Source organism: Panicum hallii, chromosome 2, assembly GCF_002211085.1.
Source record: "Panicum hallii strain FIL2 chromosome 2, PHallii_v3.1, whole genome shotgun sequence".
Taxonomy (NCBI): Eukaryota; Viridiplantae; Streptophyta; class Magnoliopsida; order Poales; family Poaceae; genus Panicum; species Panicum hallii.
Genome location: NC_038043.1, coordinates 56,210,342 through 56,274,095, shown reverse-complemented (window position 1 = coordinate 56,274,095; position 63,754 = coordinate 56,210,342). Strand labels below are relative to the sequence as shown.

The 63,754-nt window shown below is 47.3% G+C and overlaps 7 protein-coding genes across 9 annotated transcripts; 5 read left to right on the top strand and 2 right to left on the bottom strand.

The window, feature by feature from the left end:
* The first annotated feature begins 22,618 nt into the window (after nucleotides 1-22,618).
* Nucleotides 22,619-23,777, top strand: LOC112880046 (protein EARLY RESPONSIVE TO DEHYDRATION 15-like). Of its 2 annotated transcripts, none has more exons than XM_025944511.1 (2): nucleotides 22,619-22,780; nucleotides 22,986-23,777. In XM_025944511.1, exon 2 carries the CDS (start codon nucleotides 23,009-23,011, stop codon nucleotides 23,477-23,479), a length of 471 nt encoding a protein of 156 aa, XP_025800296.1. In that variant the 5' UTR covers nucleotides 22,619-22,780; nucleotides 22,986-23,008; the 3' UTR covers nucleotides 23,480-23,777. The 2 variants fall into 2 exon arrangements, with proteins under 2 accessions (XP_025800296.1, XP_025800295.1); XM_025944510.1 differs by having other exon boundaries at nucleotides 22,711-22,780; nucleotides 22,866-23,777.
* Nucleotides 23,778-25,421: 1,644 nt separating this feature from the next.
* LOC112880045 (ubiquitin carboxyl-terminal hydrolase 24) lies at nucleotides 25,422-30,327 on the bottom strand. The gene is made up of 7 exons (XM_025944509.1): nucleotides 29,977-30,327; nucleotides 28,698-29,429; nucleotides 28,430-28,617; nucleotides 27,638-27,879; nucleotides 26,854-26,996; nucleotides 26,263-26,439; nucleotides 25,422-25,912 (listed from the first exon to the last, which is right to left on the bottom strand). Exons 1-7 carry the CDS (start codon nucleotides 30,004-30,006, stop codon nucleotides 25,724-25,726), a joined length of 1,701 nt encoding a protein of 566 aa, XP_025800294.1. The 5' UTR covers nucleotides 30,007-30,327; the 3' UTR covers nucleotides 25,422-25,723.
* A 1,351-nt stretch (nucleotides 30,328-31,678) lies between these two features.
* Nucleotides 31,679-37,144, top strand: LOC112883439 (UDP-N-acetylglucosamine--dolichyl-phosphate N-acetylglucosaminephosphotransferase-like). Its single transcript, XM_025948736.1, has 11 exons — nucleotides 31,679-32,274; nucleotides 33,339-33,426; nucleotides 33,522-33,613; nucleotides 33,712-33,830; nucleotides 34,765-34,880; nucleotides 34,956-35,083; nucleotides 35,184-35,270; nucleotides 35,654-35,714; nucleotides 35,821-35,861; nucleotides 35,955-36,075; nucleotides 36,694-37,144. The coding sequence occupies exons 1-11, from the start codon at nucleotides 31,913-31,915 to the stop codon at nucleotides 36,751-36,753; spliced, it is 1,275 nt and encodes a 424-aa protein (XP_025804521.1). The 5' UTR covers nucleotides 31,679-31,912; the 3' UTR covers nucleotides 36,754-37,144.
* A 943-nt stretch (nucleotides 37,145-38,087) lies between these two features.
* On the top strand, nucleotides 38,088-44,103 carry LOC112882091 (protein ENHANCED DISEASE RESISTANCE 2-like). The gene is made up of 22 exons (XM_025947076.1): nucleotides 38,088-38,582; nucleotides 38,929-39,003; nucleotides 39,451-39,504; nucleotides 39,578-39,643; nucleotides 40,064-40,161; nucleotides 40,243-40,298; nucleotides 40,390-40,506; nucleotides 40,593-40,633; nucleotides 40,735-40,835; nucleotides 40,917-41,012; nucleotides 41,105-41,169; nucleotides 41,250-41,321; nucleotides 41,436-41,591; nucleotides 41,744-41,955; nucleotides 42,068-42,107; nucleotides 42,223-42,368; nucleotides 42,454-42,555; nucleotides 42,759-42,803; nucleotides 42,891-43,031; nucleotides 43,128-43,223; nucleotides 43,422-43,523; nucleotides 43,760-44,103. The coding sequence occupies exons 1-22, from the start codon at nucleotides 38,103-38,105 to the stop codon at nucleotides 43,931-43,933; spliced, it is 2,535 nt and encodes an 844-aa protein (XP_025802861.1). The 5' UTR covers nucleotides 38,088-38,102; the 3' UTR covers nucleotides 43,934-44,103.
* A 1,800-nt stretch (nucleotides 44,104-45,903) lies between these two features.
* On the bottom strand, nucleotides 45,904-49,245 carry LOC112883365 (adenosine deaminase-like protein). Of its 2 annotated transcripts, none has more exons than XM_025948657.1 (11): nucleotides 49,036-49,245; nucleotides 47,967-48,037; nucleotides 47,689-47,780; nucleotides 47,547-47,606; nucleotides 47,205-47,441; nucleotides 47,038-47,114; nucleotides 46,876-46,945; nucleotides 46,638-46,751; nucleotides 46,487-46,553; nucleotides 46,292-46,396; nucleotides 45,904-46,204 (listed from the first exon to the last, which is right to left on the bottom strand). In XM_025948657.1, exons 1-11 carry the CDS (start codon nucleotides 49,161-49,163, stop codon nucleotides 46,056-46,058), a joined length of 1,170 nt encoding a protein of 389 aa, XP_025804442.1. In that variant the 5' UTR covers nucleotides 49,164-49,245; the 3' UTR covers nucleotides 45,904-46,055. The 2 variants fall into 2 exon arrangements, with proteins under 2 accessions (XP_025804442.1, XP_025804443.1); XM_025948658.1 differs by having other exon boundaries at nucleotides 49,042-49,245.
* Nucleotides 49,246-52,004: 2,759 nt separating this feature from the next.
* On the top strand, nucleotides 52,005-54,358 carry LOC112879650 (putative cis-zeatin O-glucosyltransferase). Its single transcript, XM_025944002.1, has one exon. It carries the CDS (start codon nucleotides 52,774-52,776, stop codon nucleotides 54,160-54,162), a length of 1,389 nt encoding a protein of 462 aa, XP_025799787.1. The 5' UTR covers nucleotides 52,005-52,773; the 3' UTR covers nucleotides 54,163-54,358.
* A 1,443-nt stretch (nucleotides 54,359-55,801) lies between these two features.
* On the top strand, nucleotides 55,802-59,338 carry LOC112883005 (RNA pseudouridine synthase 6, chloroplastic). The gene is made up of 9 exons (XM_025948217.1): nucleotides 55,802-56,111; nucleotides 56,202-56,330; nucleotides 56,431-56,685; nucleotides 56,793-56,874; nucleotides 57,274-57,389; nucleotides 57,480-57,534; nucleotides 57,623-57,734; nucleotides 58,229-58,398; nucleotides 58,669-59,338. Exons 1-9 carry the CDS (start codon nucleotides 55,894-55,896, stop codon nucleotides 59,026-59,028), a joined length of 1,497 nt encoding a protein of 498 aa, XP_025804002.1. The 5' UTR covers nucleotides 55,802-55,893; the 3' UTR covers nucleotides 59,029-59,338.
* The last annotated feature ends 4,416 nt before the right edge of the window (nucleotides 59,339-63,754 follow it).

The following is a 63,754-nucleotide window of genomic DNA, read 5'->3' as shown; positions in this document are numbered from 1 at the left end:
AAAACATGGAGTGGCGTCGGTGGGTCATGTTCATAGGAATGAGATGCGATAGGAATTCAGGTCGAAGGTACTACTAGTGGCATGGTTCCACTTGGTGAAAGTAAACATGCTAGGCACCAATGGAATGTTGTACAGTTCTCATGTATGTCACCAAGTGTACAGTTAACGTAGGATGGTGCGGTAGACGTCGCCGGCGTGGCGTCGAACAACAGAGGGAGCAGGAGGAGCTGAGAGCAGGGAGACGAGATAGTAGATTGATTCATGTGTCACGGCTACCTGTAAATAGACAGGATTACAGGATCAGCAACTTAACTAGAGTTTCTCAACCAATTAAACAAATTGCTAAAAACCAAATCTATCTAAGCCAACGCTAACATGAATCTCGTCGTTCCGTTTTATCCCTGGCACTTCCTCCTCTCCTCTGATAGGTGATGCCGACCCATCAAATGAGGCTCTTTGTTTGAGCGGTGAATTTTCTCCGCGAAGAGAGTTTAAGTTGTAGCCAGGCTGCTGCAAGTGTATAGCACGACAATATAACACCCGTTTCATCTTCCTGGTGGTTGCTTTTTTTCCGTATAAGTCCTTAATTTGTAGCTTAAACTCGTGTGCATGTGCCCTGCCCGATAGGTCCACGTTGTAAACTCTTTTCTTCTTAATACAAATGGTACTAGCTCTCCTACGTATTTATGAAAAAAAAAGTTGTTGCCAGAAAGTATGAGATTACTAATTACTGGTGGAGTGGTGGGTGAAGAGCTGAAGTCCCCCTGTCACTCCGTGCATCAACAACTTACTTCTATAAATAACTAGTACCTTCGTTCTTCTCGCAGTGCCTTGTGACCAACGATCAACGAAAATGGGAGAAGAGGAGAAAGACGAGGAGAATAGCGGCTGCCATGGGTGGGTCGTGTTCCTAGCTAGGGATCGGAGTGGGATGCAATGGGAAATATAGGGATAACGTGGCAGCAAACACCGTGCCCGACATGAACTCCAATCTCTGATCCGTCCGGTGGCGGCTGCACTTACCAGAGGCAGTAGAACAAGTCTCCATGCACGCATGGTTAGTGCTAGATGGAAGTTCGACGAGCAGCTGAGCCGCGGCTTAGTTCGATCTGCCCAACCATGTAGAGGGAGGAATCGAACTATTGGATGCCCTATGCTGAGTTGGCGTGCTTAGGTTCAGACTAAGGGGCCTTCAAGGTAATGGCTCGGCCTCTCCTTGGGGCAACTTAGATGAGACTCCTGGCTTTATCATTGACTTGTTGGTCCGGACCCATACTAGAGCAACCCTCTTTGGCGGATGAATGGAAGTGTACGCGGCCGGTGGTTGGCACCACAAACCTAGGGCAAAAGTGTCTGTTATGCTGCACGCATCACCGTCGGGTCGTATTACGAACCGGCGGTGATGTCTACTATTACCATCATCAGGTGATGCTCACTTCTTTGCAAACCTAAAGTAACACTTGTAAACTTTACCACATCTGGCCATTCAGGGTCAAACAGTTAATGACAAAATTAGGTGGGGATTCTCTCCCCCTCCGTTGACAAAAAAAACTATTACCGTTGGATGCAAAGAGAGCCAGCGGTGAGCCTTGTCACCATCGATTCGGTTTGAACCGGCGGTGATAGTTTGTTCTGTAGTAGTGTTTGTTTCTTAGCGATGGAGCCAAACAGTCAATGAAAAACTGCATACCTTAACTTGTTTTCTTGTTTTTCTTTTTCTCTAGGGTAATTGAAATCATCGTAATTAGTGTCCGGTTTGGTTGGTGGACAACTGAATTCACTCTGAGCGACTGCATAATGGCTTATAAATAACTAGCTTATCATTGTGCCGGCCGTCACCAAACGTCTGAAACTGCACATACAAAAGCTTTGTGCGTGCCTATCATACAGGAGCGGAGAGGAAGATAAGAGGAAATGTTGAGCAACGTCTGTGCGCATGTTCCTGGGACTGAGATGCAATAGGAATTCGTGTCGAAGGGGTCACGCTCATGTAGCTCCAGTTGGTTTGCTCGCACAAAGCCGTACTTGCTATTCCTGTACTTCTGTGCCTGAATCTCACTTGGGTGGCGAAACCAGTCCATCATGTTCTTGGAGCCGTGGCTTTCCTACGAGGAGGCACAAATGGTGGATGTGGTTGGTCCGGTTGGAACGAACCGGGCAACGACGTGAACCGTGGCTTGAGTTCTGGAACTCCACATTGTTGTATGTTTGTACTTCTTGTATGAGAAAAAAAAACATGACGCCCTCTCCTTAAGCAGCTGGCTAGCTCAAGCGTCCCAGCACTGGACGGGAAAAAGGCTAATTCTTTTCTTAGTTTCTTTAATTTTCTCTTGGCCTTGGGTAATCAAGATCATCATTGCTGGCTGGTCAGGTGGGTGAAGAACTGAAGCCACTCCGAGCGACCGCAACCTATAAATATAGCTAGCTCCTCACCGTGGATGCCAACGCAAACCCACAAATAAAATGGCTTTGTACGCCAACTCCGATCCTGAAGAAGCACATACACCTCGTGATGAGGTTCTTTAATTTGAGCGGTGGGTTTTCTCCAAGGAATCAACACTATCTAGTAGATATCGATCAGGAGACAGCAGTAGTCGTTCCTTAATTGAGATTCTTTCTTTCCTTCTTTCTTTCTTTCTTGAGACCGACGATCAGCAGCAATGATCTGATCCGGCGGTGCATCGTGAAGCAAGGCAACGCTCTCTCGCCTCTGCATGTACTTGCGAGTGGGGCTGGCGAGCTGAGCAGCAACTAGCTTATTACTGCTTTATTTTTCTCGTCCTCGCTCATTACGTACTCGATCCTGGATCGATAATAACAAGCAGAGCATCAGTAAGTTATGGCCCGGATGGTCTGGTGGGTGAAGAAGAACCCACAGGTCACTATCAGCAGCGAGCGACGGCATCCAAGCTACAAATAGCTGGCTTCCCAGAGTGCCGGCGCAGTGATCAGCATATATAATGTTCAAGGTAGAAAGGTTGCCCCCCATATCATTCGGCTGCTAAATAAGGTAGGTGTTAAGAGGAGAATGACCGAATGAGGGAGAAGAAGAGGAGAGGCGCGACCAAGCAAGACGTGGATTCCTGGGGATCGGTCGATCGGACTGGGATGCACCGGGAATTCAGGGCGGAGGGAATAGTGACTGCCTTCTCGATGTGGTGCCTCCTGCTGTCAGCAGCACTGCCTGGCTACCTTGGTCCTTTGCCAAGAGTTGGTTGAAAGTTTTGGATGAATTGTTCTTCCGCTCGATATACATGTACGAATGTACAGCGCTTGAAATTAACCAATGGCAACCTTCTCCATGACAGAATGAACGTCCAGGTCGACGTGCTTAGTTCGCCAATAGCAGTGATAAACTAACATGGTTCGCTCCCAGGTAGAGATATTGTCCCGATACATCATGATGTTAAGCAAGCTCATGGGACACTGGTGAAACGGATCCGACGCCACCGTGCGTAATCCAGCTGCCAACAGGGCGCCGAAGAACGTACTTTACAAACGAAGGAAAGTCTTTTTACACACAAAGAAATTAAACTCTTTCGCAAAGCAGTTGAAAAGAACAAAAGCCAAAGTGCCCACTTGTCAGTTCAGGACGCAGCCATGCTCGATCTAGTCCATGCCGATTATCGGCATCACCTTTCTCTCAACCTAATTTTTTTTCTGAACGGTATCGGAGGAAGATCCCCACCTACTATTCATTGAAACTTCCAGATTTGGGTACAAGCATTTCTTCAGAATTCCGAGGGTGAGAGATTATATGAGAGGTTTGAGAAAAGAGAGAAGGGAGGAATTGTGCACCTTTCTCTCAACCTACTCGACAACTTTTTCTCCCCTTTCGGGATGCACAATTCCAATTTCCAACAGTATGTATCCAAATCCTTTCCTTCCGTGACCCGTTGCATGCATTCAATTCGGTGGTCGTGCATTAGCCACGGCTCCCCTGCTAGTTCCCAAGCGCTCAAGATCAATTAAGCCACTGGCCCACTCCGTGCAGCAGCAGCAGCAGCATCCACGTCCTTCTTACCTACAGATAGCTGAGTTCTCGGGGCGCCGAAAATCCACACAATTTTTTTAAGCGTCAATCCACACAATTTGCTGCAAATTAGACGAGAATGAGAGAAGAGGAGGAGAGGGGCGAGGAATACGTGGATGATAGGGATGTAAGTGGGTATTTAGTGGTATGGTATTTTATGGATCAACTAAATAATTTGTAAATAATTTGTAGGATGGTGAGTGTAATCTTTCTGTCGGAAAAACTTTTGGAGAGCAAGAATGTCAAAGAGTGGGAAGAGATGTTAGTTGCTACAGAATTGAAGCACTTCATACTCATGAATAAATCAGCCCGACCAGCTACGTCTTTACCAGCTGTTGCTTCTCGCGCTGCCGTGAGCCCGTGATCATTCTACGAGCTGCAACAATGGGAGAAGACGGGAGAGGCCCATCGGCCGGCGGCTCGTCATGTGTTCCATTCGAAGCAGGGATTGGGACGCAGTGGGAATTCTTGTGCCTCCAACCCTGACGAGCATGCATGTGATTCGCGTGTGGCGCAACGGAACACACAACAGCCTTGCAGTGCCAAAAGGCATCGCCGCAGCATCGCCAGGAAGATTCGTGGGACGGCGGAGCCCACGCCACGGCGGTGGGCGGAAATAAGTGGCGTGGCCTCCGCGGAGGCAGACGTCAGAGTCGTCCGGCACCACTCCGGCCGTTCCCATGATCCGGCGGGTGGTGAGCGCAACGGCTCTCGGCGGCGGACTCTGCCTCTTGGTGGCGGACGGACGGGAGGGCAAGCGTCTGGTGGTTGGCACCACAAGCCAAGCGCAAGCTGCGCTCGCTCCATTACATGACTCCCGGGCTTAGTTGATCTCAATTTATTTTGTTGTATCTGAATTTTTTATCTCAGTTTATTTTGTAACCATCAAAACATAATAAAAAAATAAAATTTTATGAGGGTTATTTGCTACAAAGATGCTACATAGTGTGTTAGATGCATTTTTAATTCTTAGTCGTTCTCTCTAAGCTGCATTATTCCGGTCCATGATCCGGCCGCTCCATTATTTATGTGTATGCGAGTAGGGCTACCCATCGAGCTGATCAGCAGCCTGATGCCTTTCTTGTTCTCATTACTCGTGGCCCGAGCGGTGTGGTGGGTGACGAAGTACTCAAGCCACTCGTCCACTCCGTATCAGCAGCGGCTGCATCCTGCCTATGAATAGCTAGCCCCTGCCGGGGCAATGACCGAACACTAGAAGTTGTATGAGAAAACTTGCGCATAACAGAATGAGAGAAGAGATCTTCGCAGAAAGGAACAAAAAAAGAATGAGAGAAGAGATGGATGAGAAAGACGTGCGTGGACGGGGTCGTGTTCGGATCCTAGGGAGTGGGATGCACCGTGAATTCAGGACGTTGAAAGCGTTGCCTACCTTGCTCAATGTTGAGATTGATATCAGCAGCGTGGCATAGCTTGCTTCATCTTGTGCCAGTTAGCCGCCACGAGATACTCGCATATTAGCTGGTTGACGGTAGCCTTTGCAGTTACTCCTCTCCTCGATGTACATGAGAAATGAGTAAAAAAAAGAAGTGTTGGGGATTGCCATGTCCGAGAGACAGCGGTCGAAGTCCCTAGCGGACGAAGCAGTCTGGAAGAGTCCTATTAGTAACCTTCGACGTTCCTGTCTGTATTTTTGTTTTCTACGGGTGCAAACAACTATGACGATGAAGGAGTTATCCTCCGATCCCTGACCGAAGGTCCTCGACGATCAAGGAGAAAGGTCCCTAAGGGAATGAGCACCTCCGATGGCAACAAGTACGAATTCGTCATCTGAACTAGTGATGAAAAGCAAAGGGATCGGAGGTTACCGGTCGGATCACGGATGCAACGTGTCTCAGTAGAAGTAGGCAATTAGTACACTCCAAGCTTTGGAAATGTCGTTAAGGCTGAAATATTCTTAGAATATTCCGGGTAGGTAGGGGCATAATAGGATCATGTAGCGAGGGTAGAGGATATAAATATCCCTCCTTTTACTGTAATTGGGATGATTTTTAAGATTTTGAGAGTGCATACGAGGTTGTCCCATTGAGTCGAAACTTTTTCACTTTTCTGTCTGGAGAAACATCCTTGGGATCCCAACAAAAAGAATGCAAGATTCTGGAGACTACTGTCATGGAGCTTTTCAACAACTTCGATTGCAAATTCAGCTATAGGTTTGAGGCTTAGCTTTTGATCCTGTTTGATTTGTTTAAAACTTTTGCTTTTACTAGTCTATCAACCTGTCATCCTGCGCAGGCTAATTAGAATTAATATAAAAATAAATTTTATAACTAATAAATTATAATTATGTATCTCTTGCCTTTTTCATCTATTAAATATTCTAAGACATATTCTAAAATATATATTTATCATTATAGTTGTAATAAATTTTATTTTGCATCACACCTCCATGTGTGTTTTATATATATTCAATTGAATCATTTGTTTGTGAATTAGTATTCTTATCTCTTCCATCATACATAAATCCATGGTGATATATATTATCGGAGGAATTCTCCAGCCGGGTGGCGGAAAGCACCCGCCTAATCCTAGTTAAGGATGGGTTTGGAGGAGACTTAGGAGCGCTCGATCGGTGGACAGATGAACACAGGAGGGACACGAAGATTTTAGAGTGGTTCGGACCGCCGGAGCGTAATACCCTACGTCCACTATGGTATTGTATTGACTGTGAGAGCCTTGGGTAGAACTTAGCCTGGACTTGTGCTTGTGTATCTGAACCTTCGTGTTCTAACGAGTGCACTCTCCCTTTTATAGTCCAAGGGGAGTGCTTACACTGAGCGGGGCCCCGACAGGTGGGCCCGGCCAACAGGAGCTGTTCTATGAGAGGTATGGAGGTCATCTCCTCGAGCTCCTCTCCGTAGTCTTCTCGATCGAGAAGTTGATGTGCGTATCTTTAGCCAGGATATGGCCGTGTACAGCCTTGTCTTGTACAGTGTCCGGCGTCAGCGTTGCATAACAGTGAAGCCGTGCTGTCACTGTTAGGATGGGACCTCCCGTCAGGCGGTGAAGCAGCGCTGACCCGTTGCGTGTGCACTGTCACAGCGCACGCCTTGGCTTTGCCTATTACAGACCATCATCACGCGCGCAGCGCCGTGACGGGACTGTACACAGTCCGCGCACTGTGCACGGTGATACGACGCGCCACCTTCAGATCAGGCAGGCTTACCGTGGTGTCAGCTTACCTGCCCCGCGTGTCAGTGGCAGGCCGCTCTTTTTGACTTGGGCGCGCCCGGCCCAACTACCGCATTAAATGCTGGTAGGTGGGCTGGTGACCCGCGAAGGGCCTCCAGCCGCAGGCACGCGGCAGGGCCAGTCCCGCTCCCTCTGCGGGGCGGCACGTGGCGGCACCGGACCCCTTCCCGGGGGAAGGGTAGTCCGGGCCCTCCGAGTCCGGTTGAGGGAGCCTGACCCGTGATGGTTCGGTCATCACACGTAGCGGCCTCGGACCCACTGGGGAGTCCGGGGCCGCGGGGGCAACCCGAAAGCCTTCCTGCCCTCCTGGGTGCACAGGGGCCCCGGACCTCCCAGAGCTCGAGGAGGGTCTGGAGACCGTAGTCCCAGCTGTCAGGCCCGGGTCGCATGCCACGTCACCCAGAAGAGGAGGAGGAGGTTATGGATTACGAGACGCCAAGAGCCTGGACACCCTAGCAGGAGGTACCCCTGTCTGTATGTACCGACAGAGGCCCCCGGGCCCGCCTGGGGTGAGGGATGAACTCGCAGGCGGGGCCAAGTCCCAGCTTCGCGCCGGGTGGACAGCTTGCTCCCGCCGGGTAAGGGCATGAATGTCCTTTTGCCCATAGCGGGATCCCCGAGGGGCCCGTCCTCTGCGCGCACCGTGCGTGTCAGACGGTTCAGATTCTTGTCTTATTCGAGCCCGTCGCGCGGCTCGGGCGGTTCGGATTCTGCCTTTTCGTCGATCCTCCAGCACCCACGCCGATGACTGGTGGGCCCGAGCCCACTGGTTATAGAGTGTGAGAGGAGGGGAAGCTGGTGCTGGCAACCGTTCAACTTCTTCTTGGTCGCCGCGGGACGCAAGAGAGGAACAGCTTTTTGCATAAAAGGTATGCGCCGAGGGGAACGGCTACCTTTTCGCTTTTGCCAACAACAGACGCCGTAGCGCCTCTTCGTCTCCGCATCCCTTCTCGTGATCGGTTTCCTTGCGCTCGGCTCCCTTCTCTTCCCTCCTCTTTTGCAATCCACTCCCAACAATCACCATGGCTTCGCTTCTTTTCCCGCGCCGCTTCCAGAGCCAGGATCAGTTGGACGCGGTGCGGCGCCTTCTGGGGTGGACCGCGCCGGCGTACGCCGGGAAGGTCAGGGCCGGCAAGATTCCCCTCCGCGACCTTGCCACGGGGGAGTTCGTCCTTTTCAATTCGTACATTATGTGCGGGTTGGTTCCTCCGATCTCCTCCTTCTTCCACCTGCTCCTGGAGGAGTTCGGCCTCCAACTTCATCATCTCACCCCCCACTCCGTCCTCCTCGTGACGGTCTTCGCCCACCTTATGGAGATGTTCGTGGGGGTGCGCCCCTGCACCACCAACATCAAACATTTCTACTCCCTGGTTGGGACCGGGAAGAAGCGCGGCGAGATTGGCGCTTATTACTTCCAGTTCCGGCATGGAATGGCGGGCTCCTACCTGGCGCGCCAAATGTCGGAGGAATTCTCCAGCCGGGTGGCGGAAAGCACCCGCCTAATCCTAGTTAAGGATGGGTTTGGAGGAGACTTAGGAGCGCTCGATCGGTGGACGGATGAACACAGGAGGGACACGAAGATTTTAGAGTGGTTCGGGCCGCCGGAGCGTAATACCCTACGTCCACTATGGTATTGTATTGACTGTGAGAGCCTTGGGTAGAACTTAGCCTGGACTTGTGCTTGTGTATCTGAACCTTCGTGTTCTAACGAGTGCACTCTCCCTTTTATAGTCCAAGGGGAGTGCTTACACTGAGCGGGGCCCCGACAGGTGGGCCCGGCCAACAGGAGCTGTTCTATGAGAGGTATGGAGGTCATCTCCTCGAGCTCCTCTCCGTAGTCTTCTCGATCGAGAAGTTGATGTGCGTATCTTTAGCCAGGATATGGCCGTGTACAGCCTTGTCTTGTACAGTGTCCGGCGTCAGCGTTGCATAACAGTGAAGCCGTGCTGTCACTGTTAGGATGGGACCTCCCGTCAGGCGGTGAAGCAGCGCTGACCCGTTGCGTGTGCACTGTCACAGCGCACGCCTTGGCTTTGCCTATTACAGACCATCATCACGCGCGCAGCGCCGTGACGGGACTGTACACAGTCCGCGCACTGTGCACGGTGATACGACGCGCCGCCTTCAGATCAGGCAGGCTTACCGTGGTGTCAGCTTACCTGTCCCGCGTGTCAGTGGCAGGCCGCTCTTTTTGACTTGGGCGCGCCCGGCCCAACTACCGCATTAAATGCTGGTAGGTGGGCTGGTGACCCGCGAAGGGCCTCCAGCTGCAGGCACGCGGCAGGGCCAGTCCCGCTCCCTCTGCGGGGCGGCACGTGGCGGCACCGGACCCCTTCCCGGGGGAAGGGTAGTCCGGGCCCTCCGAGTCCGGTTGAGGGAGCCTGGCCCGTGATGGTCCGGTCATCACACGTAGCGGCCTCGGACCCCTGGGGAGTCCGGGGCCGCGGGGGTAACCCGAAAGCCTTCCTGCCCTCCTAGGTGCACAGGGGCCCCGGACCTCCCAGAGCTCGGGGAGGGTCCGGAGACCGTAGTCCCAGCTGTCAGGCCCGGGTCGCATGCCACGTCACCCAGAAGAGGAGGAGGAGGTTATGGATTACGAGACGCCAAGGGCCTGGACACCCTAACAGGAGGTACCCCTGTCTGTATGTACCGACATATATCATGGTAGTATTTATGTATAAACAATAACATAAATAATATATTAATAATGATAGAAATAGTAATTTAGAATTTTATATTGGTGCACTTTAATATTTTGTTATAGTTATATAATTTAGATTCAGATTTAGGGGTTACTTTAACTTTTAATAATAATATAATTGGATAATTCATATGCAAATTTAGGAGGCTATTTGCATGATTTTTATAATGGTATAGGTGGATAATTTACACAAAGATTAAAGGTTACTTTAGATATTTTACAATGGCAGAGGTGGGTAATTTAGATATATATTTAGGGGGTTACTTTAGTTTATTTTTATAATGGTAGAGGTGGGTAAATTATTATGAAAGATAACATATTTAATGACTATTATGATTTGAGTTGTCAGATTGATGGCCAGATATTTCTGGTTTTTGTGAGAATTTCTAGAATTTCTCTATTTTTTAGTGTCCATTTTGGATCCTAGGTGGCTTCACGTGGAGGCTTCAAAAGGAACCTCCAATTAGTAACAGTAAGATGATGCTTGTAATCTAAGTACTACTTTGGTATGTACTGTGTGATATTGTATACATCCATGAATGTTGGGTGTAGAAGCTGGAAATATTTCCTTTATCTAAAAAAGCATGCATGAATGAATGTGTCGGTGTTTCGAACCGTCGACTAGTAAATCTCGTGATTGCGTGTCCGGCCCGGATGGTGAGCAAGAAAGATAAAAGAGTTTATATTGGTTCGAGCAAAATGTCACTGCGTCCAGTTCGAGCCACTTGTGCTCTTGCAGTAGTTTTGCAGTAGAGGTTACAAACGGACGAGAGAGGGACTGGGCTTCCAAGTCTCTGGTGGAGTGTGCGGGTACGAGTGTGAGTCTGAATTTTTCACCCCCCTCGCCGGGGTCTCTCTTCCCCTTTTATCAGTCAAAAGGAAGGGAGTGGATACAGAGAAAAAAGAGAGAGGAAGAGAGAGAGAGAAAAAGAGGTCCCCGGGATCGTGCCGCCTCTCCTACCCTTCGCATGGGCCTGCTAGCCCTGTAGATTATGACGGAGGCGCTCCCATGCTGCGCCCTGGTGCGACGTGCGGCGTGCGCCCCAACGGAATGGGCGCGCAGGTCTGCCGGGCTGCAGGACGGGCGACGTGATCACTCCGGCGCGTTTTACGGCTTGACGCCCAGAGCTGTGGACGGCCGGGGCCTGCCGTAGTAGCTTGTCTTTTCCGGAGGTCATGTTGCTGCACGTCCTTACCTACCCTTACGCTAGAGGTTTGTCCTCCGACGTGGCCCGTCACTTCGTGAGGTCCCTAGGGCCCCACGCCTTTAGGGCAGACGTGCCCGACACCTCACCCTTGGGGTTGGACGAGGCGGACACGCCCGACCCCCATCATTGGGGTCGGACGAGGCGGACGCGCCTGATCCCTTACCCTTGGGGTCAGGCGAGGCGGCCGTATCCTTCTTCGGTGCTTCGCGTTTGGCTGTTGGTGCCCCTCCTCCTGGTGGGCTGTTCTGCAGCTGTTTGACTGTCCAGCTGGCCCAAGCCGCGCACTTTGAGGGAGCTAATCCATGATCAGCCTCCTAAGGAGCGTTCTTTGGAGGATCCATAATATTTGCTCCTGACAGAATGCATGCGAATGAGATGAATACGCTTCCTGTTGATGCATGATCGATGCATTTGATGGAGAGACTGTCCCTGAACACTTCAAACACATCTCTAGACAACCCATTTTGGTAATAATATCTGCAACTGATGTTGAGTTGGAAGTGATGCACAACTTGAAATTTACCAAGGGCGTGATGCAACCCTGTCAGTGACATAGTGAACATTGTCAAGCTTAGCTCCCCAGCGAGACATGGTTTCACTGACAGGCTGAGACAGCTGAAATGTTGCCTACTCATCGATGGAGACGTTAAGCTCACTAGACGCTGGTGAAACGGATCCGATGCCACCGTAATCCGCCTACGATCAACTGGACCCCGCTATCCTTGACAAGGACCTGTGAGTAACGTAGTACTTCTCAAACAAATGAAACTCTTTTCACACACAAATTAAAGCAACTCTCTATCCCAAAGCAGTTGGAGAGAATAAAAGCCAATTACTCCTGGATAATTGCACAGAGTAAGATGAGTTAAGGCCCGGCTGGTGTGGTGGTTCAAGAACTCAATAATCCATTCATATACTTGCTCCCTCTGTGCAGCTGCCACCACAACTACTCAACTACAAATAGTTTCCTTCTGATCGGGGTGCCGTGATCAACACTTGAGGAGGGAAAGTTGTTCATACCATTCGGTTGCTAAGACGAGATAGAATGACAGGGTGAGAAGGAGAGGGTCGAGGAAGACATGGACGGGGCGGTGTTCTTTGGGAGAGTAGTTTCATTCAATCTAGCTCACCACAGTGCAACCATGAATGCGAGGCAAACAAAAAAAATCATCAAGTAGCTCTGTTTGGTCTACTAGAGGACCGGTGTGATGACCTCAGCTTCTTGCAGTGTTAGATGATGTGAAAGTATCGAGGCAACGCCACCGAAACTGGGTCGTCAATCAGACGTCGTTCTCAGCGACGAAGACCCGTCACTGATGTACTTTACAAGTAAAGGGACTCTTTCTGCAAAGGTGCTGGTAAAGGGTGTGTTCGGTTCCCTATCTAATAGCACGAAACATCTAAATTTTAGATATCTGGGAACGAACGGCCCTCTATTCCTACCCCCAGAAATTTTAGAGCCTGCGAGAGCTCTAACGCCCTCTAATCCGCTCGGCTCGTCTCCCCACGCGCCCCTGCCCGCGTGCTCCTTCCCCCGCCGCCGCCCCCGTGCTCCTCCCGCCGCCGCCCCTGCTCTCCCCGCCGCCCGCTCCTCCGCCGCCCCTGCTCCTCCCCCTGCGCCCCGCCGCCCGCTCCTCAGCCGCCGCGGCGCCTCCCCCGCCGCCCCTGCTCTCCCTGCCGCCCGCTCCTCCGCCGCCCGCTCCTCCGCCGCCCCGTGCTCCTCCCCCGCACCGCCGCCGCGCCGCCGCCCCTGCTCCTCCCCCCACCCCCCGCGCCGCCGGCCCCCTGCTCCTCCCCGCGCGGCGCCGCCCCTGCTCCTCCCCCCCACCCCCCGCGCCGCCGCCCCTGCTCCTCCCCCCACCCCCCGCGCCCCTGCTCCGCCCCTCCGCCGCGGCGCCCCTGCCCGCGCCACCCGACGCGGCCCCTCCCCCGCGCGCCGCCCCTGCTCCCCCCCCCCCCCGACGCGGCGCCGCCCCCGCCGTGGCCCCTCCCCCGCCGCGGCCCCTCCCCCGCCGCCTGCGCCCGCGGCCCTCCCCCGCCGCCGCCCCTCCCCCGCCGCCTGCGCCCGCGGCCCTCCCGCTCCTCTTCGCCCTCGCGCTCCTAGCCGGCGCCGCCCGCTCCTCTCCCCGCGCGCCGCCGCCCCGCCCCCTGCTCCTCCCCGCAAGCCGCGCCGCGCCCCTGCTCCTCCCCGCGTGCGCGCGTTAGACGCCCCGGTAACGAACGCCCCTCTAAATAGACTCTAAAATGTTTAGACCTCTAATTTATCCATCTATATTTTAGACCCCTCTGCTACGAAACGAACACACCCAAAGAGCAAAAGCCAAGGGCATGCCCACTCGTCAGTAGTCTAGCATGCAGCTATGCTGGATTATTGCGAGTTCATGTCTATTGTTATGGATGGGGGCAAATTCGACATCACTTTTATTTCTCTCAAAACTCATCTTTGTGAGGAAACAAACTTTTACATTCCATTATTGTACTCTAAACTAGCAAGTTGACCTACACAAATAGCATGACTAAATTTGTTATTTTATCTTTTTAGAATTTTTTATCCACAACTTTATAGATTTACAATTGATCAATACATAATTTCTAAATTTCCTTCACAAACTAATCGATTATAGTTTCATATATATATTTTTATGATTATGCTTCCATGTCCTCTTTGTCAAACGATTGTTATGAGTGTCTCCCAATTTGGAAAAATGTTAAAAATAAAAGTAAAATATAGAATATGAAGGTTTTATACATTCAATTTGTATTCCTGCAAATCTCTCTTTCCATTTGTACTGTCCTATCCGGAGTTCTACTTCTCCTAGCAAAAGAAGAGAGAAAGATAGTAGGAAATGAAGACCAGAAAGTACAAAATAAGAGAGCAAGTGGGGAAAGCTCAGAGTGAGTCCTTTCTCATGATCTAATAAATGCTCTATCAGGAACTCAGCTTAATCATTTCTCTTTACTCCATGGATGAGAACTATATGAGAACGTGAGACTAGTTACTGGTGGCTGGGGCTGTAACTAGTGGTGGGTGACTTGAAGGACTCATGTCGCTGGGGTCACCCACCCCGTGCAGCTAAATCTTTTTTTTTAATAAATGCAGCTAAATCTTTGCCCATAAATAGCTACAGCTCCTCGCTCCTGCAGTAGTGATCACTCAACGAGAGAATGGGGAGGAGATGAGAGGGGCAAGAAGAAAGAAGGCATCGGCCGCCATGGGTGGCTCGTCATGCATGTTCAAGTTCTTCGGGAGTGTGATGCAGCGGGAATTCTCGTGCGTGCGGTTCGCTTGTAGCGCACAGCAGCATACATCAGGGACTTGCGGAGCCAGAATGCCCGGCGTCGTCGCCGCAGGCAAGCTAGGTTCGTGGGGCGGCCACGGACCACCGGGCCGTCCGCCGCCGTGGGAGTCGGCCGGTGGTCGGCACCATAAGCTCTCAGGCGTTAACTCTTGCTGCGCGAGATGCGGAGTAGTTTCTTGCAGCCTGCTCCTTTTGTTTACGAGCCGTTGCGAACGCCCGCTGGTCCTGCACCTAGGCATCAGCACGACGCCGCTACCTCGCTACAGCTCCTCCACGCAAAGGCTACTGCCGTCCTGTTGGGCGTCCGTCGGCTGTGGCTCATGGATGCTAGCTAGTATGTGAGCATTCAGAACCGAAATGCTCCATGCATCTCCATAGTGATTCGACATATATCACCAGCTTGGAGCATCTCCATAGTGATTCGCCATGTATCACCAGCTTTGGTAGGAGCAAAAGACAAGGACCTGGAACGTCCAGCAATCATCATTCCGACGCCACCGTCCCGTGTCGTGTTTCCTATCTCGTTCCAGGCTCACCGTCCGGTGGTTGCTCCACCACCTCTGGAACGAACACCATACTGAAACTCAAGGACGTAAGCTTGCATGCACAGGAAGAGCGCAGCATCAATCAATCAGGCAGCTGTGCCGTTGGGAGCTATCCACGGCACGGCAAGGCACGCTGCAGGGAACCCGGCCGGACATGATCGGCCGGCACCTCGACGGGACCACCGCGCGCACGCTGCAGCGGGGTCACGCTCCCACAACGGAGAGTGTACCAGGCAGGTGAGGCGGCCCGCGGGAAGAGGAGGTTGGCCGGGGTGGGGGGCCATGCCGTGCCGATGCGGCCCTTGCCACGGGCACTCCCCGCGCGCCGCGCACACGGTTTCGTACGGACACGCTTCGCCATCGGCATCAGGGCCCCGGCCGGGCCGGCGAGCGGGCAGAGCAACGCACCCATCGTCCTTTCATTTCATCCTGTGCCATATCCCATCCATGTTCCCGACGCGCGCGGCGCCGTGCTCGGCCGAGGAGCCGGACATGTGGCGTGGGCCCTTGGGCAACAGGCCATCAGCCGTCGTCCCGTGCTCTTTCGTTTCCCACTCTTTTTAAAAAAAAACAGAAGAAAGAAAAGATGTGCGGTCTAGCTCAGCTCTGCAACAGCATCGATCATGGGCACACACCACACACTGCACTTGTGATTTGTGAAGCATCTGGCCGTAGTACAGCCAGTACCAACACGAAGTACGCACAGGAACTGCTCGACGAATTAATCATCGGCTGCGATCCATCTCCATCTCCATTAGAGAACTGAACACCACCCACCCACTGGCCTCATTTTCAATTCCATGCGGCGATGTCGGCTGGGTGAGCCTGGCTGGCTTTACGGAGAAAAGAAAAAGGTACTAGCAGATCGCACGGATCGATTGATCGATCTCTCCTGCATAATTTAAACTGATGATCCCCGGCAGGTCTCGCTTGATGAACCCTATTAAACGCGGCACGTACGTCGGAGTCTCTCATCATCGCCCCGCCGACGGCGATCGAGGCCAATCAACCATGCGCTCCTCGCCACCACTGGATTCTTAATTTATTCCTCAGCTCCTTCCACCTCCGGCCGGGGTAGAAAATGAAGGTAGCAAGCAAGCCCAGAGGGATCGAGTGGCTGCAGGCTGCAGCTCGATCTCGACCATTTCAATTCAACCAAGTCGATCGATCAGGTTGTTGTTGTTATAAAAAAAAAAGAAAAATTGACGACCAGGCATGCAGCAGCCGTCGAGTCGGTGCATACGCGTCGTCGGCAGCAGGCGGGCCGTCTAGCTGCTAGCGACATACTGTAACGGTGTCGCTGTCGACCGAGTGCAGGAACTATCGTCAAAGCAAAGCAGCAGCTCGCTTTATCACGAACAAGCAGGCAGCCGTGCTTGCCCAAACGAGACTAGCACCTTCAGAAAAGAGACTGAATACTGATGGGTCGTCCATCGCGTGCAAATCGCTGGTTACAACGACGACTCGATCAAAAGAGAGAGAAAAAAAAAAGTCGATCCAAGACAGCGACGACTCTTGGTGTGGCCGTACGTACGCAGAGAGGGGGCGACTGATGGTCCGGTGATCCGGTCACTGTCAGTGAGGCGGGCGATCGAGCTATCGGTATGGTCGGTATGCTGCAGCGCGAATCAATCAGGCCAAAGCGCCCGTGCTTATCCGGCCGGTTGCTTAGGCTAGCTAGTGCTAGCTCCTCTTGCTCTGACGTGGACAGCCAATCCAATGATTGCCCACCGGTTGGCTGGCACATGCTGCAGAGCCCCGCCCGGGTAACATGGGATGATGGGTGGTGGCGCCCCCCCACGTCAATGATGATAATGAATGTAACATCCGAAATTTTTCTCAAATATTATAAATTCAGAAAAAATGTAAGTTTCTAAAAATTTCGTGTATGTGCTAATAGCTTGGATTCCATATAAGTTTGACCTCTCTCTATCCCAAACTCTTAGTAATACTAAATGAAATTGAGATAAAGATCATAATGTTAGTGTGAAATGATCCGGAGTTATTAGGATTTAATTTAATCTAGCTTGTTCCAATGGTATTTGAATGGTTTTGTTTGAAATTGTGTGGAAATTAATTTGAATTGTGCCATTTAAATTAATCTCAGAAGCTAACTCAAACCTCCCTAACCCTCTAGCAGCCTAGCTCGCCAGCAGGCCGAGCCACCCGGCCTGCCTCGCGTAGCCCGCTAACCGGTCAAGCACCGCGCGGCCCACGTTGGCCCGCTCGCCTCGGCCCGCTTCGCACCCCGTTCCGGCCTACTCAACCCACCCTGCGCACTAGCCCATCACCACCCTACCTTCCTCACTGCTGCCGCTGCCACCCCGACCCCACGCACCAGGCGTGCCTCCCCCGTTCCCCCTTCTTCCTCCTCACCGCTTTATCGCCCGATGGCCACCATCCGTGCCATGCGCCCTCCCTCACTATGCGACAGCAGAGCGAAACGGCCATGTCCTGACCGCCCGCGTCACCCGCGAGCCTTGCTTGACCGCCCGTGACCCCCCGCGCTCCTTGGAAACCCTAGCTCCGCTCCCGCAGCCGTCGGATGTGTGCCGTGTGTCCGTGGCACGGAAGCCAAGCATCGTCGCCGTCCCTACGCACCCAAGCCCTAGCGCCACATGTATAAGGAGCCCCCAACCGCAGTTGGAACCCTAGAGCCCCGGGGGTATTCTCCCTTGTTCTGCCGCCGCCGCCAAGAAGAGAGGGCCGAACAAGTAAAGGAGGAGCTTGGAGACAAGCCGCCTGAAGTCGAAGAGCGAAGGAAGCTGTCAGTGCTGGAGACGCCACGGAGCATCTTCCCCACACCGGCGCCCCCGATCGACGCCCGATGACACCCCTGCTTTGCTTGTCAGACCCGGGCTCACGGGACTGTGGACATAGCGTACGTATTCTAGGATAAGGGATGGGACATGGCCCACGCTCTATATCTGTTGTAATTGCTCGTAGCGAAGTAGGACTACTCATACAGTAGTAAAACTAGTCGGAGATGATAGGAAACTACCCGAAAAGTATTCGGGTAGAACTTCTGGGCTCGTATCCGACTAGAACTTCCATGTAACCCTATCCCCTCAAACTATATAAGGGCAGACAGGAACCCCCTCAAAACATCAGATCACCTGATCACCACCTAACGCAATACAAACCATACAGGACGTAGGGTATTACGCTCTCGGCGGCCTGAACCTGTCTAAACTTTGTGTTCCTTGCACCTTCGAGTTCTTGATCTCGGCGACACCCTACCTACAAACTCACCACCTTGGGGGTATCCCTCGATGGGCGTGGCGGTAAAATACCGACACTGCCTGCGCTGCTCTGACCCGCCACGGCCGCGCCTCCCCGCTGCTGCGCCCTGTTCTTCTTCGAACCACCCGGTATGTGCCGCCGCCGCTCACCTGCACCTCCTTGTTGCTGTCGGCGTGATGCCAAACCCACCGTAGAAGGCCTTAGTCACCCCTACCCGTCGCGTTGTTTGCAAGGACCTTGCCGTCGCCCTCGTCCACCCTTGCAGCCGCGACGTCGCTGCGGCGCGGCTTGCCGGAGCACCGCACGCGTCACGGCCATGCCGCGGCCCTGTATCCTAGGTGCTCGCACGCATGCGCTCACGTCCTGCACCGGCCAGCCAATAGGCCGAGCCATGGCTCGTTGCTCCACCACCTCACTGTCGCCCTGCCCCTGCTCCTCACCGGAGCCCAGCCGTGTCCTGGTGGCACCCTAGCATGGCGGCACGCACCGACGCCACGGCGTCGCACACGTCGCGGCCAAGCACTTTCGGGCATTTGATCGAACACCCCCGGCGCGCTCGCACACACATCGGCCCACATGCACACAGATCCGCACAGGCCCGAGCTGCACCGGATCTGGCCACCACACCAGATCCGATGGGGAGACCAACAAGCGGGACCCACCTGTCACGGGAGCAAAGGGCGCTGCCCCCTGGACCCGCTCTGTTAGAGAGAGGGAGAGGGGGAGATGGGCCAGACTGAGCAGGCCTGCAAGGCCGCAGGCCGAGCCACTAACCAGCTAGCCGGCCCTTGAACCGAGCCAAGTCGATGGGCCAGACCGAGCCGGCCCAACGCTTTCAGCCCAAAATTCTGAGCCGTGTCCCATCTCTTTTCTTTCTCTTGGCCTAACGGGGGGCCCCACCTGTCAGCCTTGAGGTGAGACTAACCAGTGGATCCCACTGACCCGCTGACCCCGTTAACCGTTGACCGGTCGATGCTGACATCAGCAGGGCCCACTACTGACGTCAGCAGGTACTGACCCCCTTGCGACGTCATGCTGACGTTAGCATACCATGTGGCACGCTCTGGTGTTGCCACGTGTCACTGCCGAGTGTTTTTATTTTTCAAAATTCTTTTATTAATTTCAAAAATAGGTTTTTCCTATAAAATTCATAATAAATCAACCGGACCTTCGAAAATTATGAAACCATATTAGAAGAAGTATGGAACTGGTTTCATAATTTTTAGAGTAGATTTTGTGGTAATCTGGATCTTATTTGGTGACTTTTCTGCACTTTTGCATCTTGATCCTTACCCTTACTCGTATTTACGAATAGGACCCGACTACGAGGAGCTGATCGACGGCCAGAACCACCCGGAGGCCCAGGAGGACTTCGAAGAACCATCAGGTTTGAATACCTATTATACATTACTTGGTAGATATGCTATTGCTCCCTAATGTGTTGCGATAAAATGAACATGCATAGCCTATTTACTTACCTAAATTCCTTGCTATCCTATACACTTGATATATGAAATGTCCTGCTATGCTTGCATGTGTAAGTGTGAGAATGGATGAATAGTCTTGGCGCGAGTGGAGTTACATTTCTAAGGAGTTGGTGCCTAGGGCTTTTTAGCCGGAAGCAAGCGAACTTAACTCGATCTTGGATCGAGGGCTTGGGGTGTATATCTTGGCATATCCTACGGAGTACTTGTAATGGGTACAACTTTGTAGTTACTTGGTTGAGGAGTTGGGGGCACCCGTAATGGGTGCAGTTGCGGACCATTGCGGTGGAGACGCATGTGACGAAGAGTAACTATAATTAGTGGGACTATGTTAAGTGTGCACATCACTTACCTATTATGAGGGTGGGCCCGGTCCGGGGCTAGCAAGTACGGTACCAAGCCGGTGGGAGGATCGAGTATTGGTGCAGGGGAAGGAGGTGCTGATCTCACGTTCCCCGAGACGCAAGGGAGGGTTCACAGTCCCGGGACGACCTCCTGGGGGAGGATGTGCCCAAGATCCGGGAAAGCCTGATGGAGTCGTGGCTCCTAGTCCTATTTCAGTAGACCGGTGTCTCGTCGTTCAGTTGGCTGATCCCCGGCTGGCTTCGATTCGAGTGGGTCCAGATGTACAATCCCTGTAGGGTGAAAACTATACGTATAGTCACGTTCTCGGTCATGCACAACCCTACTCTTCTGTTGCTCTTATTAGATAGCGTTACTCATATTTTCTACCTTCCTCTAGTGGTGACTTCCTGCCTGGGGCAGTCGAGGTGTGAGGAGCGAGAGTTCTTGCACCGACTTGGTGGTTTTGAAAGGTGTGTGTGGACCGGGAGTTCGGGATGCCGGAATGGCCCGAGTTTGGAGTTTGGAGGATAATATACTTGTTATTGCGCATGCATAGGAAATTTCAGCTTATATCCTTGAACGTTTGTATAGTCCGCTTTAAAGATTGCATACGGATGGTGACGTGGATCTATCCCATTCCTTGGGGATAGTTTGGTACATGCATGATCCGACCTGGAGTTCGATCCCAACGATGACGGATGGTACGATTGAAGCCCACGCTACGCTCAAGTTTGCCTGTGGAGAAGATTCCGGAAGATGAATGATGGGCCAGAAGGCTAGATATCGTTTTCCGTTTTCTGTCTGTTCGCTTAACCCCAAGGGGTTTGTAATGGACCCCGTACTGCAAATTCTATGGATTTATATATTAATTAAATCCATATTTGACCTTACGCAAGGTATGACTATAATATTATATCTAAAATGAGTTCTGTATATGATAACGCTCGATTTAGAAACTATCACAATTATACGGGAAGTCGGATTCTTAAATTGGGAACCCGGTTCGTTTCAATGAATCAATTCCATTTCCATCACGGGAGACGGAGATCTAATCTATCGCAGGATGATCAGCCTGGAAATGCTCGGCGGGCACCAGCGAACGCGGGAATTTGGGGACGCAGCCGGCCGCGGCTGCCGCGACCGGCGGGTCAGTCGTGTCTCGGCGGTGGTCTGGTCTTGCCCCGCAAAGCCGGTGGTCGTCATCGATCTCCAACCGTGTGCAGCATGGTGTGCCTGCGCTTCCACGTTCCGCTTAATTGTAGCTGTTGACCCTGCTCGAGTCGCTGCTGGGTCGCCGTGGTACGACTTTTGTTTCCAAGACGCCGTCAACACACCTACCACGTGCAAAAAAAATTGGCTTCCCTGCAATCTTGTTTTACATGTACTCCACTCCATTGGACACGTCCGGCGAGCTTCTTCGGCACGGTCGTCGTCTCCTGTACTAGCCTTTCTTAAGTTTGGCGCTTTTGAACGAGAAGATCCGAAAAGCTGACGAGGAAATACTACCAAGGACAAGGGCTATAGAAAATCGATCAGTGATGACGAACTGCGTGGAAATCAAAGTGGCAGTTGCCCCCAACTTCGTCTTGATGCCATCACCCCACTGGCTTAATTATAAAAACGAACGCTTCACCGAGAATCAATTTGCAGTTAAGTTTATGTGCTTATTAAGACGTACGTGCCGGTTTCGGATTGCGACGTCCGTCTTTGTCTCTAGTAGCGTGCTTATCGGGTCCATTCCTAATTCTTGTGGTGGTTTAGTTCCTGATGCCGTATGCCACGTCCTTGAATACTAATTGATTCCATGGACCATGCAAGTTTGTTTCAGATCTGGTCACAATGGGTATGTTCATAGGGATGGATATCTTTAATCGTGCATGCCACTATTCGACGCAATGACATCACAATCCAGCAAACAGAAAAGGATTGAGTTTTCGTTAAAGAATGATAATGCGTCTGCCTCTAGGCTCGGTCAAGACAAGCTGAAACATGCATGCTACCTCAATCCACCGTTAATTTATGCATGTTGGATGGCTATTTATTTAGTCGAAACTTACCCATCCGATTCGAGTTCGAGACTCGTATTTTCGATGGTGGTAGGTTACATACTCATCGAAGGTGTAATTCTTTTTATCAATTTTAAGATCCGGAACCATTTTTGAAAATAAAATTAACTAGCTCAAAATTGTTTAATCAAAAGCAGCACCCGCGGTTGACTGCTGCCACGGTTTCCACGTTGTACGTCCATCTCCGGCCTCCCTCCTTTCGTCCTTACCAGCCAGGAACCTTCCTGCGGAATAAACTACTCCCCCTTTCCGTTCAGAAAAAAAAACAAAGAATAAACTACTCTCCCCCATCACCACACCGGCACAGACCAATCATACCGTCCCCGCGAACCGCAGAGCGCCCACAGAAAATCCGGTCGCCGCGCGCCAGCCGTTTACTTTACCCCACTGGCCTGGCCACACCGCGTCCGCGAGAAAGGGGCCAAGCCGACCAGTCCCCATCGTCCCTCCGCCCCCACCCACCTGGAAGCCGCCCCGCCCCGGCGAAGCGACCCAGCTCCGGCGTCGCACCGCGCCTGGCTATAAACACCCGCCCCCTCCCCACCGCGGCCCGGCACGGCAGCCAAAAACCACCCGAAAACTGCACGAGATATCTCCCTTGTCCGCTCGGCTCGGCACGTCCAAAGCGAAGCGAAGCGAGGAAAAGGTAAGCTCGAACACCAGAAAGCTTTCTTTCTCAGATCTGTCATCTGTGGTGGAGCTAACGAGTTCCCCTTCCGGATCTGAGCGAGCTGAGCTCGGGCGATCGGATCGCGGGAGCTGCTGGCTGTTGCACGAGCACGAGCTCGCTGCTGGAGCAAGCTGAGGCTAAAAGCTGATGCATGCTATCTCTCTTCCCGTGCTTGTTCCAGGCAGTAGAGCTGAGCAGAGGAGGATGAGCACCATGGCCATGGCGTCGTCGTCGCTGAACCCGAACGCGCCGCTCTTCATCCCGGCGGCGTACCGCCAGGTGGAGGACTTCTCGCCCGAGTGGTGGGAGCTCGTCAAGACCACCGCCTGGTTCCGCGACCACTGGTTCCGCCAGCACCAGCTCCACGAGGCGGCCTACGAGGCCGCCTTCGGGCTCCCCGACGACGCCGACGTCGACGTCGCCGCGCTCCTCCCCGACGACTCCGTCGACCTGCTCGACACCGACGACCTCTTCTACGCGCCCGACCACCACGTCGCCAAGCCCGCCGGGTACGACCTCGACGTGCTCAGGGCGGTGAGCCTCGGCTCCCCGAGGGCCGTCGTCGGCGCCCCGTCGCCGCGCGCCCAGCAGCAGCAGCAGAGGCACGCGGACAAGCCGGCGCAGCACGTCGGCGTCAGGGGCGCGGCGCGCCGCGTCATCCACCAGCCTCGCTAGAGCCCTTTCTTCGTCTCATGGCGACCCACGATGGCTGCTGCCGCTGCTGTCTAGTGTAACTTCAAGCCTAGTTTGTTTCTGTGTATACGACTAAAAAAGAGAGAGGAGAGAGCCAACCGAGGAGTCTGGTGCTTTCCTCTCCTTGTGTTCAGTTCAGGTCAGGTCGATCGAGCTGTTTTAGAAAAGAGAAAAAAAAAGCAAGCAAAAAAAATGGAGTGATGCAGAGTCATGTACTACTCCTCCCTTGTTCATGTTGTTGGATATAAGATGGCAAGCAGTCCGATGTTAGAACTCTTCACCGGATGCTTCTTCCTTGGTCTTTGCTCTTTCTTTTTTTTTTATGTGGGGGGGGGGGGGGGGTTATGTGTCCTGAATTCGAGCCTGAAAATGTGATCTCTGATTGCGATGATGGTGATTCTGCTTGACTCACTCCTTCCATCACGAGGTTTACAAGCAATGCCAATATCTCTAGTTCTTGGGGAAAAGGATGATGAAGAGTGATGGTACACTGGGCGGTACAAGCATCAGGTAGTATCTGAAAGTGTCGCTGCGTAGAAGGGATTGAAAGCTCCTTTGGGTTTCTCAGATGATGCAGCACTCAAGCAAATGATAGATGCTAGATGGAAACGGCTTGGAATTGGTCCCTGCAGGATGGAATTCTTGGTCCGTAGGTATTGATCATTGACGAACGGATTTGGCTTGCATTAGGTTGCCTGGTCTATTTCAGGACGCTCCACTCTGCCTCACTCTGCTTTTCTATTGTTTCACTCTGTTTCAGATAGCTTAACTTTATTTCAACTTTTATCAAGTGCAGATAGCACTGAGTTGTTAAGGCTTCAAGATCCTACATGAAGCCAAGCAGCAACATGAGCAACTTTCCAAATTGCCTTTCGGATGCCTAGCGATCTCTACCGTCCGCATCTACTGCCTAGTGACTAATGAGAGGGGGGGGAATGAACTTGTATTTCGATCGTTCAAACGTCTAAGTCATAGAAAACACTGAAGAACCACTCTGAATTTTGCCAGCTTGACAAATAGTAGTACCACAGAGCTTCTGGGAATCAAGAAGAATGCCACAACTGCAGGTCTAACCGATTGCAGTCAAAAGAAAAGACTACAAAAGTGCAGTTTGCTACTCTTTTCTAAAATCAGCTTGCCTGGAGTAGCAACCAACCAGCCCCGTCCATTTATCGCTATCTTTTCACACAATTACCATCGTGGCTTGTGAAACATTTGTTTCAACAATTCGTTAGGCTATTCACAATGGAAGTTTCATAGAGTATTTCATGGTATTAATTAGCCTGCCACATCAGCAATTTGGATGACATGGCACACCATTTAAGAAGTAAGAGTTTTATGAAGTTTCACGAGGATGAAACTATGTTAACCCATTTCCAAGAACTTGGAAACCGTGTGAAACCTCCATTAAGAGTGTTTTATTTCATCTTCACACAATTGAGTAAATACTATTGGTTATTTATTTGCAGCATTTAAGTAGTATGTTGGCATATGAAATAGTAAGATAAAACTCTCTACTGAGAGAGGGTGTTTCATCCTTTTACAAAGTTGACGTGGCATTGACATGAAACCCTCATTGTGATTAGCCTTAGTCCACATAGAAGCGGAATTGCTGTGGGCGCATTAAGTGTGTATGAATCAGAAGAAAGACTTTTCCCAAAACAATACTTCATGTCAGACGAAAGCGTACTCACTTCACACCTTCCTTGACATGTTGCAGTCAACGGCAAGGACTCCATGACAGGGACATGCCACCATGAAAACGAAATGATTTGAAGGTTTCCAAACAGGCTAATCATGCTTGCAAGGCACATGCACCAGCTAAATTATTCCCTGCATCACTTGGCACTCCCACAAAGGAAGACAAGGCACATGGCCATGCTAATGCTCATGTTTTCTCTCCAACCATTCCAGAACTATTCTATGCACAACCATTTCGAGCAGTTGTTGGCGACAGGGGTGACCATGATTAACATCCCATGATTAGTTTGCTGATCATTACAATGATACGCGGTTGAATTTTACAGGACCTCAAAATGGGCTGAAGAAAAATCCCACTCTCGCTATGCAACCAAGCATATATAAACAATAAACACAGGCAACCAGGGCGCTCAACACGATACTCTGCGGTTCCTCAGCAGCTACATTAACAGTACCATAGTTAGATGGTATATCTGGCTGTTTAAGCAGCAGCAATAAGGGCTACTAATCAACTGCGTAGTACTTTCAGACTTGCTGGTAGAACAGGATATATGCTTGGTCATGCAAGACCTCATTCTGGCCCACGGGGGCGACGGCATCATCGTCAAACCGAAGCCACTGGCCATTGGCATGCTTTGCATGAGCAGTGTAGTGCCCCCTGTATGGGTCTCTCCCATGATGAGTTATGGTCGCAACAAGTTCATATTTTCTACCCTGCATACAACGAAGACGAAAAGTTAGATCAAGTGATTCAGTAGTAATCAATCAACTCTAATATCATTTCAATCTCTGTTATGAGTTATGACCATATAAATTTGCTTTGCCTCAAGTGCATTCGCACAGTGATTGTTCTACAAACTTAATGCACAATTAATGTACTGATCTCGATTTGCGTGGCAAAAAAGATGCTACTAGTGAATTCAGAATAACTGTCCAACAATTAGGACAATGGAGGCAACTAGAGACATAAAAGCATTCCTGCACGTGAGAACCATTGATCCAATAGAAGATATCAACAAATATATCAAATAAACATTTGCAGAGGCAATACAGCAAACTATTACCTCTGACACTGGCGAGCTCAGCAGTTCACGACTAAGAACCAGCTGGAGAGGGAAGTGGAGTGGCTTATAAAGTTTAGTGCTCCCATGATTTCCATAACTGAACCTCTTCAGGTGCAGTATCATTATCTTTGAAAGCGTCTGTATCTTGAATGATTTTCTAGCCGTCACAACACCAGCCTGTAAGGTCAAGTTTGATATTACATTGTAACTGTAGCTGATTGCAATAAGTTACTGCATCTATTTATAAAAGAAGAGCTGTACTGTGGCACTAAAAATAAACAAAATGTAGAAAATTACAGTTCAATGTAGCTTTAAGTTGTAGCAAATTCAAGAGAAGACAAACATTGAAATAGACAAAAGGTAACTGAGTAGGCATATGCCCATCTTTAAAAAGGCACAAATCCAAAACAAAAATTGTAAAGGCATTCTAGAATGCATCTTGTAAAACAAACTAGAAGATACATTTCACAATTTTGCCTATGCAAGTAGTTCTGCAAGCAAAATGCATTGCATCACATTCATGGATAGCATCACTTGTATTGTACGCAATGAATTCAAGATCAAATTACTAAATACAAAGTAACAAGGTACCTTTCCAGCAGCTGTTCTGTATCCTTCTAAAGACTCAGGAGCAGAGAAAAGATGAAGTGCATCGTTCAGTGTCTGAACAGCATCTGGGAATATATCAAGATGGAGAAGTAGGAAGGGCTCAACTGTAGCTGATGCTTTGTTACCTGGCAAGTGCAAAGAATAATCATCAGTACACAACAGTAAGAAGGTTGATAGCCTGTAGTGGGTAAAATAGAAGCGTTTGAATAGAATATCACCATACTCCAGTGGGGAAAATAGAAGCCTTTGAATGGAGCTCTTTTAACTTACAGGATTGCAGAGGCAGAACTGACTCATGCAATTTCAGCAAAACTTTAATGGCAGTAACAACAACGCAGAATTGGGATGATGATAACTGATAAGCAACCTTACAGGACATAGAATAGTTCTAGATTCTTTCTTATTCTAGACTTCTAGTAAAGGTGAAACACAAAGAAGATTTAATTGACAACATGTAGAGCTCTTGCTGTAAAAGCTAATGAACCAGATCAGGCAGAGATGAAAAGTTTGATGACAGCACGTACAGCAGGAGGCCAACGGTGACAGCAATAGGAGTTGTTCAACACATTAAATGCCTGGTAAAGCAGGGTTTACAGAGTTGGGAATTGATGTACAAAATATTTCTAAAATTGTTTCATGGGAACATGATGCAGGCATAACAAATAAAGAAAAAAACATAGTTTCCAAAAAAAATCTTTCATAGAGATATATCCAGTTCAGTTATTTACACACCAAAAAAAGTTATCTCTTAGGAAAAGACTTTTACCTGCAGCTTTAACAACACTCTGTAGTTGCCCCCCAAAAATAGCACTTAGTTCAGATGGAACAAAACTCTGAGTTCTAACTATTGCAGATTTGTTCTTTCGTCCAACGGTCTCCCAAGCATCATCATCAGCAGAAGAAACAACCATACCCTCCTTTGAATTCGAACCATTGCCATTAAGCTTCAGCAGTTCATCATGCATTCTATTCATGGCAAAACTTAAAAATTCTTGAGCATCTTCTTGCCTGCAGAAATACAGAAATGCAAAGCATCATGAACTGAAACAAATGTTTTAATTGCAAAGGAGATTTATACTGAACATAACAGAAAACAGCATGCACACTGTCCATACAAACAACTGTCAGAACAAAATCGATAACAAAGTACCATAAAATGCCATTAGACCATTTGGGAGCCTCTGAAAATGATCATGTGACCATGATTGTAAACATAGCTTCCAACAATCCAACATAGATATGCCAAGTTTGGTTTGTGGTAGAGAACAATCAAGATATATAGCAGCATTAGTGGGATCAGCTAAAAAAACTATCAATATGTAATAGTCCAGGTCTTGTTACTTTTTTTTTTTTTGATAAACAGGTCTGGCTACTTGCTACACTCGATGAGATTAAAATCTCAACACAAAGTCCTAAAAGGAAAAAGCCTCAACACAACAATAGAATAAATAGACCTATTGCTATGTTCAATTAGCAGGCACAGCATTCACAACTTCAGGAGTTTTACTGCCTCACAAAGAAAAAAATATGCCTAAGAACAGAATCAGCAAGCACTTACCTTGGCCGAGCAGATGTTCCAGCATGCACATCTGGTGTAAAGTTTCTCAGAACAGTATCGAACATGGCAGGATTAAGTGGTTTTGCCGCAACTGTAACAGCCTTCTCATTTTTCTTCATAATTGACTCATCAAGCACATCAAATTGAGAGAGGAACTCAACAAATGCACTCAGAGTTGGGTAGCCAACCTAAAATGAAAGGGCTGGTCAGAACAAAGGAAATCAAATAAGCACCAATATCGCATCAGACTGAATTGTTTAGGTGGTACCTTAGGTATACTTCGGTTTCTCAAATCCTGTAAAAGGTGGACAAAAGGCGAGCATGAAAGCAACGCCTGCAAAGTTGCATTCAAGAAGCAAATATTTCCTGTGTTCCTCAAACCATGAGGAAGCAAGGGCATGTTCTGAGAGGCTTTCTTGTTTAAGCTTGTGACCGCCTCATCTGCTGGAGCTGAAACAATAGGTGTATCAAAAATTGGGCTTCCATTTTCAGTTATTTCCTTTACCTTGTCTAACTTTCTGTCTTGAGTAGATTTGGTGCCGTTCTTGTCCACCTCTGGCACTGCATGTGGTGTTTCATTGCTGATGCTTTTGGCAGTAACAACTGGAGGCACAACAGGCATAGCTGGAGGAACAACAGCCTCCTTCTTCCTCACATTCTCTAATACACCATTGTTAGGAGAAACATTCACAGGGGGGCATCCATTAGCCAGAACTGGTCCACCATTTGGAAAGCTAGGTCCTATAGCTTCCTTTTTATTACTGCATGAATTCTTCCTTGTAATGACACTGCTCTGAGCATCTGCTGATTTTGCAGGAAGAACAACACCTTTAGCAATAGGACTTGATGCTTTCTGCAGACTCAGAACTGAAAAGTTCAGCGAGCCAAACTGGATCTCTGGATGTTCCCATGATTTGGTCACACTTTTAGTCGGACTTTTGAGAGGCTGCCCCTGGAACAACTTCGTCTCATCCTCTGTAAAGGACCCGAACAGCAACATCTGCATCACATACAGAGGCAACTGGATAATTAGAAAACCAGGACGACTTGGGCAACTTTGCTTGTTAACGTAACTCATGCCGCATAAAATCTACGGCATATGGAACTAGTTGTACTGTGAGCCGTTTGGAAAGGAGCTCTATGCATTTAAGGAAACTTCAATTTCTACTTGGATTTACATCAGAACTAGTGCCACACTCACCCGCAGCGCCGCACACATTGAAAGCAAGAATATCTCAAGCACTGATCAATGATCACCAACTAACATCCAAACTAAGTCGACAGTCCGATAGCTTATGCACTCTAGTAAAGCCGGTATGATTCACGCACACGCAGCAGCATTGAATCGTCATGACAGGTACTACAAAAACCCTATCCAATCAACTCACTCAGAACCCCAACCTTCAACCACCCCACCCGCTTTAATGCGCTACACCATAGGAGCAGGACGAGCAGTGCGGCAGTACGGACAGTTATGTATGCCGCACAATTACACCTAAACCGATGCCAATGCAAACACACGGGCGGGAGGAGGAGCGGATGGGTACCTTGTCGCCGCTGCCGCCGCCTCCACTCATCTCGGCTGCGGTGGGGAGGCCAATCTCTGGGCGCCGGAAGTGGCCGCTCGGGGAACCTCTTGGGAGCTCTTCTGCGACCGGGGCCAGAGGAAGCCGAGGTCGCAGGTGGGAGACATCAAAGGCGGCGGCGGCGGGGCGGCGCCGAGTGGGGAGTGGCCGTCCGCGCGACCAGCAGCACGGCGCGGTTCCGTTCGGTGGGGAGGCGGTCGTGGTCCGCGTGGCCGGGCCGGGGCGGCGCGATGGGGCTGGGCGGCGGGGACGGCGAAGCCCCGGCGGGGCGAGGTGTAGGGTTTGGGGAGGGGAGAGGCGAGGCGAGGGGGTTGGGACTTCGGGGAGGGAGGACGGGGGTTGCTTGGGTTGGTAGTATTTGTCGATGCGGGCGGGCGAATCGTGGGCTGGGCTGTACGTGGGGCGGCACGGGCTGCCCGCGCGGTTTTTTTTTAATTGGGCGATCGCGGGACGGTTGGTGAACAAACTCGTCTTGGCACCCACAGTGTCCCCTTTTTTTTTTCTTCGTTTGGCATTGCGGTTACTTCATTAAAAAGAATCTAAGCATCTTCCCGTTGGGTTAGGATTATAGCTTTGAAGTATCTTTTTTAGATACATATAATAACAAAAAAAATATTGAAACTACCAAAGATTTCCTTGATATCATTTTTTTTCGGAATGTTATGCTTGTATAGTTTTCAAAAGTCCTGTTAATAACCTCACTAAACTTTCTTACTTGGTTTGGAGTTTTCTTTTGTCTCTATCACTAGAACTTTGACCCTTCTTCTAGCTCAAAATTTCTTCTCGAACATGGGTTGTAAACTTCAAGGCAAAGTTTTGATGTGAGACTCTTACATTTACAGTGCAGGATACTTAGGTATTTGGGTGTAAGTGTTAAGGTAAGACTGTTGATACACGATTAAGCACCTGCATAAATGCAATCCTTATAATGCAAACCAATGCATAACTACTTTGATAGTACATCCTAAAATTCTGGTGCAAACTCAAGCATTTCATTCACCTTATAAGCACTTAGTACATCTAACATGGTAAAGAAATCAATTTTGCCACCTAAATACCATGTCTAAGCACGTGTCCTTAAAATAAACACAAGCTAAAACTTCTTATTTGATGCAAAATAAAGTGTCCACAAAATGTTAAAACTTGAAGTTGATTTTTGGTGAATCAGTATTTTTATATCGATTCTGATCCTCCTACACGAATTTATAACTCTCTTTATTGAGCGATATATGGTTAACTTTTGAACATGCTTTTTAGTGCTACTTGGGGCAGCTCTAACTCAAGAACTTCCGGAGCTTCTCATTTCTCAAAACGGGGGTTGTGGCTACATTTAAATGTATTTTTGTTGAACAATTTTATTATTGCTTTGTATCGAACACATGTATTTAGACCCCACTATTTCATCATACAAAGTTCAAATCATACACAAATCTTTTTTTGAATCCTATACAAATCTTGGAGCTAAAGTTGTGCTAGGCTAAGCTCAAATCAGGAGCTCTCAAAAAAGTCTAGCCGAGGTTGCTCATGACAGCTTGGGATCCATTTTAAAATTTTTTAAAAAGCTTGGGACCCATTTGCCAGAGAGACACAATACGGGGTCGACCCCACCTAATAGACAGACTTCTCGGCTGGCCCAGCAGCCGCGGACTTCAATTCCACGCAAGATCCCAGCACGACCCCCTCATACTCCAGTGCCCGACGGCCGAACACGTGACTGCAGCCAATGAGGGCGCTCCACGTCACCTCGCGGCCGCTCTAATAAAACCCTTCTCCGTTGCCTTGCCCGCCGGCGGCGACCTCCAGACACCAGCCCGCCGCCGCCGCACACACCGCGAGGCCTCGAGTGGCTAGCTCGTTGTGGAGAGCAAATTCACCAAACCCCGGAACCGTCCCTCCCATGGCCGCCCGCCGCAGGCCCGCGGCGGCCGCTGCCCGGGCCCCGCCTACGCAGCCGCCACCGGCAGATGCGGCGGCGGCGCCAGGCGAGCCGGCGAAGGAACCGGTTCTACGGCCGCCGAACCTGGGCGTGGCCGCTGCTGCGGCGGTGCTCTTCCTCGCGCCCTTCTCGTACCTCGCGTTCGTGCACTACCCGCTGGACGCTGATCTGCGGGGATCCATCCTCAAATGTGGCGCCATGAGCCTCGGTGGCTTCTTCATTGTGCTCAAGCTCATCCCGGTCGCGGCCCGCTACCACCTGCGCCGCCGGATGTTCGGCTACGACATCAACAAGAAGGGCTTGCCCACGGGCGAGATCAAAGTGTGAGTGTGCAAGCACATTTACATGTCCTCGTGCAAATGCCATTCCTCTAGGAGTAGATTTAAGTCGATTCAAGTGTTTGGCTTCAGGGCATACTTTTATCTGGTTGCAACAGTACTGTAAATACACTTGATTTCAGCTCGATTGAAATCAATTACAATAACTGCACAACCTAAGCTAGCTGGTTTTGTTCGGTTCTTGTGCATAACTTGGAAATTGTGTTTCAAAAAGAGAGATCTTCTTTAAGAAAATGTGCATAATTTTGAAATTAGAGGTTGCTCTTTGGATGGCGGGTGAAGCTGGAATTTCCTGGAGGGGTGGCTGAGGCTGATTCTTGGTAGTTAATGGACCCCATCTTACTTGAAGGGCTACACTTTATCACTATAGTTTGATTTGATGTTATCATATGAAATTCTTCTTTTGAGGAATTTAGTATTCAAGATTTTTTTTCCATTTTTAGTTTATGGAGTAAATAAATTCTAATACAAGTAGTCCTAGCTTCATCAATAGCTTAAGCCCTTAATTTGGGATGTCTAGCAGTCGAGCTTCACCACTGTACTGAATAGCCCTTAATATTAAACCCAGTTGCATAGCCAAGGGTTGCTAAAAAAACCTTCCCTTTAGCTCACATACCTATGTCTACAGTTCATGCACTTCCTCATCTCCTTATGTTTTGTACAAACCAAATTCTTGGTCTGTCTTGGGAAATGTCCTTGGTTCTCTGAATTTCACTAATTTAGAAAAAAATAGATAAAAGGTGCTGTTTGAACGTGATGTCTTATTAATGTTTTCTCCTTCAATGAATCTGATGCATTCCAGTACTTATATGTGACTTAAGGTTGTGGTAAACCCAGTTGTAGACACTTTTAACCAGGTAGCGAAGGTATAACCTTAGAATTTTAGATGACTGTGTAGAAATTCATACTGAACAGCTGAAGCCACAATATTATAAGTTGAATAATATCACTGTGTGCACCATTCACACAAAAGCTTTTGCACTGTGATCTGACAAAATAATAAGTTAAATGGCATTCTTGTTTGCCTAAATGTTGTATTTGTTTTGCAGGCCTGAGGCACTAGGTCTTGTTGTGGGGATTGTCTACTTGGTCACTGCAATTATATTTCAGCAGTTTCACTATGCAGAAGACTCCATTGTATGCTGCGATCAGTAATAATTTTTGACATTCACAAACTATGTCTTATGCCCTGAAACATGTTTGACAGGTACTTTTGTTGTTTCTTGTTGCAGTGGCTTGTTGAATATAATGCAGCATTGGCATCAGTCTGTTTTATGATTCTTCTTGGATTTGTTGATGATGTTCTTGATATTCCATGGAGAGTGTATGTTGCTTGTCTGACAGTTTTTCTGTTCAGTTGAATAGTGATTTGCAACTGCTGTTGCTAATAGATTGATTTTGGAATGGTCTACATTGAAGCAGGAAACTGGCACTGCCCACGATTGCAGCACTTCCTTTGTTGATGGCATATGCTGGTGGTACTTCCATCATTATTCCAAAGCCTTTAACACCTTATGTTGGGCTAACAGTTTTGGAGCTAGGTATGTGCATACCTGCATAAGCTTAAAACGGGTTGCAACTATATGTTTACTATTTGGTGGTTGCAGCACTTCTTTTTACAGTTGGTGCTGCTTTATTGTGTTCCTAATTTTTGTGAGCCGAGGTCCCCTGCAAGTCTTTGCTCTTTAGCTTTTCCATTGTCCAAAATAAGCCCCCCACTTTGGATCTTAGTCCAAGTGTGCCACTAGGTCAGTGTCGCTAAACTTCATATGGACTAATACTATATAAAAAAGGCTTTTCATGGAATAATGTTTACAGTATTTTCAAGTTTTTCTAAATCTTGAGAAGTTAGTTGACTTCTGAGAAACACAGATTCATATGCTTATCATCTCGTGCAAGTGTATCACTTTATTCATAAGTGACACACAACCTGTCTGTTCATTTTTTTATAAAATCTGATATTTTGCAATCGAGCATGATAATTCTGTTACAGCGTCTATGGTTGTCCTTGTTCTTGCTTAGTGGTGAGTATCTGGCTTTTTAATCCCCTGGACCTTTAGGTCTTAGCTGTTTCTCTTCCGCTTCTGCTCCTTCTCTGTTCTGGGTCTATGTTTTTGTTTGGACTGTGGTGTACCATCTCTTTTCCTTCTTAATAATGTCGGGAAGCTCTCTTGCCAGTTCGAGGGGAAAAAACTGTGACGGCATAAGGTTTTTGCTGGACTATTGGCAACAGTGCTTTATGCCTTTATGCTTGATGTCTGGATGTTGATTGGTAGGAATACTAGATAATAATCTGTCTTCAGTGCTCATTTTCGTGAACTACTTATAAAAAACTCCTCGATTGCATGATTACTTATTTGCTTTTGCTTATGAAACCTGTTCCAATTTCAGCTCTGTAGGTAAATCCTGTTTCTGTATTCTGATTCTATAATCAGAAGTTCTATACACTGACCTTTCATTTCCTTTGTCATGCAGGTTTATTTTACAAGCTATTCATGCTCTTGTTAGCAGTCTTTTGTACAAACTCAATAAATATACATGCTGGCATAAATGGACTTGAAGTTGGGCAGACAGTTGTTATATCTGCTGCGGTAAATATATTCCCTATGTGAAGTACACAAATCTTGAATACCACTCATCTCCTGATGACGTGTGGCACTTTCCAGGTTTTGATACATAATGTAATGCGCATAGGATCCTCTACAGACATTGAAACTCAGCAAGCTCATGAATTCTCTATTTATCTTGTCTTGCCTTTCCTAGCCACTTCATTAGCTCTGCTAGCTTTTAACTGGTAAGGACCTTGAGAAGCACGATAGATCTGTTTAAATAGAGATTTCCTTTTTGCCTTCTTTTCTTTGGAAAAAAACATCATGTGTACATGTATACATCAGGTATCCTTCGATTGTTTTTGTTGGTGATACCTACACCTATTTTGCTGGAATGGCTTTGGCTGTGGTAGGAATTCTGGGACATTTCAGGTAAACATTCCTTAATTGTCTCCCACAAATTTCACTACTTGAACACCATTTATCAGTCAAATCTCAGCCAGCTTATTCCACATCTGACCGTTTGTGATGTGGATTAGATCCAGAAGAACTTTTGTCAATCTGACATCCAGACTTGTGCCTTGGAGTCTGCAGTTTGTACACACTTTTTATTGCCAACCTTTGTAGGGTGGATATGTGGGGTTGAAAAGCTATCTTGACTCTGAAATCAAACTTGTGCCATCAAAATTTCTTATGCATGTCCACTTGACATCTGTAGCATGCGCATATGCTAGATTCACATACAGACACACAGTTTACTTTACCTGTTATTATGCAGCTGATCGATGACTGTTTTGACCGTTTTGAGTTTGCAGTGAGACGTTATTACTCTTCTTTTTACCTCAAGTTCTAAATTTCTTGTGTTCAGTCCCGCAGGTCAGGATAAATACTTTTCATCTAATTCCTTTGTTCTGACTCCATTGATAGCTGACTAGGTGCTTGATATGCTTACACTTTGGATTTATGTCTTTATTTCCTGCAGCTCTTTCACTTTGTTCCTTGCCCAAGACATAGGTTGCCAAGGTACCTTTTGTATTGTTTTGACCTGGAATCATGAAGATAACTTATTATGCCATGAATTCTTATTAGGTTTCTAAATTATGCTTCCATCCATAGGTTTGATCCTCAAACAGGTCTTTTGACTGGTACCAAAGATGGAAATCTGGTCAACATATTCCTTAGATTATTTGGAAAGTGCTCAGAGAAGGCCCTTTGCATAAGGCTCCTTATTTTTCAGGTAGACTGAAAGGCCCTTTTGGTGCAGACTACTATCTCACTTTGTTGTGATTTTATTTCTTGACTTCCAAATATCTCATGAACTAGTTAGCACTGTGTTGATTATTTGCTTATGCCGCAAACAAGTCATCATTTACATTTCCAAAGTTCTATTCTGAATTCGGAACAGGAGAAACTTTTATTACAGCTAGAGAATTTAAGAAAGAACAAGTTAAATAGACTCTTATGTTGAACTAGGCACAAGATTCATTGGTCAAGTCAGAAATTGGATGAAGCTTGTCAGCATGCACGTCAATGTAAATCAGCAGGGTTTTCTAATACGTTGTGCTTACAATAGATATGAGGCATGCTGTCATACACCAAAGTTCAGCATGCAAGATGTCACTGTTTTTTCCTTGATGTTTTTGCATGATTGCATCATGGAATTAGCTTTCCTATGTCAATACTGGGAAACATGGACACAGAATAATTTCATGTAAACTTGTGCTTTTTACCAGCCTGTTTGTTGAAGCAACCTCTACAAATCCCTTGATATATCTGCATTGTGATGTACAGCCATGTGAACATTTGTCTTGCAGTTTTATTTTGGGATCATAACCCTCGTCCTCATGTCTGACAGGCTCTATGTTGCGTATTCTGCTTCTGGCTAAGATACATGCTTACTGGATGGTACAAATGATGACTTGCAGAAGACATCTATCACTATACTTATCAGAAAAATCAGTGGCATCTGATGACCGCCGGTTCCATCGACATATTTGTAGACTAACTGCCCAAATTGTCCAATACTGGTGGAAGAGAGCATCTTGTCATTCACGCACTTGCCTTTTATCCTTTCAAAAAAAATTGCCTTTTATGATTAGCCTTTGTATTTGTTTCCTATACTTCTTGTGCTAACTACAGTTCCTAACCTTTTTTAACTACAATGTACAATGGTTTTGGCTTCAAGGAAGTTTGCTGTCCTGTACACTTGTACTGTCTAGTAGTCTTCACGCCATTGGGAAAAAAGCTTGTTGCGAATTGCAGTACGAGATTTTTCTCTCTATATATTTGTGTATCAAGAGTCCACCCTCGAAGTCTATTTCTTCTGTTTTGCTTCAGTGAAATGGGACCGTGAATGTATGACTTTACTATTCAGACCAAACAAAAAGATTAGAGTTCAGTGTTCGCCATCCTCTACTGTTTTACATGTATTTTACATTTAGCATGAAACAAAAGTTTTAGAATTGACCCTACTGTTTTTTTTTCCATACATTTTACATTCAGACCAACCACAACCATCCCTTCTATTCCCTCCGTTCCAAATTATAGGTCGTTTTGGCTACATAGTTTTTGCTATATATCTAGATATTGTGTATATCTAGATTTATAGAAAAATTATGTATATAGAAAAATTACGTATTTAGAAATTTTAAAACGGTCTATAATTTGGAACGGAGGGAATAGTTATTTTCTGTCATCCTATTGTAGCCATCCCCTTTCTTATCACCTCACTGGCTCACTCCCCTGCCTCCTCCAATTTACATTTTGCAGCTCCCCTACCGCCGATCCTGCCATCCACCCGCGGCGTCTTTGCCGTGCCACCGCCCAGTGCCAGTTTGATCGCCTCCCAAGCATTCCGATCCCTTTTAAGCTTGGGATCCCTGACGAACTTCTGTCACCACCAATTGCAGCATGTCAGAGTCTAGTTCAATGATAAGATATGGTGCTTTCTAACAGCTTATATTTTCTCCGTTTTATTATATTTGCTGGTAGCACACCATACACACTAATCAAGAAAGGACGAGTTCAAAAAAGAAGTCATTACAAAATGACCATCCATACTCCTATTAAATAAAACGGTGCAACAATTTTTTTCTATTCGAAAACATTGATTAATTAGGAGCGTAGAGTGAAAATATAATAATAGTTACACTCTTGGTATCCTTAATGGACAAGCACCGCAAGAATATTTATAAACACAGAGTAATCATATACGATGGATCCCACGGAGACGGAGACAATCTAGGATGAGATCATTCATCCGTCATGCCAAACACACAATGCTTTGGCCCATCAACTATACTATCTTTAGAAGCTTGCTCAATGTCAAATACAGCCACTGCGCGTCTCCCGCCCGGCCACCCTTGTAACCGCTCCCTCCCCCCTCTGCTTCCCTCTCCTCCCCGATCGCCGCGCGATCGGCCCCAAATGCTTGGTGTGCCAACCAACATGCTGAGCTCGTCGGCGTCGAGGCGGGACGCCGCGGCGGCCAGGGCGGCCAAGAGCGGGGAGCTCCCCAAGTCGGCCGGCATCTCCTGGAAGGACGTTGCGGCCGCGGCCACCGCCAAGAACAGCGAGCTGTCCAAGGCGGTGACCGCCGTTAGGGAGGCCGCGGCCGTGCACCACGAGGGCTGGATGGTGCGCTACGGCCGCCGGAAGATCGGCAGGTCCTTCTTCCACACGCGCTACTTCGTGCTCGAGAGCAGGCTGCTCGCCTACTACAAGAAGAAGCCCAAGGATAACATGGTGCGCATTTCCTGCTAGCTTGATTGCCAGTTCCATATATAGTTGCTAGGGTTTGTTCTTCTATTTTTATTTTGGGTGCAATGCGGTAGCGCATTCTCCAAACACAAAATGGTGATCCATTAAGCATGATGTATAACAACTATGTTTTAACGTACCAGTTAATTATGTTCCAAAATTGCCGATTAACTAATTATTAAGTTCGTGTTTTTAGATATAAGTACCCTTTTTGTTACCTGCACTCTTGCTGTTTCTGATACCATACAGAACAATTAATCATGCCTTGATTTCCCAACATATCCACCTGTACTGTTTAATAATTTGGTGGAATTTGCGGATGTGCATCCAGGTTCCCCTCAAGTCCCTGCTGATAGATGGGAATTGCAGGGTGGAGGATAGAGGGCTCAAAACTCATCATGGACAAGTGAGTTTGCTTTCCAATTTTGTTTCCTAGCTTATCTGAATGTCATTTGGTGAGTGATGTCCTTGGGTATATTATATATGGTGTAGATGATACTGCATCCTGCTACAAGAAACTTAATAGATGCATCATGTCTGTTCCCTTTCTTGAAACACGCCATATACATAATGTCTGGGACCCTTTTCATCCATGACTAACTATTTTGTGCAAAATAAAGGACCCACTCCCATCTAAGCACTTCAAAATTGGTTATATGAAACGGCCCAGATTTTTACACATGCTGCGAGCTATTTCAAAATGTTCTTTTCAGGGTGGGTACAGGCTTTTGGCTCATCTGAATAATTCATCTGACTAAGTGTTGCGCAGGGACGTGATTTTCTACTTGGCAGCCGTAGTCAGTTTTTCATGTTGTTATTCTCATCCCTCTTTGGACTTTTTTCTTATTTTCAGATGATTTATGTCCTGTGTGTTTATAACCAGAAAGAAAAGGAGCATCAAATCACGGTCAGTTCTAATGCTTCAATCCTTAACCAGAACCACACTCCTCTCTTATTTATCTGGCGAATTCATTTCACAGATGGGCGCTCACGATATTGAAGATGCGCTGGTCTGGAAAAAGAAAATAGAGCTCCTCATTGATCAGGTGCAGTCTGTCTCTTACTGCAACCCCGTTTTATGGATATGAAACAATTGCTACAAACATGAAATATGTCTGGAGAAAAGCTTGGATTTCAGTAGCCCATTTGATAAATTCTTTAGATTGGTTAAGAAGTTGATGATACTGTATTACTCTTGTAATTAAACAGTAGGCAGTAATTCTTTTATAGTAGATCACAGTGCTAGAATGTGATACGAGCTTCTTAGATCCCATAGTTCATTGCATCAGAGGCAGTTGATCACTGTCTTCAGAAAACTTGCAACGTAATCAAACTTAATAGACGCGTAGTGGGACACGAGTCAGCACTCTATCTTAGCTCGTTTTGTATTGTAGAAAACATCCCAACTCAAGAACAGATTTTACATGTTGTTTTAGTACACATACCGATTCACTCCATTTTTGCAGAAACCGGACCCTGCAGCTAAAAACCATAAGGCGTTCGCTACAATGGACTTCGATATGGATCTTGGAGGGCAGTTTTCATTGTCAGATCGTGACAGTGCGTAAGTGCCATTCCATCTCTTAAGAGTACCTTGTGTGTGAGGCGTTTTACTGAATCAGCTAGAAACTTATTACTAATGCAGAGCTGAAGAAGAAGAGGAACGGCCAACTTTAACTCGCAGGAAAACTATAGGGAATGGTACCATCTACCATGTGAAGTTAAATACTAAGTTGCAGCATTTATATCCATTGCATGTTACACATTTTCACCATGTCATTTCTGTTGTTAGGTCCCCCGGATTCAGTACATGATTGGACCAAAGATGCTGATTTTGGTCTGTCCAATCAGAATGAACCCACTCAACTTTATTCTAAGAAGAACTGGCGACTACTTCGATGCCAAAATGGCAAGTCTGTGTTTCTCTCCTTAGGTGTTCATCCTTCCTTGGAGGATGTTTGAACTTGGGGTCGCTTACTGGTTTGTCATTGGCAGGGGTGCGCATTTTTGAAGAACTTCTGGAAGTGGAATACCTTGTATGTTCCAGCTATAAAATTTTTACATTTGCCAAAAAAAAACCTGGATAGAATCTGAAAAATCTGAAGTAAATGACAACATATTGCCTCATGACATGTAGGCAAGAAGCTGTAGCCGAGCTATGAGAGCTGTTGGAGTAGTGGAAGCCACATGTGAAGCCATTTTTGGGCTGATGATGAGCATGGATGCAACACGATACGAGTAAGCATATATGGTCCTTGGACTTGGTGCTTCTCTAATGCGAATATTTAATTTCACCTCTGATCTTTCTTCTCTATTTAGGTGGGACTGTAGCTTTCGCCAGGGTAGTTTAGTTGAAGAGGTTGATGGTCACACCGCAGTACTATATCATAGGTTGCAGCTGCATTGGTGTACAAGGTAACTACAATTCTCACAGATGGACAAGTTCTTATGATTAGCTTTTGTTTCTGATTATTCTCAATGAAATTTCCATCTACATGAACATGCAGGTTCGTCTGGCCTCGGGATCTGTGTTATGTTCGGTATTGGCGGCGTAACGATGATGGAAGCTATGGTAAATTGTTGAGTTATAATTTTTCCAAGGCTCGTTTACTCTTTTTAGTGACTCCTTTCTGACAGTGTTTACACATGCAGTTGTGCTATTTCGATCTACAGAACATCCAAACTGTAGTCGGCAACGAGGATATGTGAGGGCTCTTATTGAAAGTAATTTTCCTTGGGCCCATATTAAGTCCCGCATCTACCTTTACTAGACATTCCAGATAAACAAAAATGTCAGCTTCAATTTCTTTTCTTTCTCTGAAATTTCAACTAGTTCAGGTGGAGGGTTCAAGATTTGTCCTCTCAAGAGTCGCAATGGAAGACCCCGTACTCAGGTTCAGCACCTTATGCAGATTGACCTGAAGGGATGGTTCCTGAATTACTCTACTTCCTTTCAGTATCATTCTTTGCTGCAGATACTGAACTGTGTTTCCGGTACTGAAATACTGTTTTTCTTGTGCTATAAACATTAACAACTTCATATTTGGTATGAGGGAACGAATTAAGTTTATTAAATTGGCCACTCAGTCCTATTGTCCCACCGATTCATTCTGGTCCTTATGGCTCTAATTTACACTTACTCCCAGGGCTGCGTGAATATTTTTCCCAAACAGATGATATCCATATAACTCCAAGGATTCCTGCAATGGAGAGCATGGCTGATGATGAGAAGCCTAATGAAGTTGACCCCAAGACTAAACCAGCAGATCAAGAACGTGCAGAAAATAAAAACATGGGAACAATTGATGAAGAATCAGATGACGACGAGGATTATCAGGTTCCTGAAGCTGATATAGAGGTGCCAAATGTCCTAGACTAAACTATGAACCAAAATCCATGAATGCTTAACTTACTACAGGTTTCGCATTTTCCTCACTTCATACTAATCCTTGATCAAAACCAATTTACAGGAAGGTCCTAACAAATTTGACAATGAAGCTAAACACACAGGTTTGTTTCCTACTTTCTCCAACATTCCTGCATTCTCATATCTGTTGTTGTCAAGTTCCAGGGCATGTGTTTTATTTGTCTTTCTGTAACAGAAGTAGCTTTCTCACTATGACAGATGAGCCTCCAGAAAAAATTGATTTATCTTGCTTTTCTGGGATTCTCCATCATGATCCGGAGGAGAAAAGCCGCAACTGTTGGACAGTACCTGACAGCAAGCTTTTCAAAGTTCGTAGCAAGAACTTCCCACATGACAAATCAAAGGTCTAAATCTTCCTGTTTGTATTTTATTACTTGTATTTTATCAGATAATATACAGAATCTTAACATGCTAATATCCAAGTTACAGATACCTGCAGCAAGTTATCTCATGGAGCTTGCAGCCATTGATTGGTTCAAGGACACCAAGCGCATGGATAATGTTGGAAGGCAAAAAAATTGTGTTGCTCAGGTAACCAAAAAGCTGGTCTAATTTCTTATCCTATTCTTATATTGCTCATGTTACTTTATAACTTCAGTTTTATACCATTTCACTAATAATCACGATCCAACTACAAAATAATTTATCAATAATAGATACCATTGCTGTTATCAGAGGACCAGCACAAAAAACTTTCCTTATTTACATGGCTCTTTCTTTTACTTATTTTATAGGTTGCTGCTGACAAAGGGATGCATACATTTATTGTCAACTTGCAGGTAAATCGGTAATATCGTAAGAACTGTTCTCAGTCTTTAACTTATTTATCCGTTTGAATTCTTTTTTGTGAATTTATCCTCTTGTAGATTCCCGGATCAACTCATTACAGCTTAGTCATGTATTTCGTCACGAGTTCCTTGAAAAAAGGATCGTTACTGCAGCGTTTCTTTGATGGCGATGATGACTTCCGCAATAGCAGGCTAAAGCTTATACCATCTGTTCCTAAGGTCTTTTTCTCACACAGCAGCCATGTTGGGTGCAGTGATATTTTTTTGTATTACTCGTCATCATTGTGCCTTAAAAAGGGAAACTGAAATCTTCAGGGCTCTTGGATAGTGCGGCAGAGTGTTGGCAGCACCCCTTGTTTGCTGGGAAAGGCTGTGGATTGTAGCTACGTACGAGGTCCTGGGTATTTGGAGGTGAGTTTGAGTCAAGTAATGTTATACTTGAAATATGTCCAATACATCGCTTATGTTTTCATCCTTGTTTTGCTTAAAAAGATTAATCTCGGCGTGCTGTGTTTCGGCAGCTCCAAAATTGATTGATCATATACAATTATTAAATGTTTCGGTCCTTCGTGAAAAAGGAAATGCATCTTAGCGTGTTGTTTTTGACAGGTGGACGTCGACATTGGTTCTTCAGCAGTAGCAAATGGAGTTTTGGGCTTGGTATTTGGTGTTGTCACAACATTAGTAGTTGATATGGCTTTCCTAATACAGGTTGGTGGCCCTTTTCTACCTTGACAGACTTTTTCTACATGACCCTGATGTCTTTTTTTGTTTTCCGCTAAGATTGCAAATGCAATTCAATCTTGGTAAAGATGGCCCGTTACTAGATTCTCGTTGGGATAAAAAATGCTTCCTTCCCTATGAGAGAACCGGAGGCTTGTCCTGTCAATGTATGTGAGGATCTCACTTTTGGCTGTTTAATCATCTGCTATTACTCGTACCTTCAGGCAAACACGTACGAGGAGCTCCCGGAGCAAGTCATAGGCGCAGCTCGGCTGGCCCATGTGGAACCCTCTACAGCTGTAGTTCCTAACCTTGAAACCAACAGTGAGAGCAACAAAGATAATAGTAGCAACGACGCTACATCTTCAGAGGATGATTCGTCGAAGAAAACCAACTGATTTAGCCTTTTTTTGTGAGGAATTCGATGAGATTTTCTGTTTTTATCCTTTCAAGCTCTGTAATTAGTTCTCAACCACTGCACCAACTTGCAGTCAGGTTGATCTCTGCGAGCGCCTATATTGAGTTCAGAACTTCAGAGTTCAGACATGCTCTTTTATTCCCTTTTCCATTACAGTTCATTCTTATTCTTCGCTTCAGTTTGTGAGTGCGATTCCATATGTGCAGGCGAGCAACGTCATAGACTTACAGTACAATACTATCTGGTGAACAAATTCGACTGTCTAATTACTAACAATATTTGTCAGCAACCAAGACATGATGGTGTGCGATTAACTGATTATATTAGCAAAGCAGCAGAATTTCCGAAAGAAAAAAGGCATTAGCTGCAAGAAGAAAACAAGCGCCGCAATCTGTAGGATAAATAGTGAAATGATCAATGGTCCTCTAGTTCGTTGCAAAGCTCTCACCGCTCGCCGTTGCCAGCGAGATCACGAAGGGGGCGGCGCAAGAGCAGGAAGGCCGGCATGGCTCAGGCCCGGCGTCGCGGCACACTTGGCAACCACGCCGGGCACCAACGTGGCGAAGCGGCAGATCCGATGGAGCCCCGGCCGGCGCGGGCGGCAGCCATGCCGGCTTCCTTGGGTGGAACGGAACGTCGCCGCCGGTGCGCTCTGGTTGCGAAACTTCGCTCAGAGTTCAGATGGCGGGCACCGTTTCGCCCTCGTTCGGAGTTCCGGCGGCACGGGTTCGGCGGTCAGCCGTCTACCTCGGCGATGTCGGCGGCGACGTCCAGGCCGGCCACGGCGCGCCGCTGCCGTCGCGTCCGTGTCGGGTAGCGACGCCGACGCCTGCGTAATCAAGCCAGACAGCCGAGGGAGCGCGAGCCACGACAGGACGGCTCGTCCAATCGGGTATCCCCTGCTGAATCTCGGCCGTTGCGTGAGGATTGAACGGCTCTCAGGTACCCAGGGGGTGGACGGTATATGAAATACCGTCCACCCCCGGACGGTAAACGAAACAACGTCCGTCCTCTGTGGTCGCGGCGACTCCGGGTACGCCGGCCATCGCTTCCTGCCGGTGGGCAGGGAGGCGACGAGGGTGCCACGAAGAGGATCCGAGGTGTCTGGGAACCATTGGCGGCGGCCGCCGACACCAGCCGCCCTGCACCGTTCGAGCAGCGCCGCCCGCGCGCGTTAGGCCAGGAACGACGAGCCGACGACCGCGGGTGGCGCAGCCGGTCATCGTTGTGCTCCTAGCTCTCGATTGGAAATCCGGAGGATGGCGCGCCGCGCGGTGGCCGGTGCAACGCGCAACACCCAGGTGCGACGGCAGGTCGGTGTGGAGGATGAGGGAGGCCACGGCCGGCGGAGGTGGGATCCTGAGCTGTGGTGCCAGCGACGGCGGCGCTCACATACTAACTTCTCCCGTTCTCCGCGCGACGGCAGGAAGTAGCTGGTGTCGCGAGCGCCGTCCTTCTGCTCGATCGCCAAGCATCCAGCTATGACTTCATTGATTGGTTCCCTTGAGCAGTTGTATCAGTGGATCTTCCTCTACTTGTCAAGGATGGCTAGCAGTAATAACATATCAAACTGAAAATGCTTCGCATTATAGAGCATCAAAAGAGAATATTTTCAGCCTTGTGTCAGGTGAGGCAAGGTGCCAGTACCTCTTCATGACTTCAGCTTGGTCCTACTGGCAACAAAAGCCTTGGGGCCATAGGTGGCATGAGTAGTAGTCAGAAATGCAACAGCTACGCCACAGCAAAGGCACAGATCAATCTCCACTTGAGCAGTTGCGCTCTTGCTTTAGGCTGCCAAACCACTATTCCCATCAGAATGACAGTGCAGAAGAAAACTTATATTCCTACAAGTGAATAGAAACCATGCCATCGGGCCAATTTTGAGCAGGGTCGCTAGAGAGTATAGGAGACAATTCCTAAAACAGCTAGGCACACATAAGCTGGCACATCTTGATGCTGATTACCTCTTTGACCATATTTCTTCTTATAAGACCTTGAAAAAAAATACATAATCCATACATAAACGAGAAATTACGCACCTATACATTTTTTGCATCATACATCACACAATTGGGTTCACACTGATCTAAGAGGCACGCACATTAGTTTGGCATGCCAATTTCAGACAACATCGTCAATCTCTTCTCGGCATGCTTGAACACCTCCTTCAGAGACTTCTTCACATTTTCATCAGCAAAAACAAACTGCACTGCTTCCTGAGCTAGGTGAAACAGCTCAGGCTTGCTGAGACCTATCAAAAGCATGCAGGTCATGTCAGGTCAGGATTAGAAATAGATCCACTACTTTTTAATTTGCTTCGTTATAGAAGAGAGCATACCAAAAGTGGCTGCAACGAGGTAATACTCATTTGAGAGGCTTGTTGAAAACAGGCCACAGTCATCTGTGCACAAGGATAGAGGGTGCTTTGCATTATAGAGGTCAGCTGCACAAATTCAGTATAATCAAATGTTAGTACCGAGATGATGATGATTCTTGGCATGAATTTTGAGTTTATATTATTTTAGGGACTAACCAAAGTGATGAAGCTCTAGAGAAGGAGCACCTCCTGTCATAACATTTGATGTTAAACATATCTCAACCTGCATTTTATCTTGGAGTTAAACATACAAGTCATTCTCATTCCTAATTGACTACACATATGAAATGGCTAGAAAGAAGTTTACTGGAATCATCAAAGACTTGAGCTTCTTCCATTCTACATCATTCAGACAGCATACATGCCCCAGCCTCTGAGGGCAGAAATCCAGCATTGCTTGGATCTCCTTCCTGTTTGCTACCTATTGTCACTAAGTTTTACTTCATTGGTCAAATAGTGTAGGGAAAGATTTCACAAATGTAGCTGCAAGAACATAAAGGTCAAGGAAAGAATGGTTTGGAAGTTGTCGACATCTATTTCCAGACCTCTCCACAGTGAATTGTAATGGGGATTCCAAGCTCTTTAGCATGTTGTAGGGCAGGCAAGTATGTTTCCCTTCATAAATATTGCAAATGCCACGGAATGTTAGCACATAAATATTTAGCATGTTTTGACCTACTTTAAGCCAGATGTTATGTACTTTTTACCATTCCCCCACAACTGGATTGCCAGAAAGATCGATACCAATAACACCTTGGTCCTTCATTTCCAGGGCCAAATTAACCTGACAAAGGGAAAGAAACAATTTGTGCATATTCTCAGTTTGTGCCTATGTTTGTCAGAGCATCAATTGGCGTGGAAAATCTTAACATACAGTATCCAATGCAGCCAAAGTTGTTTCGCGGCGATCAATACTAAGAAGGAGCCTGACATATATCCTCTTTTTCTTTGTGTCACCATCCAACTCAATTGTAGGTGTGCAAGTTAATGTGTCATTTGTTCTTCTTGACTTAGAATCAAATAAAACAACATCAACAGCGTCAACTGCTTTTAAACCTTCAATAACAGCATTCATGTAAGATCGCTTGGTCATCCCTTTGGCTTCATTGTTCTACATGATATGTGAGAAAAAGAACAACACATAACTAGCCACATTCTCGCTGCATAAACTCACAAAACTATAAAGCAATATGCAACAAATATTCAAAAGCAGCACCTTCGGTGTCGTTCTTATTTCCAAATACACAACATTCTCTGCAGCAAAATCTTCCACAACCTGTTAATTTTTCCTCAGTCAATGAACTGAGCAAATTTACGGTATTAAAAATGCAACCTTCTAATTGTAATGACAGATATACCTCCTTAGCGATCCTTGTTACTGTATCATGGTCCGTTGTAAGTATATGAAACAAATCAAAAAGCTTCAAACACTCTGGGAGAGATCTACCATCTGTTTAAGAATTTCAAATACCAGTATTTAATATCCTCAAAAATCATGAAAAAGTAAAGCAAATGTACATGCCAGCGTTTAAAACTTTTTGAGACGTGATTCTCACAAATTTGATTAATGATCTCTTTTGATATGATCTATAGTAAGTAACTGCATCAGTAAAAATCAAGGGGGTCTTTGGCTTACCCTTCATGATCACATCCTTAACATCTTCGAAGACAATGACTCCTTTGTCTCCTAGCTGTTTTGCAAGTTCCCTGTTCAAAAAAGGATAAGAACATGATACATAAGCAGTGTATGCATCTCAAATCATTGTAGTAAAATTGGTAATGAGTCTTAACAGTACAAGCTTATTACTGAATCCGTAAAGCATAGGTGGTTTATATAGCTAGGGAACATCCATCAGACTAACACATATGGCTATGAAATTAATGCAAAAACTACTATAGCATGTTGGTACTCTTTGAGGCCTTGGTTATTGTTCTGACTGCAAGTAATTACCGGATCAGCATGTGCATCTGGTTTAGACCAAATAAAGAGCAAGAGCATAGAACTATATATTCAAACGGAATGTGTTAACAAGTGAACTAGCATGGCCAGTCACTAAAGATATGAGCATATTGTTGAAGATATAAAATAAAGGGAAACAGAACATCTCTGAAGCAAACATACAATATCTAGATGAACTAACCAAACAAATAGACGCAAATAAGAGATAATTTACAGACATTATCTTCCAGCAGCTTCTAATTAGTAGTAAGGTCATTTTCGCGGACGCCAAATCATTTGCAATTTGTGAACGGAAGCTCCATTACAAATTAATCAAAACAGGTAAAGATTCTCACCTACATGAGTTCTCACACTAATATAATGCCATGAATCCACATGCTTGCACACCACTACAGCATACCCTGTTCCTACTACCTGACCGATACTTACTTTTTTTTTTGGCACACTTTTCATTAAGAGGTGAACGGTGCTTGCTCGAAGTGCAGTTCTTTACAGATAAAGTCCAGATTTATGCGCAAAAGATCAGGTTTGTTCTCTCGACAACAAAAATCAGATTTGAACCGCCAATTTCCTAACGAGTTCCTCTCCCAAACATGTGTCACGAAGTCATTATCGTGGAACAAATACTGCACAAATACCGGTCCAGAATCCAGACTTGAACTGCGCTACTCTAGCGTCGAATCAAGAAACTGGAGATACCGATGGTCATAAATCAAGAACCAGGAGTGGGGGCGGAGCGGTGTACACTGACAGGAGGGTGGAATTGCGGACGGAGCCGTTGAGGTGGGCGTGGAGCTCCACCTTGGGCAGCGCGACGCACCACTCCCTCATCTCCTCCTCCGACGCCACCTTCCTCTCCATGTCTGTGTCCATGGCCGCTGCTCCTTGCTTCGCCCTGTGTTCGTCTTCTATTCTATGATTGCCCTTGTTTGTCACTTTGCTGAAGTCTTGGAGGATGGGACGGATAACAGGGAGGAGCGATAAGCGGCTTTATATAAACAGCCTTCAGTTCAGAGTCCGAGGGATTCAGTTATTTCGGGGACTGTTGCTTCACCATCTGTTGCAAATAATTTTCTCCTTTATTTTACTGTCCTAACATTATTGTGTTTGGAATTTGGATATTATAAAGATTGCTAGTGCCGTCTCACCCATCAAAAGATTGCAACACTTTTCGCTTCGGAATAGGAGATTTTGACTTAAATCTGCGACTTTGATACAAATTTGAACCGAATCCATAAAATTAAAAACTCTGTTTCCAGCTATATTCTCGAAGCATGAATTTATCTCAACGGTTCGGGTGGGAAAAATATACGCGGTGTCAAGACTCAACTACTGCTAAAGATAATGTGGAGGTTACTACTTGGTTGGCTTTACGATGGAACTTTTTTAGCGTTTGGCTTTAAAAAAGATCCTATTTTCATGGCGACAAAAGGTGAAACTGAAATGGTCAATATTTTTTTCGCGACCGTGTCCGAATATGTATTTCGTTAAGAAGAAGCTGAGATGGTTAACATTAATGCACCTTCCTAGCTATTGTCATCGCGTGTACAACCTTCCAAGTTCCAATACTGGAGAGGATTGAGAGTTTGGACACGAACTCAGCATCAGTATCACGCATTCTGAAAACCACTTCTTCTACTAGTGATTTACAGTTCCGGTCTTTTTGCCCGCCATGAAACTTTGTGGTTTTATTGGCTTTTTTTTTGCAATTTACCTTGTGGCCGTCAATGGTTATTGATTTGGGCTCCTCCATAGATAAAGAGCTGCTCCTTTCAGGATTAATAGTCTGAGGTCTAAACTGTATTCAGTCATTTGACAATACAGAACATGTAATTTGTCCTCACTCTCCTTGGTCAATGAGGCGTGTACTGAAGTTAGTATCCCCTCTAATCAGGACATCATGACAAATCCAGGAAAATATCTTAAAGATTTAAGCTGAACAATTTCAGGGTTAGAGTTACATGGCTAGAGTATTTGAGTAGCTAGAGCAACTGTTACTGCAATACTGGAGAATGGGGACAGGATCACAGGAGACAGATGCTCGTCAGTCATGGCAACAACAGTAATTTGACTTTTCAGAAACCCTGGATCTGCATGTGAAATGATTGATGCAGAAGTTAATCCTCAAATTAGTTGCAGCAGACAGCAAGATGAGAATCTCTCCTGACCAGGTCAAAATAAATCAACACAGATGGATTCATTCGTTAGAACTGATGATCAGACATAAACTGCATGATTGCAGATAGTACTTTGATCTCCAATAAACAACGCAGAAATATCTCCGCAGATTTGGAAAGGCTGTCATCTGAACATCGATCTGACGTCCACACCTGATTACGAGACTAGACTCTCCATTAAGAATCAAACTTTGACAGAACAAAGTGTCTTCTTCCTCCAACCCTAGTCAGGTTGAGCGATGCTGTCCAGGAACACAGCTTAGGGAGTTCCCACCTAACCTTGTTAGACACGAAGGATTCTTCAGGGCGAATCCCAGGAGCTGTTGCCTAGGAGATCTTCGAGGCTTTTAAAGTAGCGGAAAACAGCATCATCTTCCAGTACAGGTAAGCTAACAGGAACCTGACTTGAACCACCGAAACAATGAAACGTTGGACCCTTTATTTGTGGCAAATCATAGCATGCTTGTGCTAGCCATTCCCATCATTTCCATGTCCTAGTTAGGATATCATGACAAGTCCAGGGAAATATCTTAAAAATTTATGCTGAAAACCGACTGAATATAAACAGAGAGCATGCACTTGGTGTTACCTGAGAAAAACTGCAAGATGGACCTGTCAGAAATGAAAATCAGAATCTAAACAGTCTGGTTTGAATAGACAATCGTGCGTTATGTGATAAATTATACCATGAAGCATTTCAGGATCAGAGAGATGCATTGGCAGATTACTTGAGTAGCAAGGGTAACTGTTACTGCAATATTGGAGGATGGACAGGGGACAAAAGCTCACCAGTCATTGCAACAGTAGTAACCGACTTTTCAGAATCCCTGCATTTTCATGTGAAAACGCTTAATGCAGAATTAATCCTCAAAATTATTGCAGGAGGCAGCAAGATAGGATCCTTCCTGACGACCAGGTGCCATGAAAAAAAAATAAACATACAACTATACAAGTAACATAGGCAAATCCATCCGTTAGAACAGGTCGTCAAACATGAGTTGCATGATTGAAGGTAGCACTCTGATCAACGCAGAAATATCTCCGCGGATTTGGCAAGGTTGTGGTCTGAATATTAATCTGATAGTCACGCCTGATCATGAGACCAGGCTCTCCATTAAGAATCAAACCTTGACAGAACAAAGTGGCCTTCTTCCCCATACCTCGCCAACAATCCTAGTCAGGTTGAGCGATGCTGTGCAGGAACACAGCTCGGAAAGCTCCCACCCAACTTTGTTATATACGAAGGATTCTTCAGAGCGTATCCCAGGAGTTGTTGCTTGGGAGATCTTGGAGGCTGTTAAAGTAGCTGAGAACAATAGAATAGAAATAAGCAATCATCGCATAATACCAACGCACCACCGGTTTCCTGTCTGATGAGTGTAATGGCGCAGACATCCCTGCCAACGAAAGCCATCATTTAATGAGCTCTTCATTTTTCTGATGGAGTAATAATCAAGAACTTCTCGACGAACAGGAATGCAGGATCCTGACCTCAAACACCGGATCAAGATCAACGATATTTAGGTCCTCCATCTGTCACAATTCCTGATTCACAACAGCTCACGCCACGTCTCTGTAGATTCAGAAGAGGACAGCAACAGCTTCCATGACTGAAAACAGTGCTGTTTGAAATTGATGGCACTAGCTCTGCTGAAGGCTGAAGCCAGCAGCTGCACTGAGTTCGGACATCCCAGGCCACGTTTCTGTACCCTTGACTGAAAAGCAGTGTGGTTTTCAGTTAATGACACTAAGATGAACATTTCCACGGTCCACAACAACCAGCACAAGGGCAACCTGATGATGCAATGGTTTGGGCAGGTTTGGCCCAGGCTGGTTTGAATGGACACCCCTAGCATCATCAGTCATGATCACCATCACAAGCAAACAGATGATGAAGCAGGGGAGAACAGGGGATTTCAAGAAATAATGTGGCCGGTCCAAACTTTTTCTTCTTTTCTCACTCTTTGCGGATCACATTATTTGAGTGTGAAATATTGTAGGATGACGCAGCAGTGATCCATTTCCCAGCTAAATTTTGGGAAATTCAAGCTGAGATTTGCCACGGAAAGAAATGACAGATGAGGTTTGACCAAATACCGACCACCACGGGCCGGTCAACGGCAGGTAGTCACACAGCAACGGAGTGTCGAGCTGGCCATGTCATAACTACGGAGGAATTGGCAAAGATTTATCTTTACGAATAAAGAATCATTAAAGGATTGCTAAACGAGCACGCTCCCCTGACCTCGCCGCGTCCGCGTCTCGGCCGCTGTCCTCTCATCCCCAAGCGAAATCGCACCCCGGCGATGGAATCCGACTCCGGCGTGGCCGTCGTGACGGTGCCGTTCCCGGCGCAGGGCCACCTGAACCAGCTCCTGCACCTCTCCCTGCTGCTCGCCTCGCGGGGGCTCCCCGTCCACTTCGCCGCGCCAGAGCCGCACCTTCGGGAGGTCCGCGCGCGCCTCCACGGCTGGGGCGGCGGCGGCGCCGCCGACTCCCTCCTCCTCTCCACGGTCCGCTTCCGCGCGCTCGAGGTCCCCGCGCACGAGTCCCCTGCCCCCGACCCCGCGTCCCCATTCCCGGCGCACATGCTGCCCCTTTTCGAGGCCTTCTGCTCCAGCGCGCGGGCCCCGCTCGGCAAGCTCCTGGACGAGCTCTCCGCGACCCACCGCCGCGTCGTCGTCCTCCACGACCGCATGGCGGCGTTCGCGGCGGGGGAGGCCGCGCGGCTGCCCAACGGCGAGGCGCTCGGGGTGCACTGCCTCGCCGCCTCGTACAACGTCGGGTGGGCGGACCCCGGGCACGCCCTCCTGCGGGACCACGGCCTCGTCTTCCACCCGCCCGACGCCTGCGCCACCAAGGAGTTCGTCGCGCTCGCCAAGCGGATGGGGCAGGAGCGCAGGCGCGCCCCCGGCGCCGGCATGGTCGTGAACACCTGCCGCGCGCTCGAGGGCGAGTTCCTCGACGTGCTCGCGGGGATTCCCTCCTCCGATGGCCCCAAGCTGTTCGCCGTGGGGCCTCTGAACCCGGTGCTCCTCCCCGGCGCGGAGTGCCTGGATTGGCTCGACAAGCAGCCGCCGTCCTCGGTGCTCTACGTCGCGTTCGGCACGACGTCGTCGCTCCGCCAGGAGCAGGTGCGCGAGCTGGCCGCCGCGCTGCGGGACAGCGGCCAGCGGTTCATCTGGGTGCTGCGCGACGCCGACCGCGCCGACATGCGCGCCGAGGCCGCGGCGGAGAGCGGCGCGCGCCTGTCCGTCGCGGCGTCGGAGCTCCGCGACTCCATGGCGCGGGGCGCCGGCGTGGTGATCACCGGGTGGGCGCCGCAGCTGGAGATCCTTGCGCACGGCGCGACGGCGGCGTTCATGAGCCACTGCGGGTGGAACTCGACGGTGGAGAGTCTGAGCCACGGGAAGCCCATCCTGGCGTGGCCCATGCACAGCGACCAGCCCTGGGACGCCGAGCTCGTGTGCAAGTACCTCAGGGCCGGCGTCCTTGTGCGGCCTTGGGAGCAGCGCCACGACGTCGCCCCGGCTGCCGCTATCCGCGAGGCCATCGAGAAGGTGATGGCCTCGGACGAAGGGACGGAGATGCGGCAGCGAGCGGCGGCGCTCGGGGAGGCCGTCCGCGGCGCCGTGGCCGAGGGCGGGTCGTCCAGACAGGACCTGGAGGAGCTCGTCGCTTACATGACGAGGTGATCCGTGCGGCAACGATGCTGCATGTGCTGCTGTTCGAATTAACGACGATTTGATGTTATTTAAGACTCGTTTTGAGTGTTACTGATGATAGAGAAGGTCTAAGGTGCGTGGAAGAAGGGCCAGAGGCCGACTACGAGCCTGTATGGATTCATTGGAATAAAATTCGGTCCCGTAACATCGGATATTTAGATATTAAGTATTAAGTATAGTTTAATTATAAAATTAATTATATAAATAAAGATTAATTTATGAGACGAATCTATTAAACCTAATTAATTCATTATGTGCATATATTTACTATAGCACAACATGATCAAATCATAGACTAATTAGGCTTAATGGATTCATCTCGTGAATTAGCCTCCATTTATGCAATTAGTTTTATAATTAGCCTATATTTAATATTACTAATTGGTGTCCAAACATCCAACGTGATGGGGACTATATTATTTTTATTTGGCATTTGGCAGTTGTCGTCGACTTGAAATTAATTACTCGCTCTGTTCCAAAGTATATTCGTTTTAGCTTTTCTAGATCCATAGATTTTGATATGCACCTAGATAATACATTATATCAAGATGCGAATTTAGAAAAGTTCAAACAAATTTGGAACGGAAGGAGCAGCAAGTTACCTTGAGAGCCTTGGGTATAGGATGCTGAGAGTGCAAGTAGGTATGGTACCGATTAAAGTCAGAGTGAAAATAGCAAATTATGCAACTTCTGAACTGCAATCTAGAAATGACTCAAACGGCCTATTGCCCTGCCAAAATCTGATCTTGCTCAGCAGTTTGACAAAAAATTTGGTGATACTGGTGGTTCCAAAATCTCATCCAAAATATAGCAACAAATTCACATGCATGCCTCATTCTGTCAAACAAAATTTCGCAATGTAGAGGCAGGGGTTTATCCTGAATCAGCAGAAGAGTAGAAAAACAGCTTCAAACCAAAATTCACAGGAGGGGCTATACATCGCATATGCTATAAATTTTAGATCATCATCTGAAGGTGATTTGAGATGATTTTGGCCTATCTTCGATTTTCACAGCCCATGATGATGACGGCCTTCTGCCACCTCTCGCCGGGAGTTTCGGCTTTCAGGAGGTTTGGGTTGTCGAGGGTGGGGGTGGGGCTAGGTTGTCGTCTCCAGCTTACAGAGAAGCTTGGCAGTGATGGTGGCAGGTTGCGGGCGGGGCGGCGGACACCGCGGACCGTGGAGGATATCTGGTGGCTTGCTGAGGCAGGCGGGGGAGTCATGATGAGATCTCCCGCGCTCAACCGAGGTAAATTATGGTGGCGCATTCGACAGCTCCGTCGAAGGCGCTAGTGGAGAGCGGCAGGGTGGTCCCAATGACAACGTCGGTGGCGGCGAATCCAGCGGCTTCTGCCGCCGGAGACGAAGGGGGGAGGGCAGGGCTAGGGCGAGTGGGGTGATGATAGGGAGTCGGCGCGAGGAGGAAGAAGCCGCTCCTAGGTCGGTGTTCCGGTCTTTCAGGTGATGGATGTTTAATTCATCACCTGAAGTGATGGATAATCACACCCAAAATTCACCCTGAAATTTGCAGACGAAAAAAGTTAAGATTGAGCCAAAAGCCCAATCTTATCTGACCATAGACAAAATATCATCTTATCTGAGCTCTGTGCAGTAGGAGCCCAACAAAGGCAGTCAGCACGTCCCAACCCCAAAAAGCCCAAAACCGCAGCTCCTCCCGCCGCCGCCGGCCGGACACGCCGATGCCGAAGCCGGCGGCCACCGTTGCCTGGCTCCTCCCGCAGCTATGGCACCGCCGTTTTCTTCCCCCTTCCCTCGTCCCGCGCGCCCTTTCCTTCTCCTCTCTCCTCACCACCCACAGGGCACCACGCTGCCGCTTCCCGCTCTCCCCTTCCATGCACCTCGCCGCCGGTGCTGCAGTGTCAACCGCCGCCGCGGTCGAGGCCCCAACAACCACACCGTAAGCACCCCCCCCCACCTTTCTACGATTTCAGCATCTGCTATTCCCATTTGATACACCCTGACCCTGATGGTATCCACTCTCATGCAGGTATCCAGCGTATGATCGGCTCCTGCCGTGCCCCTTGCAAGACGACCCTCCAAGGATCGAGCATCTCGTCGCTCGGGAGGACGAGGTGGCAGCCGATTTCATCTCCAGGTCTCTCAGCCTTCCTCCTCTGTAAGCATCCTTCTCCCCTTAGGCTGTCCAGCGCTCTCTTACTAAATAGAATGAGTTGGCTGATGTAAGATTGTTTATGAGTAACATTTTCGATGTGAAGGTATGTCGCAGATCTTATCAAGTTTGGGGCTGTGTATTATGCCCTTGTTGCGCCACAGCCTCCACCATACGCAGCTCCAGAGCATGTTAGGATATTTAGGGAAGTGACCGATCCATCAGTCCTTCGCCGGAGGGCGTCCATTAAGGGGAAGACGGTGAGGGAAGCGCAGAAGACATTTAGAGTGACGGATCCCAACCAGCCCCTTGAGGCCGGCACATATCTGCGGGTTCATGTGCACCCCAAACGGTTTCCGAGGTAAGATGTATTGCTTTTCTTTGTTATCTGCTGTGGACTGTTGCTATGGTGAAAGAATGAATCAGCTTGAGTTGCTTATGAGTATGTTCCTCACTCAAATCTGGCAGATGTTATGAAATTGACTGGAAATCCAGGGTAATAGCGGTTGCTGATGACTATGTTGTCCTCGATAAACCAGCTGCAACATCAGTATGCTTCTCTTTTCCTTCGTTTTTCCTATTTGTTGGTGCTCTTGGTTTCATGTGCTCTAAACTTCTTAGACCACACATGTCGTAACTCGTAACATGGAATGTGTTTCTGCAACAAATTAGACTTCTATATGTTATTGAACATATTGTTCATATTTTTAATTTGATGCTGTTTAAATTTTCTATGAATATGATGTTTATTTTACTTAAATGTTAGGTTACCAAAATAAAATTCATTCAAGAAAAACCAAAAACCAGAAGCATGGGGCTATTCATGGATCACGATTTATTTTCTTAAGCTGTTGTTGGTGGAAGTTAGAGATGGTCCAACCAGTCATTAGGTTATGTTTGAACTTTCCTGAGTTTAAATAATAGCATCTGGCTTATTTTCAACTTTTAGGTGGGAGGAGCAACTGATAACATCGAGGAATCCTGTGCAGTGTTTACTTCACGGGCTTTAGGGTTGGAAACACCATTAATGACGACTCACCAAATTGACAACTGCTCTGAAGGCTGGTTTGTCTATCACTTTACTTGTATAATAAAGTTTTATGCTCAAATGTGGGAATTAAGTAACTAATGTCAATTTTTTTTGACACTTTGCAGTGTGGTATTGTCTAAAACTAAAGAGTTCTGCTCAGTTTTCCATGGACTGATAAGGGTATGTTACGACCTGACTGCAATGCAGTGTGCTTTTGCATCATAAACCTGTACGGGCAATGCTAATATTTTTTTTAATTTTGCAACAGGAAAAACAGGTCAAAAAAGTTTATCTCGCGCTTACTACAGCACCTGTGTCTACAGGAATAATTACGCATTATATGCGTCCTGTTAATCGTGCTCCTAGATTAGTTTCAGAAGGTAACTTCTAAACTGAAATTGATTGTGTCTATATTCTATAAGGTTATAAGTTCAGCTAATATGTGTTACATGTTTTTATGTTAGCATCATTGTCCTGACTTCAAGCATTGCATATGCCTGGCTCAGAAAAATATTCGATTTTGGCTAAAATTGTGTACTCTTTCTGAACATATATGCACTCGCACCTTTGTTGAGTTGTGGCCATTTACTGAGAATAGTGAAACGTGAATAAACATTTTACAAATAAGACTCGTCTATTCTGCATCAGTTATTTGTGCATTGCTGTGTTAATCTCTATTTGGATGTTAAAACACTTTAGAATATACAAGCCCTTGACCTGACTAAGACATGAGTGCTGCATAAACTCGTGGCCTGAGTTCATGCACATGAAGTTTCAAATAACTTTCTTGTTTTAATCTGTTGGGCATTAGCTGCTATGTTGCAATCTTTGTATATATCAGTATATTAATGTTTTCGTCATATTTAATAACCAGACCATATTGGAAAATGGTACCTCTGTCAAATGGAGGTACTTGATTGTAAGAAGGTACCATGGCCAAGCTCTTTGATCAGGAAAGATTACAATGTAAATGACTGTGGATGGCCCCAGCAAGAAGCTGCCTATGAATGTAAAATCAATCTCTTGACAGGCAAAACTCATCAGGTATGATGTAATTTCTGTCAGACCGACATCATTAGAGGCTTGATTATTCCCCTTTATGTTTCTATAATAAAAAAGTTTCTAAGCCAACAGCCTGCCGGCTTGGATAACATTAAAGCACTATTGGATTATTTTTGCCAACGGTTGTGTTTTTTAATTGATTGAGTTATGCGTATGCAATAGTTTTGCTCAGTGCTTTAATCCTTCCAGGAATGTGATTTCTTGCTTATAGTATATCACACTAGAGTCTATTTGGTTTACATTGTGTTGCAGATAAGGGCACAGCTCGCTGCGATAGGCACTCCAATTATAGGGGATTCTGCATACATGACTGCAGCAATGGCAGCGATGGCTAATCCAAGCATAAACCCATTCGGTAGGGAAAAGCTGAGTTACAATAGTGAAGAGGAGAAAGAAGCTGCCATTGAAGCATGGATTGCTGCCCACGGCAAGGAACCAAAATCTGTAATTGGCCTGCAAGCATCAGAGATCTCATGGGACTATGAGGGTGAACACCACAGCTATAAGGCAGGGGTTCCATGGTGGCGGCAGGATTCAGTGGAGTCTGACCTTTGGTACGCATCCTGGTGGACAAGGTTCTGGAAGATTGCCTCCCTACCAAAGAGAAACTGATGTCCAAGTTACTGATAGAAGACGATAGCATATGCCTGGGATGGTATGGCTGGTTGTCCACCAGCAACAAAAAACCTAACACACGGAAAATGTTCAGGGTGGGAATGTGTTAGTTTTTCACAAAAGATGAGACCGGCTGGTGCCGGGTCTGTTACTGTTAAGGTGCCACATCTGTCAGACTGTCACTGTTCCCTTGTTGCGCACATTTTTGTCGGATTTGGCTAGGTGCTGGTTTCTGTAATTGCTGCTGATCTCATGATCTGTACTTCTTTTTTTGAGGAAAATCATGATCTGTACTTTGTTCTGAGTACTGGCCCTATGTAACAGTGTACACGGCCGCAAGATTGAAAGCATCAGAATGGCTGTTTCCATTTCTTTCTTTCTTTTCCTTTTGTTAAGGCGAAATGACGGGTCCTTGTGCAGAGAATTGTTTGGGCTGCGCAAGTGGCCCAAACTGAACATGGGCTTTACAGAACAAACGAAGCCAGTGTGGACGGTAGCTTTCCATGCGATCGTATTGGGGCGTCACATGCAGGCAGCTCCGTGCTGAATGGTGGCTCGTGTTGCCACTTGCAGCAACTCATAGTGTCACAGCGACGCGACACGAGACGACCGTGTTAGGCCGACAGCACTTAGGCGTCGGGGTTGTGACGTATGCGAGCGGTGGCTGAGCTAGAAATCTGCGGCCGGGTATGTTATATATAAAAAAATTTCGAAACAAATACGTAATATAATGAACAATAAGTTATAATTGCTATAATAAATTTATAATAATAATCAAAGTACAATTTATAAACATAAATAATTAAAGAATATTATAAAACAATAAAGACTAATACAATATAACCCTACGATCCCCTTGTTGGAAGAAATTGAGATATCCTCGTCTTTCACTTGACTGAACAATTATCTCTCAATAAATGTAACCAAACAATTGTTTAAATATTCATCACCTATTTTGTTCCTTTACTTGTTCAAATGTAGCGCCGAGGCGAGCAAGGAAAGGGGCGATGCGATGCGACTCGCCGCTCCCGAGACGCGACTACGCGAGTCTATGGCCAGGAGGAAGTTTCTCCTTTGCTGGACTAGTGAGCTTTGTTCCTTCGTGAGCTAAATATATAAGATACATATAAATATATATACTTATTAACTTTTTCTCTCAAATCATAGGAATGCCAAGGCATACAAGGGAATACCCCTGCCGCCGCCCCTGTATGCGAGACGAGCTACAGACCTCGGCGGTCGGTGCCCGATTGGCTACTGAGGTGGATGGCCATACTGAATCGCTCGACCGGGAAGTAAAGGCAAGGACACGAAGGTTCTCTGCAGAAACTCCCTGGGCCAAAAAGCAGGCTAGCGGTTTCAGGCTAGTTCCAATGAAAATTTTATAGAGAGTTTTATGGTATTAAATTCTATGCTACATTATTAATTTTGCTGACATGATGAGAAAAGAGAAGGAGGAAGATTCATAGGATGAGAGAGGAGTTTTATCCCCATAAAACTCGACTGGCACAGTTAACTGGTTCTCAGTCTTGGAAACTATACACTGGAACTGACCTCAATGCATAGTTTCATTACACAGTTATCAAGACTAAGAACTTGGTAACTGTACCAAAGAAGTGTCATAGTGATTGTTGGGGAAGCGTTTTAAGATATCACGTAAGGCTACCCATTCATGTAAAAGAGGCTAAGCTAGGGGTTTAAGGGCTTGTTTGTGAGATCTACGGACTTAGTAGCAGCATCTAGGGATCTATTTGTAAGTTCTAGAAACTCTTTTGTAAATTCTAGGATCCCTTTGTAATACTCGACCCCACCAATGAAATAAATATAAACTACCACCCCCTCCTCCCTGTAAATGGAGCCCTAAGGCTTGGAAGAGAGAACTTTTGCCCTTTCGCTCATTTGCTCACTTGGCTTGCTCTCCTTCTCACTTTATCACTCTAAAGTTATTAAGTTGAGTTTGAGTTTCTTTTCTCTCAGTCTGTCTGGTTTCGACTCGTCCGAACCCAACAGTAATAAAACTCCCCTCATATCTCATGAAACCCCCCTCCTCTCTCCTCTTAATGACACTATCATGTCAACAAAATTGATCATGTGGCATGACATTTAACGCCCACAAAACTCCTCACGAAACCTCTTAGTGACACTACCACGCCAACAAATTTGATCATGTAGCATGACATTTAATGCCCATAAAACTGCTCATGAAACCTACGCTGAGACTGGTCTCAGAATGTCAGTCAGAGCAGGGTACGATGATGAATCGCATCGAGATCGGCAGAGACGTCGAAAAGTCGAGGCGGCTTTTTGCTATTTGCTTTATTTGGGGGTAACAGGAGAGTGTGGGTGTCGTTTCGAAGTGCGGGGCTACAGTTACATGTGACGTGACGTGTGCGGAGACAGCTAGGAGAGGCGTCGAAGCTGGTTGCCCTCACACTGGGCAGAAAACCCGAGCCCGAAGACCAAAACCCGAAAAACCCGAACCCGAACCCATTCAGCCCATTACCCGATACCCGAACATGTTTCTCGGGTTGCAATTGTCAAAACTCGAACTAATTTCGGGCTTTTCGGGTTTAGGGTCGCGGTACCCGAACTACCCGTTTAGCCTATACTTTTTTTTCTTTCCGTCTCACGGCCCACGGATCACGGCCCAGCCCACTCTCCCAGCCTCCCACTCTCCCAGGCTCCCAGCTCCCAGGCCCCAGCCTCCCAAGCGCAGCGAGCCAGGCACTCAGGCAGCCAGGCTCCCAAGTCCCAACCCTAGCCGCCTGCGCCTCCGGCCTCCCTGCGCGCCGCCGCGCGCCGCCGCGCGCGCCGCCGCCGGCCTCCCCGCCCCCCCCCCCCCGTAGCCGGCCTCCCCGCTCCCCGCCGCCGGCCTCCCCGCTCAGGAGCACGCCACACGCCGCCGCCGGCCTCCCCGCGCGCCGCAGTTCGGGTAGTACGGGCTACCCGAACCCGAACCCGAAGTTTTCGGGTACCCGAATTTTCGGGTAGTAGTATGTGCAGGCCCATTTCGGGCTTAGGTTCTGAAAGCCTGAACTTTCAAAAACCCGAATAACCCGACCCGAAAGTTCGGGCTAACCCGAACGCCTGGAGTGAGGTTGCCCTGGCGCAGCACCGGGCGCCTCACTCCAGTCCACTGCATAGGAAGGTTTGTCTCCTACGCAGTTGTAGATACGAAGGACTCTTTCACCGATGAAGGACCTCTTTGGGAGGGCTCTAGCTCCGGCTCCCTCGCTGGCTCCTGCTGGAGCCCTACCAAATGGGATATCCATCGGAGCGCTTCTACCGGGGATGGGAGAGCCGGAGCCGTTGTGCGGTGGGAACACACGGAGCTGATGGAGCCAAAAAATCCAGCTCCGGCTCCGCCCAGTCACTGAGCCCTCCTAAATAAGTCTAAAGTTACAATATCTCTTGGTGATGCACAAGTAGAGAGGGAGGAGATAAAGATGAAGTTGCTACTGCTGCCTAGTGCCATTATCGCTTGAGGTATATAGTATGTGTATGCTATATTGCTATGGATCTGATCTAATTTTTAGGGTGGTGGGATGCAAAGATAGAGAAAATCCTCTCTCTATGATAATAGGAGGACAAAACCAATTTTTCGAGGCCGTGGGAAGCATGCAGTGAAATCGCTCCAAGTGTCTCTCTCTATGATAAAATGTTGTGTGATGTTGGAGGCAGTGATGTATTGTTATCTTTTACGAGGAGATAGTCCAGAAACCATCATTTATTAGACCAAAGAGCTCTAGAGCTGAAATGTTAGAATTATGCCAAAAGAAACGGCTAACCAAATTTGTTTCACTATTCCAATAGCGGGGCATATTTATTGAAAGTGATTTATAATTCTTATTTTTTGACGGTTACCTTGGCTGTCACATAATGGCGGCTGCAATAGCTAGGAAAAAGGAACTAGATATTGTAAAGAACCACCCACAACTATTCGCAACACAACATCAGGAGGGTGAACTAGATTATGCGACTTCGTGTCCTGATTTTGTCATCGTTTATAATTTTTAAGTTTTAATGACATGTATTATTGATAATAATAACAAATAATTTATAGGATAGGGCATGATAAGTTTGTAAGGTTATTTGAAATGCACATTCTTAATTTGTTGACGTGTTTACATTACTGTTTTTTCCTCGAGCGTTGATTTATGCAAGTATTTTACATGGTTGGATTGTGACTATTGTATTTGTCAATCTTTGGCGAGAACATACTTTGTCCAATTGAACATGGCACCTCTTCATCAATAGGAGTGGTATTACACAAGTGGCAGTGTTGTCATAATTTCCTTTTGGATATTTTGGTATTAATTGGTTATGAATACGTGCTCAAAGTGGGTTGCATATCTTAGTTGGATACTTTCCCAATAAAGGGGCCAGATCCATCGTGATGATCTCTCTAACTATACTAGGAGGAACAATAGCTAAACATTTGGCCATGGTCATATATGTTGTATGATCCGATGAATTTAACATCCAAGTTTCAAGTCAGCGGTAAATGCACATAAGTAAACCCCATAACATACTACAAATTATGAAATTTAAGATAGAAAATTCTTAGCACTTACCACTCGACAGAGTTTCATTAGAGCATCTCCAACAGATCACTCATACCTCGTACTCATAATATTAATTTTTTAAACCTTTCTTAGAAAAAGTTTCATTAGAACCAGACAAATGGAAGCAGGGCACAGTTGAACAACATAAATGGACCTTG

What these genes read in the sequence shown, in the direction of transcription:
- LOC112883005 (XM_025948217.1), top strand. Translation starts at nt 55,894, where the DNA reads ATGCCGAAGCCGGCGGCCACCGTTGCCTGGCTCCTCCCGCAGCTATGG. An exon ending in CACCCCAAACGGTTTCCGAG is followed by an intron (nt 56,686 to 56,792) that starts GTAAGATGTATT and finishes CAAATCTGGCAG; the next exon opens with ATGTTATGAAATTGACTGGA. An exon ending in TGACAGGCAAAACTCATCAG is followed by an intron (nt 58,399 to 58,668) that starts GTATGATGTAAT and finishes ATTGTGTTGCAG; the next exon opens with ATAAGGGCACAGCTCGCTGC.
- LOC112879650 (XM_025944002.1), top strand. Translation starts at nt 52,774, where the DNA reads ATGGAATCCGACTCCGGCGTGGCCGTCGTGACGGTGCCGTTCCCGGCG.
- LOC112883439 (XM_025948736.1), top strand. Translation starts at nt 31,913, where the DNA reads ATGGCCGCCCGCCGCAGGCCCGCGGCGGCCGCTGCCCGGGCCCCGCCT. An exon ending in ACTATGCAGAAGACTCCATT is followed by an intron (nt 33,427 to 33,521) that starts GTATGCTGCGAT and finishes TTCTTGTTGCAG; the next exon opens with TGGCTTGTTGAATATAATGC. An exon ending in GCTAACAGTTTTGGAGCTAG is followed by an intron (nt 33,831 to 34,764) that starts GTATGTGCATAC and finishes TTTGTCATGCAG; the next exon opens with GTTTATTTTACAAGCTATTC.
- LOC112883365 (XM_025948657.1), bottom strand. Translation starts at nt 49,163, where the DNA reads ATGGACACAGACATGGAGAGGAAGGTGGCGTCGGAGGAGGAGATGAGG. An exon ending in AATTCCACCCTCCTGTCAGT is followed by an intron (nt 48,038 to 49,035) that starts GTACACCGCTCC and finishes TTTTTTGAACAG; the next exon opens with GGAACTTGCAAAACAGCTAG. An exon ending in TCAAGTCTTTGATGATTCCA is followed by an intron (nt 46,554 to 46,637) that starts GTAAACTTCTTT and finishes GATAAAATGCAG; the next exon opens with GTTGAGATATGTTTAACATC.
- LOC112880045 (XM_025944509.1), bottom strand. Translation starts at nt 30,006, where the DNA reads ATGAGTGGAGGCGGCGGCAGCGGCGACAAG. An exon ending in GCGGCGGCAGCGGCGACAAG is followed by an intron (nt 29,430 to 29,976) that starts GTACCCATCCGC and finishes TATGTGATGCAG; the next exon opens with ATGTTGCTGTTCGGGTCCTT. An exon ending in GAAACCGAAGTATACCTAAG is followed by an intron (nt 28,618 to 28,697) that starts GTACCACCTAAA and finishes CTTTCATTTTAG; the next exon opens with GTTGGCTACCCAACTCTGAG.
- LOC112880046 (XM_025944510.1), top strand. Translation starts at nt 22,952, where the DNA reads ATGCATGCTATCTCTCTTCCCGTGCTTGTTCCAGGCAGTAGAGCTGAG.
- LOC112882091 (XM_025947076.1), top strand. Translation starts at nt 38,103, where the DNA reads ATGCCAAACACACAATGCTTTGGCCCATCAACTATACTATCTTTAGAA. An exon ending in ATGGATGCAACACGATACGA is followed by an intron (nt 40,836 to 40,916) that starts GTAAGCATATAT and finishes TTCTCTATTTAG; the next exon opens with GTGGGACTGTAGCTTTCGCC. An exon ending in TCCCACATGACAAATCAAAG is followed by an intron (nt 42,369 to 42,453) that starts GTCTAAATCTTC and finishes TCCAAGTTACAG; the next exon opens with ATACCTGCAGCAAGTTATCT.